Raw genomic sequence first — 67,228 nt, forward strand, 5'->3', positions numbered from 1 at the left:
CAATAAGAAGAAGCATAACAAGTGGTATTGTTGCTTGGACTTAGGCTGCTACTTTTTTATGCTCTTTGCGTAGTTTTAGCAACTAAATGGTTTGGGCGATAAATAATGTCCGTTTGTACTTTTAAACGACTTCCTTTCATTTGTTTTGCCAACGTTTCTCCGACGCGTCGATGTTGGCGGCTGCAAACGATGGTTGTTCAAATTGTTTCAACGCCAATACATAATGGTTGTTGCCCCGCCTCCAAATGGGCGAAGGGCAGGAAAACAAGCCGTCAAAGATAGCAATCTTCGATTTTACTTTTGTATTTTTTGCTTTGCGTTTTTTCCTGGGGTTTCATTTACTTCATGTTGCTGTTGCTGTTGTTGTGGCTGTTCAATTGATGTGTCCTGGGATAAGGCAAAAACCGAAAACGAAATGCGCTGAAATGTCCTCTAGCTGTTGTTGTTGCTGCTGCTGTTGCGTGGCATTGCGGCATATAAATCGTTTTATTTTGTGAACGGCATTATTGGCGTCTGCCTGGATTGGATGACGCGTGTAGGAAGTGCTGCTGTTGTTGTGACGCGCTTGAGGTTCCTGCGAAGATAAATGGCTCACTTAGCAAGCAGTGCCGAGCACGCCGCGTGCCGCGCTGTATCTGAATCTGCTGCTGGTGCGGGGTGTAGAGGCCAAAACAGCAACAAACAATGACAACAACAGCAACATCAACACGATAGGTGTGTGCGGTTTAACGCTTTGGGTTTAAGTTGGACATTGGTACGTGCCTTCGCCTCCTGGTACGTTGCTAAACTGACAGCCAGTTGGGCTAAGACTGACAAATAAAGGTGACTTTATCATCAGCAACAACAACTGATGGCTGAGCTTAGCTCAAAAATAAAGTGTGGTGTGGGTATAAAAACAGAGAAGTGGAGTAACTAAAAGTAAAAGTACAGTAAGTAGTAGAAAAGTTGTTCAGATAGTTATGATTTTTAAGCTAATATTTAAGTAATAATGTCTGGTGTACGAACTGTAGTTGATATTATGAAGTTTCAAAGTTTATTCAACAAACTTGAAAAGTAATTCAAATTATATTCTTATAATAAATATTTATAACTTGAAAACTCTTATGGCAACGTTGAAAGCTTGTATACAATAATAACAACAAAATAATTATATTGCTATGATATGAGGCTGAAAGCGATCGCAAAATCTTGATAATATATATAGTAATATAAAGCATACGCACATATTAAACATGCGCACATATTACACATACGCACATCTTAACAATTGCTGTGATCTATTTGTTGCTCTATATATTTAAGTTCGGATTTGTACAAATTTTACTGCTATTATCTATTAGCAAATTTCTTAACACGTTCTTTAACTTTTGTAGTTGCTATAAGTTGTTTAATGCTCTAGCAGAAGATCATTCAAATCTTTGGCTCAACCTGTTGAGCAGGTTAAAGTTTTATTTTTAGCTCACAGCTTATACCTCCCAACTTATAGTTCACATCTTATATAGCTGAGTTAATTAAAAATATATATACTTTTGTTAAATGCACAGTTAACTCAATTATAACATTTGCTAAGCTCTTTGCTCGGCTGTCCGCTTGGACCAGCATAGATAAAGTAAAGACTATGTGCTCCCAGCTCCAAAGAGATTTGCTCATCCTTCGCTCTTATATTGTGCACACACAGACACATAAATCAAACAATAAGTACTCTTTATTATTATTATTTGCACTTTTTGCATACGTAGAAGGCACACGGTATTTACTTAAGCAGCAACAACAGCTACCAACAGCTACACCAGCCATGGGGCATACTTCAACTTGGCTTATTGAATAAGTCAGCAGCGAGCAGCAGCGAGCAGAAGCGAGACGCACGAAAACTTCAATAACAACATACCAGACTCACTTCAGCAACAAAGTTTAGAGCGACGCCCCGTCGCTTTTTGGTGCCTGCCACGCCCACACCCACTGACTCCTGAGTGCTGCTCTGGCCACAAATCTACATCAGCCGCAGCAGAAATAACATAATTTGCATAAAATTGACGTTAAAGGTTACCGCCAACATTATGAAATGCCAAACATTTACTTAGGCGAGCGCCAGCCAAAAAATCTACCAAGTGCTCGCATTAATAACCTTAAATCAATTTCATTATAAAGCAACATGAAAAACATGCGTTAAAATTAATTTTTTATTTGCAAAGGGACGTACGCATAAAAAAAGGGCTGCCCCAACAAATTACATGCATGTAAAAAAGTTCGCGTACTTTATGTTGTGGGTGGCGCGCCACATAATAATGGCAGCTTTCATTTTGGGTGCAGGCGTTACTTAAAGACTGATTAGCTAACTTTAGCAAGCAACTACTTTGCCCCTTTGGGACTCGCATGCGTTTAAACTAATTAATTAGCAAATTTGCAGGCGTTGAAAAGGAAGCAGACATAAATCTTGTCGCACAACAGGCGGCCTATGGGGCGTATGTGTTACTTATGAATATGCATTGCCAGAAGGGAGCACAGATTGCGCATACGCCAAGTGGGCGTAGCTATATTTCCGGGCTGCAGACATGTCTAGCTAATAATAAAAAATATGAAGCTTGTTAAAGTTAGACAAGCATTGAAATTACATTTAACTATTATTCAATTAAGTTACAAATTTAAGAACTTTAACGCAGCCACAATAAACAATAGCAACTGAAACAAATCTCCCGCAGCTAATTTGAGTGTAAGTCAAGCGTATAAAGCCGATTAGATGCACAGCTTGGCCGTAACAGCTTTTAGCAACAAAAATAACATAAAATAAACAGATAAGCGAGCATGAAATAAAATAAAATGCCAAATAATAAACTCGCTGACCGCAAGCCGAGTTGCCCAGTTAAACAGACGCACTCAAGAGTAAAAGGAATGCGATGATAACGCGCTGATAATGTGAAAGGGATTCCCATAAACAGCCGCTTGCTACTGCCTGGTCAGCATTGAAAGCCAAGTTGACTCCCTCGGGTGCCGTTGCAGCCAATTAGGAGCTGCTGCTGTTTGGCCATGCAAATGTTTTTGGGCTAACCCTTGTGCGTGTGCAGATTATCAAATTAGCGTAAATGTTATTGGCCCTGTGGCGTTGCTATGAGCTGAATTGCTGACATGCCACACATGCCACATGCCCCCAACCGTCACTTGCTGTATAAATTCAATTTCCTGTCGCCAAAAAGGTGCAATGCGCAAATGTTGGGCGACTTGTGATAAACGCAAATCCTTAAATGATTTAGTCGACTGCCACTGAACCTTGCTAGTTGCCAGCCATAAAAATGAAAAGGCTAAAAAAGAATTGTCTTCATTTGTGTATAGAAAAATACATTTATATAAAATTCATATGTGGCTATCAACTGCCGCCCAAAGCGGCTTAAGTTTTAGAGTTACGCTCGGACTTTTGACTGTGACAAAGGTGCTTGGACTGCTGCTGCTGCTCGGTGCCTTAAGCTGCTCAGCGTGTGCTGCTGTTGATAGCAAATATTATTTAAATATGCAAGTTTACTTTTATTGTTTGAGCAGCAGCAGCGCAATTTAATAATTCAGTTTGCTTAGCTTGCCAATCAATCAAAGTTTTTAAATCCCTGCTTTAATTTTCTAACAACAATTTGCGTAAACTTGTATTGCTGCCAGCAATTAGCAAACCACAACTGAAGTCATTAAAAGCGCCAAACTTTAAGCGTTTTGGCTACCCTCAAGTTGAAGGCGCCGCAAAACAAAAACCATTAAAACAATTTAATCGCACTCCAAAAGTAGCGTGAAAGAAATCTACACAAATATCAAAAGGCGAAATGAAATGCAAAAGTTTTTATTTTGACGCGGGCGGCGCTTTGCTTGATTGTAAATCGTTAGCTGAGTCCCTGGAGACGGGCGCGAGCTCTGCTCAGCTCAGCTCTGCTCTAGTCATGGTAGGCGTTGGTGTCGGTGGCGCCTTCCCACTGTGAGTTGAGCGCTGTAAGCGTTTACAAGTTAATTTTCACATTGGGACATGAACTGACACTCCTCCCACGAGTGGCTTTAGCCGAGGCAATTTTCCTTGCCACTTTTGTTTAGTTTTTGATTTGACTTTTACTTTTTTTTTTTGCTGCTTGCTTGCTGACTGGCGGTTTTTCGGCTAATTATCATCATTTTTGCAAAATGCCTAAAGCGATTTTAGCCAAGTTTTTCTGCTGTTTAGACGCTAAAGTTTCAATGGGGGGCGCACACTGTGGGTTGAGGGCATGGCTCTGGCTATTATGTGGCCATCAACATAATTTGTTATGCGTCCTTGTTGTTGTTGTTGTTGTTTGCTTATCGTTGTTTTAGTTGTGACTGTGTTCAAAACTTTTGCTGTGATTTTTATGAGGCAGCAATCAAAATTTAATGTGCGGCGCCCGTTTTGCACTTATTCTTGTTTTATTCGCATTGCTGCGTGTTTATTGAAAAATAAAATACTTGGCATAATCAAATAAATGCGCAGCAAAAGCAACAAAAAAAAAAAGAATAAACTGCCAACCCCAATGCCACCCGCATTTGCACGATTCGTTAAACAAAGCACACGTTAACAGGCGCAGAGCTCGAATAAAAGGACAGACAATAGCAAGCGGTCAGTTGCAGCCCAAGCCGAAGCCCGTGGGCGTAGGTAACACACAGTGCGTATGTGTGATGCGCTTTAAAAACTCAGCACAACTCAAAACAATGTTGAGTCTTCAGTTACTTTGCTGCATGCAAATGCTTTTAACATTTATTTGCTTTGTTTGCCTTGTTTGCTTGTCGTCACAATCGAAAAAAAAGGCAGCCAGGCAACATATGCGGCTAAACAAGCCCGAAAAAAACAAGCAACATTGCAAAATTGTTTGGCAAATATTGAATTTGCAACATATTCGACGCTCATATGTCACAACGCGAGCCAGCGGTCTGACAATGGATCTGGCCAACTGAAAGGTTCTGTGTTTACTTGTGGACTGGGAGTTGAAAGTTGCCAAATTGGTTGAACACCTTTTTATGTGAAATGTTTTGCAGCTGTTGAGCAAATAGTATGCCATTAATTTTAAGTGTTGCCGTTTAGCAACAGCAAAATATATTAAATATTGTAGTCTGGGTTGTTGTAATTATGCCAAGGGACGCATAAACTTGTCTCTTAATTAAAGTTAAGCCGCAGACTCAAGTCAAAAGTGGCCGCAACAAAATTAACAATTATGAATTTAACAAGAAATTACAAGTGCCCAAGACACGACGACACTCAAATTAGATTTTTATTGTTGCAAAAGAAAATTATGCAAATTATGTTTTGGGGACACACACACACACACACAAAGGCAATTAACATTAGCAGCATTGTCTTTATAAAGCTAACAGACTTAGCAGCTAAATAATTAATGCTCGCCGCCAACCGTGCGTATGAGTAATCTACACTTAAAAGCTTCACAATCATTATTAGAGCTAGCACAAATGAAATCTGTGCAGCAGCATCTTCAACTTGTGGCTTGCGGTTTGTCTCAACCTTTAGCCAGCTGGTCAAAGTTTTTGCACGCAGTCGCTCTCTAAATTATTCATAACGGCAAAAGCAGCAGCCAGCAGCCAGGGCAGGCGTTGCGGGCTGGACGACATCCTGGCAGCCTGGCACGCCTCGAGCGTGTAGCAAACTAATTACCCCAACTCAAGCCAACACACACACATGTTTGTTTGCTTTGCTGCTTGTTGTTGTTGTAAGGGACATGTGGTTGGTTGTTGTCTGCGCCTTTTAATAGTTGCCATAAGCTTCACTTAAGATTCGCTGACACATGTTCCAGGGGCAGTCAAGTGGCTGTGGCCCAGCAGCCATTTGCATTGACATAAATTGATATCACGGCGTTTATGTCTTCATTGAGATAAGAAACTCATACTGGCTGCTATTAATTGACATATTTATGAGGGTAAGCTAACAGCCCATTGGCTGTACTGATTTGATTAAGCAATTTAGTGTGTGTGGCTGTCTAGCATAATAAATTACTAAATTATTTAGTTTAGTCTTTAAAGTTCAAAGGCCTGCGTCACTTTAAGACACAAGCAAAGCTTAGCGCACTTTTGTTTACTTTCAGACTTTGCCAGCCGCGTTCATAACAGATGACCTCATATTTATGCGAGGCTGGAGTCGCGTTTGACTTAAACAACTTTGATTTCTATAACTTGTATGCTATTTTTTGTGCAAAGCCATAAGGCAAACACACTCGAGTCATAAAAAGATGCCTGCAGACAAACAGAACGACACAGTCAACATGCGATTGTAGTAGTCAGGGCCAACATAAAGATCAAATGTCAATAGGGCGTGCTGTGGCTTTGTGGGGGCTGCGCTCTAAATGTGGCCAAAACCAAAGACAAACAGCGACAACAATATATACAGACAAAATTCTAAACGTTGTCATAAAAATGAAATGAAAACAAGCGAAAGGCGAGCGCACAAGTAAAAAACTTAAGACATTCAATAAGTTTACTTACGACTTACCCCTGTAAGCGACCAGCAGCAACTGCTGCTGACCTTTTTATCGCTCTAAATATGTTTATGGAACGCTCTGCCCCACGCTCTCTTATTCGCTTGTAAATCTGCTCAATTCTATGCTATGTGTTGCTTTTTAACGACAATGTGTGTGTGCCTTCATATAAATTATTAGTTTAATAAAAGCAGTAGCCTCTAACAAATTACAGCCAATGCAATTTGTTATTAAACTTACTACAATAGCTTAAAATTCAGCTTGAAATTTGCCTTAAGCAAATGTGCAGGCAGCTAATTCATTTTTCAATTAATATGAAATCATGCATTAAAATTGAATTAGCAACCGAAACTAAAAACAAATCAAGCTGCCTGCCTGGCTGGTGAGAAAACTTGGCAGTAACTTTGGCCAATTAGAAAATTACGTTGCGAACAATGGCAATAGCAACAGCAATGGCAGCGACAATATGTTGCCCATTTGGTTGGAGCAAGAGCGTCTTGAGTATTCCAAAGTCTTGGCAAATATTGTTTAGTAATTTCGCTACGCTAATTTTGTATGTTAGCCGGCGGCCAGACCTGGCAAAAGTTCAACTAACAAACAAAAGTGATAATTACAAGACTACAGGCGAAGCCAGAGCCAGGAGTACGTCAGGATACAACAACAAGGAGGAGTAGGTAGCAAGCGAACTTTGTTTGTCAGCTTTCGTGTACGAATGCAAATAATTTTACAAAAATTAAAAGCAGTGCTCAAGAGCTGGCAAAACTTTTGCGTAAATTCAACATTTTTGAAATCTATTCCAACATGCTGGGATGTCAAAAGCGAAAGGGTTTCCCACTGCTGCTGTTGTTGTTGTAGTTTATGTGGCTGTCTAACGGCATTTAACCTACGCCACTATAATTCACGCCATTCTCGCTTGGCATTTAAATGCAGCGCGCGCGCTTTCGCATCCTGGTGCGCCGCGTCTCGTCCTGGGCTAACGATAAGCCAAACATGATTTTACGACAATGTTATTACCAGCAACAAAAGGAGGTGAAACAGTTTGTGAGTGAAGCCGGCTGCATGGGAACCCTTGTATTGTGTGCTGTGTTTGTTGAAACGTAAACGGCAACGGGTGGGTGGGAGGAACTCTGGGATTGCCCCTGGGGTTATATGGCATAACGCTGACGTCGCTGTGATTGTTTAAAGTTATGAATAATTAAATATTTGAGCGGGCGGCATAGCCATTGGATTGAGTATATATCATTACGTTGCTGTCTAAACTTATTTTACAGGGAGCTGCTTAAATTCTGCAACTGAAACTTTGATATTTATAACTAATATATTTTTATAATATATTTATATAAACAAAAGTTGAATGTCAAAGTTTCTTAACTTAAATTTCTGCATAGAGCAACCCTCACTAATATTCTTTCATTCACTTAGCGTAGCCCCAAACAATCTTTTGTCTCGGTAAGCCACAAAACGCTAATGCAAATAATTGCCGTCCATTTCAAGTGCATTAAACTGGAAATTATGTGCACAGCAGCAGTTAATTACACAGAAAAAAAAGAAAGGAAAATAATTAAAAGCACAAAAAGATAAACACCTTTGGAGATGCGGGGCATCGATCCCCGTACCTCTCACATGCTAAGCGAGCGCTCTACCATCTGAGCTACATCCCCGTTGAAAAACGGCAGAAAAAATAGATACATTTAAAAGAAACCAACTACCATGCACTGATTTAAGCATTTTATTCGTGTTTTGGGTAAATGACCTTGTATTTCAACTATATGTCTTGCATAATTTAAACCCAAAAACTGGTTGACTGCATAATGTATTCAAATATGCGCTTGTAGCTATTTATAAATTTAGGTTAGCCATTCACTTTAGTTCACTACTTGGCGATCATGCATTCAAGCGGCTCAATGGTCTAGGGGTATGATTCTCGCTTTGGGTGCGAGAGGTCCCGGGTTCAAATCCCGGTTGAGCCCGGCATTACAATTTTTTACTATTTTACTAATAGCATCAATGCTTTTTCGAACTTTTTCTTATCAATTTGTCATCTGACATGAGTGCCAAGACTTTGTTGTCTTGTTTACAACAAAAGTAAAATACTATGTATAAACTAGTTTCTAGCTGCTACAAAACTGAATCAAAAAACCGAATCAAAATCACCTTTCACTTTAGATAGGTGACCAATTGGTGTCTCTTTTGTTCACTAAATTACCAATTCAATCAACGGTGTATGGGTAATTGACCAAGGTTATGCTTTGACAATTTGAAAGTGGTCAAGTTATTTTTAGTCCAACTTGGCTGCATTTTTTTCTGATATTGACCACCTAATTATATTCCGTCATCAAGGGGATGTAGCTCAGATGGTAGAGCGCTCGCTTAGCATTGTGAGAGGTACGGGGATCGATGCCCCGCATCTCCAAAGGATAATTCAATTTTTTGCACTTTGAAATAAAAATTAAATTTTGTTAGAGAAAAGCTAAAACAGTTTTATAGTATAGCAAGTTTTACCTGACATACAACCAAGCAAATACTAAGTTTTTTAATAAGCAATATATGTTATAATTGCATGCATGCAGTTGCATTAGTTGATAACAATTCATTGAAATGCATTTGTTTGTCTGTTGCAAAAAAATCAAACCTGGAGATGCGGGGCATCGATCCCCGTACCTCTCACATGCTAAGCGAGCGCTCTACCATCTGAGCTACATCCCCGGATGATCACATCGCGACTAAAATGGCGTGACATTCCTACACTATATATTTAGCAAATATAGTATTATCTATATTTGTTTATATTGTTAAACTATCTTTGTTTTACACTCAAATAGATTAGAATATCTGATTCTTTCTGCCTTGAGTTCTTTTAGCCACCAACAAGTCAGGGAAGTAGTTTGCATACTAAAAAATTTGCTGAAATAAAAAATAACCACAAAATCGACCCAGCAGCACCCAAACAAACAAAAGAAATTAATTTACGCATTTCGTTTTCATTCAGTTGCTTCTTTTGCTTTATTATTTATTCGCTTTGGAAAAAAAACTGTCAATATTTATACTTTTGCACAGGTTTAGTCTGGCATAAAAATTACAAAAATACACACTCACTCAAATTTCTTCTTGGCATTGTTTTCTTTGCCTTATTGGTCTGAGATTTTATTGTGCGCAGCGTCTTCAGCTCCAGCTCCAGCTTCTCAACTCCAGCCACCTGCCAGCTGATGCATATAATTATGGAAATTTCCAAATGCGTCGCCAACAACAAATGCTGCGCAAATGAAAAATCAGCAGCCGTTACGATTTTATGCAGTGCAAATAAAAGTGCGACAAAACAAAACAGTAAAATGAAAATGTGTAGCAAAAACCAAAGTTAGCAGACAGCATTTGCATAAGATTCAAAATCATGACACAATGCTGATTGCACATAGTACGAAATTCAAATTTTATGATTTACGCGCTCATTTAACACGCTAGGTGGCAGCACTGTTGCATAAGCAACTCTGCGCTCAGCTGTGTCGCTTTTTACGCTCGCGACGAAACAAAAGCAAAAGTGCGTGTATTTTTATAATTCTCTTATTTTGTACAAACAAAACAAATGTAAATTAGTGTATCATAAATAAACAAAGTAGCATTTAAGGCCTGTGATGCAGCCAGCAGTTAACAAACATATAAAGTGCAAATTATGAATAAACAAGTAGTTTAAGAAAACAATGGGCTATTGCCTATTTCATGTTACCTATGTATAAACATAAGTGAGCATTGTAAATAAATATAGTGTTTAATATTGTTAAGTTTTACGATGAAAGAACGGTTGCCAAAACCAGCAGCTGGTAATAACAATGAAACTGCAACAACTACAACTGCAAGTGCCGGCGCTGACGCCGACGCAGGAGCAGCAGCAGGTGCGCCGGCAACAACAAATACGTCTGCAAAGAGTGCCTTATTATCGCCGCACTCTCATACAGGTGGTCAAAAGCAACAACAACAACACAGCCAGCGTATTGGAAATGAAACAAGAAATGATAGAAGCAGGTATGTTATTGATTAACTAATATAATAAAAGAAACCATGCAGTCAGTTGCACTTAACAATTGTTTATATGCATATATTTCATTATAGGCATGCATGTATAACGTCAAATTGCCAACGTTCGCACAAAATCTTATATGATAATGACCTTAGCTATCAAGCACAGCAGCAGCTCTCACGTGCCTGCTAATTTTATGGGCTATCTTTATCATCATCATCCCCCAGCTAGCCTCAAACAAATTCCTAGCCTCGCATCTCATCATGTCGCATAAGCATAATGTGTTGTATATGCTATTTTTAACGCGTCCTGCGAAAATAGCTTACCTAAACGTATTTTTTTCCTTTTTATGCTGCTCTGTTTTGCATATAAAAGTGGCTTGTGGTCCTTTGGCAGGAGTATGCCGCTCTTAAGTTATGTGTTGTTTGTTTCTTGTATCAAGCACATAAAATTTGCTTTAATTTTTAGTAATCATGCTAAATGCTTTAATATTTTATTATATTATTATAGTCACTACTCTGTTAATCTTAAGTTAGAATTCTCATATTATTAGCTTTGTTTTCTCACTCTCTACGCTTTAGTCTCTGCCACAGTTGCAACAGCTGCTGTCAGCTGCACAACAAAAGTATCATAATAAATATAAAATGGCAAAAACGTGTCGATTTCGCATAACAACTTGAAAATGATTTGTTTCACAGTCTGCAGCGCATATTAACTTCGATTTTCAATTCACAGCAGTCGCCACACATGAGGCAATGTTAAGGACCTGCCACCCACTTCTAACAGCTTGAGCAATTTTTTGCCAGTTAGGCAGCAGCAAATTCCATTAGGCCGCAAATGTTGTTTGAAAAAAAAAAACACAAAAATAACAAAAGCCGCCGCTTTATAGACAACTTTCATTGTTGTTGTTGACTTTTTGTGCGTAGCGTCGTTAGTCTCAATAACGTTGTCCTTAGCCATAGCCTGCAGCTTTGCATACTGCTCATCTTGTTAAGCAAACAAACTGCAGACACTGGCGCCAAGACAAAGCCACAAAGAGTGGCTCAAAAAGTAGCAAAAAGAGTTACTAATTGATAGCCTAACCGTAGCTGCTTTTGACCATCTTGACCATATACAACGGCAGCGCCTGTCTATTCAATTTTCCAGCAAATGATTCTTAGTCTTACTCAGTCCGCTCTACAAGCTGCTGAAATTGATTGGAATTTTGCAACATGTAGCTCTCTATGCTTTTCATTTTTTCCATTATCCAAAACTCGCTAAACGTCAACACTTCAGCATTGAGCTTGCTTGTGGTTTGTTCTTGCCACATTTGCCTTTTGGCCTTCAACCCACCATTTTTTGTACCTTAACAAATATTTTCAATGGCTAGCGCAAAAAAATTGTAAAGTATTGTAAGCCCTGGCGAAATAATTTGTTATTGTTGCCGCTTGGCTAACAAATTCCTGCGCTAGAGTAAGAAATTTTTTATGCTGACCATAGGTATTAACGTAATTAATTTGGTGCCGCGTCACATGTTTTGGACCGGTAAAGAAAAAAAAACAAAGTGCAGAAATTAATTATAAACAAATCTTTTCATGTCAGCAACGGAATTTTCGACACTTTTGCGCATTTTTCAGTTGGCGCGAGCTTAAACTTTTTTTTAACTCAATTTCACAGCAATTTCTACAGCGGCTGCCCACATCCTACTTGGCCCCCAGCCGGCCAGCATTGTTTAGGGTCACTCAAAAGCACATTTCGCTTATTATTAGCCCATTTATTACCACCAAACGCTGACCCTGGCAGCACCTGGATCGCATCCCTCAACGCAGTCCACACCCCACACTCAAAAAGAAACTTTTTGAAAAATGCTGGCCGCCGCCCCAAACGGATGCAATAAAAAAAACTAAGAAAAAAATGCTGTCGGTCGCGCGCGTCTTGAAATTAACACATAAATTTCAAGTGGGTGGCATTGTGTGTGCCTGCGGCTATTCGTGGGATACTTTTGCCTTACGCTTGGTTGGCGACCCCACCGGCTAGGGTTTGGGCCATGCGCTGGCCATTGTCATTGAAATTTCCGTTCGAGTGCGTTCGCTCCTGGGCACCTGGGCAATAACTTTTTGGCCAATTGACGTTGAAGCTACGTGACATGCCGAGCAGAGTATCTGCAAGATTGCTATTGACAGCACTGAGAGCAGCCATCTGACTTTTTTATTGTGTGCAAATTAGCTCAACAGTCCATAGCAAAATTTTGTAATTATGCGCAACCAAAATAAAGAATGAAGTCCATGCAAAATTGTCTTTCTTCATTATCAAGCGCTTGCAGGCCTAAGCAGCAAAATCAACTTGCCCTCGCTCCACTGCTGCAATTGAACAATGGCAAATCTTAAAGGAAGCTGAAGCTAAGACTGAAAATAAATAAGGCGCTAAAGGCCGCTGCAATGCTGAAATAAATAAACGTCGCGGCAGCTGAGACAACATTTTGAATAACAAAATTAACAGCAGCTCATCCCACGCAAACTCAAACTCCCATTGCTGTTTAGTTATGCATTTTGACTGCCCCTTGCTTATTTCAGTTATTTATTTTTGTTTTTTTCTTGCAGGCGCCAAAACTGCCCGCCAACATATAACTCTAGAGCTTGGCAAAACGGACAGAGGTAAGTTCCTTTATAAGTATTATCTTAGTAGCGCCCCTTTCAAAAGTTCTAGTGTCAGTCGTTGCCATTTGTTTGTCTTCCGCTCTTCGTTTTGTTTGTTTGTTTTGCGTTTGGGTGTCTATTTGTTTTTTTTTTTTTATTGTGCGTTCTTTTGCTTTAACGCACGCTTGCACCTTGAGCAAATCTTGAAAGTGGGTAAAATGGGTGGCAAGAAAGGCAGCCACATTATTAACACTTGACTTAATATGCAGCAAAAAGCGTTAACAAGGCTTACTATATGGATAGAATATAGTACGGCACACCAATATAAGTTAATATAATAATATAGCTAATAAAAATTGAACTATATATAAGAAAATTTGTAAAATGATGTATAAAAAATATGAAAAAATTATTCTTAAATACAATAGAACAAACAAAAGTCAGTAAAAAAAGAAAATAATTGATCAAAGTAGTGCAATAAGCTTACGTTGCGTATACGTAATAAAACAGTATGAATTATTACGCATACGCAAAGCATGAACTAAACAGCGTAGAATACATGTTTAGAAAAATAAATTAAACAGTGCTGCTGTTAAAAACTAAGTACAAATAATTAACAATTAAAATAAATAGGAAAAATTATAACATTTAAGCAAACTTATGCAATATAATTATCATCTTATGCATAATTGCCGTTTAGCTTTACAAACATGCAACATGCAACAAATATATATATGCAACTCTTCTAAGTAACTATTGCTGTTGATTAAAACAAATGTATTTTTTTTGCGAACGCAATCCCAACGTGTAACTTCAATTGTTACCCACCACCCGCCCAACCGGCGCGAGGGGCGACTGCCGCATTACGCGCGGCACAAAGATCGCGTTACAGCAAGGGTCCCGACCCTGGCCCCCAATATTTTGATTTATTTTGAATTACGCGCACGCGTTCAACTTCAGACTCCCTTTTCATATGCACCGCGGATAATTTTGTTAGCTGGTTTTGTTTATAAAATACGGAGCACGCACCTCGGATCATGCAGACTTTGCCAATGTTTAGCTCTCGCTGGGTTTTTGGTTTTGTTAAAAAGTTAAGTTCGCTACGATTTTGGATTATTGTCGTGAGTTTTTTGGATTCGATACTGTGTACAATATTTCTTGCTTACATCTAATATTATTAGTCGCCCTGCCTATGCATTGCAGTATTTATGATTTCTTAAGCAGAAATTGATTAGAATTGCATATAATTGGCTACATATTGGCCCTACATATTGCTACGTCTAAGTTTGTGGTTACATTTATCATTTATCTCATTTTGTTTGTTTAACTACAATTAACCCTTTACTCAACGCCCTAAAGCGTTTCAAGTGCAGCTTCCTGTGTTGGCTTGATTGGCAATTCCTCCACTCCATTGTCATCTGCATGGAGTGCTACTTACAGTAGGTTCGATATACACGAACTGTCGTCTGGAGCGTTGAAAATTTGAGTATTGCGGTCTTCAACCGAGATTTGCTTTTAGCAGCTATCGCTTAAAAGTGTGGATCGATCTGAAAAGCATGAGAGAAAATATACGTTAGTTAAATTTACTATGATCTAGTGTACAGTAGTCTGATATTAATTGAATTAAAAACAGAATTCAGTTAAGTTCATGGCTATAATTTCAACTACTTAATGCTTTAGTTATTACAATTCATGCTAAGTTGTTTATATGTAAAGCTATCTCATATGCAAAAGACATATTTTAAATAGAAAGATTGCTTTTAAAACAGTCTTAATAATATAAGCACAAATATAATGATGATCATATCATTTCCGCCATAACATTTGGGTTCTAAGGTGGCAACAGAATGCAGAAAGTATTAATTATATCACTTGCATTTTGTCACTTAAATAATTTTATCACATATTATTATATTAAAATAGTTATAAGTCAAAGCAACAACTTGTTGTAACTAGTCTAAAAGGATGCAGCGTATATTAAGATCGCTATAGTTCATGCAAGATTGTTAATGTAGTTATCTCATTATTTAGTTATATTTTAAATCACAAATATATTGATGATCATATCAAATCAGACTTAATATTTGGGTTGTCTAAGGTCAATCAAATTTGAAACAATTTACAAAGATAATTTGAAGAATATCGCAGCAGATGCATTATGTTTAAGTTAACAGCTGTCAAAAAGAATTCACCGTATATAGGTTGAACACAAATAGAGTGATTGTTCACATAAATATAAATTAAGTTTGTTATGTTAAGCGCATTGTTGTTATTATTTGAATATTGGCATACTAGCAAGCACTTATTTTAACACACAACGACACTATCACTTTCTATATACTACACACCTGGATAAGCCAGTGGCTTGAGCAGAAATCCAAGTGGTTTTGCCGACTTAGGGGCCTTAAACGCACGACTTGTTTTTGCTTTTGTTTACGTGTTTGTTGTTGTTTATTTATTTGCTTATTGTTTGCTGTTGTCGAAACACGAAGTCCAAACGCTGGTAGTTGAAATTCAACTGAGCTCCGGCATATAGCCTAGCTGACTTTTATAGGCAGTAGTAGCAAATGGCATGCGCCAACCAAAAATTTGCAGCAGCAGCATATACAACAAGCTTGGTATGTACAATGGATTGGAGTGTGGCATGTGGAGTGGTAAGTTGCAAGTAAACGGTAGTTCCAGTTCCATAGATTGCATGTGTCTTGCTTATTGTATTGTTGTATATGTAGTTTACAAACAAAAATGCCAACACACACTCACACCAATACCAATACAACTAAGAAGCATGCAACAGCCAACCAGGCAGCACTTGCAACGGCTCCTAGCTCGCTCTCTATCACACAAGCAAGTGCGCTCTCTCTCACTCTCTCAGTCGCTCTCTCTGCTCACTCTACTGTTGCTGCTGCTGCCATTAATTGCACATTGCAGCAGCAGCAATATTATTGTTGTTGCTGCTGTTGCTATTGCTGTTCGTGTTGTTGATTTGCTTGTATTTTATTTTATTTCCCAATGCACTTTTTCCTTTTGCTCAATTTCTCATGCGCACTCGCTCGCTCGCTTGCTCGCTTGGCGCGCTCGGCAGCTTCGGCAATTGCCGAATATTTCGTGGCCAGACGATGGGCTCACACTGACAGGCGCTGCTCCTTGTGGCCTGTGTCCCGTTAGTCTCGCTCGGTCCTTACAGCTCGCAGCTCGTTCGTCGTGCGCTGCCGGCAACGGGCGGCGTGGGCGGCCAACCCGCCACCCCCGCTCAGCCCAGTCCAGCCCGGTTGCATCTTATTTAGTTACATTCTGCAGTTGCTGCTGCTCCTGCTACTGCTGCTGCTGCTGTTGTTGTTGTTGTATTTTGCATTGTTTTGTGCTGTGTTTTGTTTTGCTGCTTGCAGCAGCAGGCGGGCCGCCGCCTCTCGGGCCGGGTCCGGGCCGTGACTTCGTGTTATATACAAGTCGTTATGATTCTCGGCTCGTCGCTCGTTCGTTGTATATGAATTGGTTGTGTGTACGCCCGTGTTGCTGTTGTTGTTATTGTTGTGTTGTGTGTTATTGCAATTGTTGTTGTGCCTTTCCCATAGAGCATATCCTTGTTGCTATTGCTGTTTTGCTCTCTAAACTACTCCCAACCAACTCATGCTGCACATTCCCGTCGGTTAACGGCATTTGGCAACACGACAGCGCTGCAGAAAGTTCTCGTGGCCCAGCCTCTTGTTTAGTGTTGTGTATCACTCGTCAATAAAGGCTAAGCCGCTTCAAAACTATTCAAAAAATAATTGAAAACATCAACAATTTATAAAAGCGACAAGACATCAAATTAGTTAGTGCAGCAAATTAAGCAATTGTGCAAATTTAAATTAGCAATTAATAAAATATTTTGTGTATTCCAAAACTCAACAAACAAGTGTTAAATGCAACATTTTTAAAGTCACTTCCGTTTCCGCTAAGTGAACCGCATAACTGGCAATAAATTTCATAGCCTATCACACAGGCTGATTTATATTTATTTCACGCACACACTGACACCCCACACAACAAGCAATTCATAAACAATTAAGTGCCACTTGAACTTCTGTGTGTGTGTGTGTTTGGTATGTGAACGTGGACAAGGACTAACTAAATTATTGTGATTAAGTTAACTAATTGGACTTGAGTGTTTGTTGTCAACTTTTTGGCAAACGAATTGTTTTAGTAATGAACAGACTGAGTTTTGATATTTTTGTTAACTGAGACTGGTTTAGTGTTTAGTAGAGCGCAACTAAGTTGCTTATTTAGAACGCTGTGATTAATTTTTCTGATTGCATTTGATTTTGAATGCCTATATGTCCGTAAAAGAAACGAAGATACAGCTCAAGTGTTTGACTTTTAAACAAGAATCAAGGTGAGCAAGAATTTTATGCATAAATTGTATTTTAATTAGCTTTTATGCAAAAGCAATAAATTTAACTTATTTTAAAATTATTATATATTTTTAATATACAAATTATTACATTTATTTTATGTTTAAAGTTTCAATGACCTGTGCAAATTCCATTCTAATTAATCTAAATTAAATCACAATTATTATTAATTCACGTTTTGCTTAAAGATTTGCCACGTCTTGATTACCAACAATTTAAATCTACACTTTAAAAACATTGAAATTAATAAGTAAAATGTTATAAGCCGCTGGAAAATTTAGTAAGCTTAAGACTTATTGATAAAGTGTGCTTAACTTTTTTAAAATAAAAATATTATTAGTAAGTTGGCAAACATTTGTCTTAAGTAAACGGCAGTCAATGCTCGACGCTCAGCTAAATTCTCCCCATCAATTTAATACACTTCAGTTGAGCAGGCGCAGCCATCAATGTGGCATTCCTTGATGCTGCTGTCACTTGGCACAGCTTGGCTCTAATTAACGTAAACAAATTTGAAGTAGAAATAACAATAAAATGTCTCCAAGGCAAATCCGCTTATGCGAGACGCGAGCGAGCGCATCTGGCAATTGGAAACTTTGGCATTTTCATTTTTCTTATTCTTAATTAAATCCAAAACACTTGCATAAACTTTTATTATGGGCCAGCATCCACCTCTGCAATCTTCGCTGCGCATCTGTCAATGTGGCAAAAGTGAAAAATTTTCATTTTTCATTATCGAGCATTATGAAAGCTTAGCACGCAAATAAATGACAGCCAGCCCAAGTGTCAGAGTCTCCGTGTGTCTCTCTCCAATGGCAAGTTGAAGTGCTAAATCATAAATATGCATCTAACGTTTATCTAACGTCTTTATAGCGCGGCCTGCGTTATCCTGCTTATCCCCAAACGTTGCTTGACATTGCTTAAGAGTCTCTGGCGTGCGCTGCTTTGGCCAAAGTAGACTTAAAAGTAATTTTACGTCTGACTAAACATTAATGTGCTCAATATTTTATTGTTTTGTTTGTTTGTTGTTTCATGGCAAAAAGCAAAACAAATGGCAACAAAACGGGCAAACAGCGTAGCAAATTGTGCTGAGCAACAAACGAACAGCAAAAATTCAGCATAAGCAATGCGGGTGGCTTTGAGTTTTCAAATTGATACAGGACTATTAAAAAGTAAACACTAGGCAGTTGAACTGTTTCCATTTTGGACAGTTTTACAGTCTTTACTGCAGTTGATAGATAAGCAGACTTTGAATAAGAATTAGAATCGTTTTGAGCAAAGCAACAAATTTAATTTGTTAAGTACCAAACGTTATTTTATTTATTTTTGAATTAATCAGGGGTAGCTTTTCAAAGCCACAAGTTCGTTTTTACAATAACTATACTAGTTTATATAGAATACAATTAAAAGACATGAGAATTTATGTTAGATATGCCCCAAATAAACTCAGTTCAATTCAAGTTAGGAAACGTTTATTGAAATAATGGAAGAATTAAACATATGTTCATTGAAATTAAAGCGACTTTATAAAAAGTAAAGATTATATATTTTAAAATAATACAAGTTTATATTAAAGCCACTTAAATTACACGACAACATGCTTACAAGGGAGTGTGAAATTATTTATTGAAATGAAAGCAGTCAAAATATTTGATTGTTGAAATTTTAATGAGCTTTCTATCAAGTAACTTTTTTTATTTTGATGCCCGCATATTATTTTAGTTCACATTACCCATCTACTAATTATTATTGATAATGTTTGTTAGCTTTCACTTGTGTTTAGTCAATTCGAAGTTACATATAAGTTCAGCTTAGGTAAACACTGCCAAACTGAAAGCCAAGTCTTGCTGCTTGTTTTAAGCGCTGCCCTTGCACTTTCTTGCCTGTTAGGCCAATTGTATGTAGGCTTAGCTAGCGAACAAGAGGAGGATCAATAATCTCGCACCAAATGCAAAAAACGAAACTTTAGCGGAAGAAATACGCAGACGTCTGCACATTCTCTGATATGTAAGAAGTCGGCGGCACTAATGAATATTCAAAGGCCGCTTTGTAACTGCCAAAGGACTCAGCCATTATACATATTACATACGGCTTCGACTTTGGCACCCCCATGTCGACAATCAAGTCGCGTAATTTGATTTGATGCCCATTCCGAGTTGCATGGCGCTGAGTTCAGCACACGGAGTGGAGCACACATTGTCGCACATAAATCAGCACAATATGCCAATGTTTGTTTACTCGCCTGCAACTTTGCCAGCAATTAAACAGGCAGGCGAATCCCAGGACGATCAGAACTGAGACTGAGGCTGAGTTGAGCCGCAGGCAGTGCACACAGACAGCAGCTCAGCAGTTGCTGCTGCTGTTTGTAGAGTCTGAGGCTTGTAAATGATACATGATGTGCTATTTATGAAAAAGCCTTTGTTTTAATTTTTACCACCGCACAGGACAAAGTTTTACGCCCTAAGCTAGTTAAGCTGCTAGCCCGTTGTCAATGGCAAGCAACCAAAATTTATGTGTTTTGCTATTTTTTAATTGTTTTAAGTGTTTTGTTGTGTTGTAAATAAACACAAAAAAAAACTGCTGGCAAAACAGTTAGTTTTATCCTTTGGAGATGCGGGGCATCGATCCCCGTACCTCTCACATGCTAAGCGAGCGCTCTACCATCTGAGCTACATCCCCAGTTGGAATGTATGCACAAATAACGGTATCATAGCATATCAAAAAGTGTGTGCTTGCTAACTTGGCTTTAACAGCACAAGCCAATTACCCATTCATGTACACACAGGTTTCAATTGAAATGCATGTCTTGAAAGCTTTGGAACTGAACTGGTTTGCAGCTTAGAGCTTGACAACGTAATGAACTTTTGGGTGTGGCTCGAATTTAAATTGCTGACCATGGCAAAGAGTTGCCAACAAGCCACAGCTTATTGTTGACTTTAATTAAAATAATTATAGCAGATAAGATATGTTAGCTACTTGAAAGAGTGAAAATATATTTGTAGCCTTACTTCTTTTTAATATATGATTTTTAGACTCATGCGCTTAAACAAGCTATATAGTATATTGTATTTATGTATTTAAATGTATGTATATATATATAGTTTTAAAAATAGCCTCAGTTCGTCAGTAAAAGTTTTATATATATGTATATGCAAGATTTTTTAGCTTACGACTTAAGCAATTCAAATTATATATTGTCTGTCTCTCTCGCTGTACCTCTCTATTAATTTCAATTATAGATTAACAACAATAAAGACAATGAAATTGGCTTCAAATTAATTAAAATAATAAACAAGATATAAGCATTTTTAATCTATACTTATTTCTTTTAAGACTTTTATGCAAAATTTTTAACTTAAGAGCTCATAAATGTATTTCAAATTATATTGCCATTTCTTATGCCATATCCAAACCACACTTAAACACTTCTCTACAACAAATGAAAAAATGCTGCAACTTACTTTGAGCTATCCAAGTGCTGTGTGTTTTTGGCTTTAATTAAAACCAAACAAAACAACAAAATGCCTGTCAACGAGTCGAGAGCTCGAGTTGAAAATTACCTCAAGCTGTTGCACATCAAGGCGCAGGACTCCAACCCACACTAATTGATGCCTGCCTGTTTGTATTATTGTTGCTGTTGTTTATCTGGGAAACATTGTGAAAACATGTGGGGAAATTTGTGTCTCCAGCTACGCTTAAAAACCCATTACAAGCACACAGAGCGCGTAAGCAGCAACAATTAGTTTGTCTAATATAAAATGAGGGTTGGGTTGGGGGTGCGCTGGTTGGCAAGAGTTAAACGTTTTCATATTTATGAGCATCGTAAAACTCAATGATATACAAAATTAATGACAAAGACACACCGACTGACACTTTTGGCAGTAACTTTTTGCTTACTTTGCTGCTGGCACCCAAGCGAATCGTAAAAGAAATGTTACCTCAAAACTTTTTGTCAGCTTCCAGCTCCTGTGTGTGTTCACCTCTATGCGCAATGCAGTCAAGCGTCTTGTAATTTTAATTTCCAAGACAGTCTGCGACTTTTTAGTTGCTGCTGACTCACTCTTCCCCACATTGTAGCCTTACGCACTCTTTTTGGCTGTCTAACTTGACTGTCACGTACTTTTTGCTGTTTTGACTTTTTTTTAATTGACTTGCCTGCGCAAGCTTCATTAGTTTGAGGATTTAAGCAATAGCTCTGAAGCATTGCTCCTGCTCATTAGAGCACTTGTCACATACGCCCTGCGACATTTGACTTTGCAGGCTGAGCTCAGCTCGCTGCCGTTTCCGTTTCCGTGCCCTCGCACGTTCATTTCTTTTGCTTCTTTATTTTGCTAGCACTTGGGCAAGTGACATCCTTTTTCACTCATCACTGCATAAATTTACCTAAGACTTTTTTTTTCTCTGCTTGCCGCTATGTGTTATGCATATTAATTTTTGGGTTTTGGACCCAAGACTTTTGAAATAGGCTCTGATTTTTTAGCAGCTTTACTTGTGTCATAGTTTTTTATAAAATGTTGCTTTAATACAAAGCTGCATTCAGTTTCTTCACTAAGCACAAACTCTCATGCTCAAGTGCTATATTTTAAATTGTTAATTAGTTTAAGTTACAAATTATATTAGCAAACGGCATTGTGGTCGTATATTTTAGCATTTCTTAACGAGATTTGCGTACCCCAAAGCGTAAAGCGAACAGAAAAAAAGTAAAACAAAACCAAAGGAATTTGCACCTTTGCATACGTAAATAGGGGAAAGATTTGTTTGGGGCAGATTTTTTGGTTATAAATTTTAAATCTGTTAAATTAATGCCGTTACGGTTTCTCATGCTTACGTGTCTCAAAGTTGGAGGCAAAACTTGCAAACACGTTGGCTGATTACATTAATTATTCCTTTATTGTTTGTGCCGACTTAGCTTTATATTTAGCTGCTTTTGTTGTTCAAAACGTGTCTAAGACTTCTTATTAATTACGAACTTTTCTTTTTTTTACAGAAATAGTTTTTATAATAATGTAAGTATTACGTTAAATGTTTAAATGCCAAGCCTATTAAGCTTTTTCTACAGCGCAACTATAGAGACTCTGAAACAAGAGACAGATACAGGGAGCATCACAGCTCAAGGCAATATCGTGACAGAAGAAACGTTTGCTATAATCAAGATAGACATTACTCGCGAGAGGATTATCGCCAATGGGAGCGTCCAAGATCAGATTGGCATAGATCGGAAGACAGACATAGAGCAAATACAGAGCATAGAACACGTAGCGCGAGAAAAGAAAATGAACAAACTGAAAAGCCCAAAGAGCCAAGAGCTCATTGTTCAAATGCAAAACTTGAAGAAAATATTAAGCCATTAAAACAAGTGGAAAGCACAGCAGAAATTGAAAAGACGCTAATTTCCAAAGTTGATGAAAAGCAAGTAGAAGCCACTAGAGAAAACGAGTTGCAAACTCAAGCTGCAAATACAGAAATTGATGATAAAGAAGAAGCATTAAAGCAAGTTGAAGCCACAACAGAACAAGTAGATGAATCCTATTCCCATATATGCAAAACACCAGAGGCACTAGAAGAAAAGGAAGAAACTGCAGCTAAACCTGCACCCAAGATACAAGTACGTCCATTGACTGAATTGCTAAGGCAAGAGATACTCGCAGTTACACAAGGAAAACTGCTAGACGAATCCGATTCGGAAACAGATAAAACACCCAAGAAAATAATAAAGCCAGCCATACAGCTACGTCGAAGAACCACAAGTATTGCTCAGTTGAATTACAATGGCAGCAGAGAATTTAATATTAATGCAAGTCTGGCGACTATGGACAAAGAGAGTCTAAAATATATAATCAACAATAGTGATACCATATACAACGATCATTTAAAGTTACGCGCACGTCGACGATTACGTGTTGAAATACGACGTCAGCTTAAGGAGCTGCAGTCAGAGCAACCAAAGGATAAACCAGCAACGGAACTAATAGAGGACGAAATTGCAGATGCAATAAAGTTGCCAGAGATACTGCTGCAAGAGATTGAAAAGTGCTTTGGCATAGACATATCAAAGGAGCAGAACGAAGCGTGTGAAGAGTCTGTGAAGAGTTTAGAGGAAGCTGCAGTGCATGAGGAATGCTTAGAGACTGAAACAATGGCGGGCAAAAGAACCAATGCACATTTAAATGCTGCTGCAGCACCAAAAAGTCCGCAAAGTAAATGCACAAAGCAAAAACAACAAATGAAAAAAGTTAATACACAACAGCAACTAAAAGTTGAATTGGATACAACAAATGCTGCAGCCAAATCGCTGAAGTCAGCAATCAAAGCTGAGCTAGCTGTTAGCGATGAGGTTATAGTGCTCAGCTCCTCCGAGGATGAGCTTGAGGATGAGCCACAGCCAGCTGTATGCGAAGATGATGTTGCCAGCAATCACTCGGCCAGCTCGAGCAACAGCAACAACTCGCAGCAGCGACGTTATCAGCTGAAGCTGCAAAGCGATGCCGACAATGTGGTCAACAGCTTTGAAACGCTTATACTGCCGCATCTGAAGCAATCGCTGGTCGAGCGCTATCGCAGCTTTCACAGCATCAATATGCAAAGTCGTTTGCATTTCATCAGCTGCGTTGTTACCAACAGCGAATACACTACGCAAACCTTTAGCAAAATACAAGTGGCCAAAATGCAGCAAAATCTCAAAGCAGCCGACAATCGCTTAGGCATTGAGTTTCTGCTGCGCGAAATTGTCAATGTGGTTAATGTGCAAAAGCAAGCGGCAGCAGCCAGACGCAAACAGGAGTTGCAGCAACAGCAGCAGCAGCAACAAGCCGCTAATGAGCTTAGCTTAAAAAGCGCTGAGCTGGCGTCTGAGGCACTTCAAAGAAGCCTCAGCGACGAGGAGGCGGCGGCTGCACACGTTGCCATGCCCACACCACCGCACAGCGATGCGCTTATATCGCTGCGGCCCATGCAAGTTTTACCCTTAAGTGTGCCATATCTAAGTCTGGATACGGCGCTAACGCCTGGCAGCAGCTATAGCCTGGACAGCTGCTCCAATGCCATGCTGCTGGGTGATTCTGTCTCCGTTAGACTAATGGAAATGGATCGACGTCTGCTGGATAATCACAATCGTCGCGGCTTTCTCGAAAGCATGATTATGAAATATCAAAAAGAAAAGTCAGATTTGGAAATGCAATATCTGGAGCTGCAAAGTCACAAGTTTATGCTGCTGAATACGCTGATTTCTAGAAATCAGGCTACAACCGTAACGCCACCGCCTACAAACACGCCCACTAACTCACCGCCGCCGCCGCCGCCGCCAGCTGCTGAAAGCGTCAGCAGCTCACCCAAGCCCAAGCCAAGACGCCATCGACGCACTGTGCTAGTGAAGCGTCTGAAAGTCGTAGCCAAGCGCAAGCTGCCAGTGCTGAAAGTTCAATCGCCAAGCGTCGTCCCAGCAATGAGCACTGAAGCAAGCGATGACGCAAATATAGAAATGCCGCTGCCCTTGCCAGCAAAAGTGCAGATCAAACTGGAGACTGTAGAGCAAACGACAAGCACCAAGCGCTCGCGCTGGAGTCAAGAAGACACAACAGCAGCTGAGAAGGTAGCACCGCTGCTACCGCCACCACCACCGCCAGAGTCCATTGCCAACATGCCGTACGAGCTGCCGCCGTACATTAAGCAGCTGCAGCCACCGCCGCCACCACCAACGCCACAAGCTATTGATACAGCCAAGTATGACTGCATAGCCACTGGTCACTTGCGTGGCATCAACAGTCCAATTACCCAAATACGCGTGCACCAGCTGCTGATCATTGCTGCATCCGAAGGCGGCGATATCTACATGTTCAACATGCTCAGTCACAAGCTGCAGCGTCAGATCACCAAGCACAGCGATGCCATCACTCAGATGTTTCTATGCGAAAGCGAATCCTTTTTATATACCATATCGCTTGATGGCTTTCTCAAGAAGTCCTCGCTGGAGGTGTGTACAGTTTCTAAATTTGTATTTAGCATAATATTAAATCTTCTTTTTTTGTAGAATCTTGAGCGTGTTGCTCAGACTGTTTACTTAAAGGAGCCGTTGCAATCAATTGATGTTGCTTGGGGCACCGCCTATGTTGGCAGCCGTTGGGGCAATATTTTTACATATGACATTGCGGTAAGCTCAATTGTTTGACTGAGTTTTTCTTAAAAGAGCGAGATGTTATTAAAATCAATTAACTTATAAAGAGTTAGGCAATTATACCATAAATTTAACTTTGCGCAAAGCCTAACGTAGCTTAAAGTACTAGACTTAAAACTTACTATACATTTATTATTTATTATGGGCATTTTATTAAATTTGATTAGTGCTGGGCTCATTAAAAATTTATCCATCAAATCAGTACAACAAGATTTTCAATTAAAAAGTGAACCACTCAAGCGTGTGCCTCACACTTTTTTCCACACCTGTACCCCAAACCTTTTGACCCGCATCAAGGGAGCAGCAATGAAAACAACGAATTGGCATTAAGCAGCCATCGACTGAACCCAGCGTCTAGACAATGCGAATCAAATCGAATTTTATTTTATTTTTTTGCTGTTTCTTTTGCAATTCGCTGGTGCGAGTAAAAAAATTGGATAGAGCACTTGTTACTACTAGCTGGAGTAGAAGTAAAGAAGTGGTGCCTGAGCTCTCTGGCACTTCATTATAATATTGCGTAAAGTACGGAGGGCTATAAGTCTTAATTTTTTGGCAGTACTCGATGCGATTTATGGCTGCGACGTGCGGATAATTCACGATGCTTGCTGCCTCAAATTATGCTACGAAAAATGTAACGCAACTGTACTTGCAACTGCTGCAAGTTTGCTATTTATTTAAATACATGAAAACATAGACATGCATACTATATATATATATAAATTGCTATAGGTATAGCAGGCGGGCACGCCCCGAAATTGCATTAGACACATAGTGGAAGGCGTTGCTTGTTGCAGTTTGCTTTGCTGCTATTGCTTGATATTTTGCTTAGCTCTTGTTTTGTCTTTTATTTTTTTGTGTGTATGTGTGTGTGTTAGCCATTGCTGCACGTTGTTTGGCCGAAAAAACTCGAATACATAAAAGCTTATATAGACAGTGTTGGGGGTTAGTTGCTTGCAACAAACAACAGCAAACTGAATTGCAGCACATGCAACCAGCCAGCCCAACGAATAACCAAAATAAGTAACTAAGTTTGCTATGCACTCGCTCTCTCACTCACTCTCTATCTCGCTCTCTCTCACTGCGCTATTGTTGTTTATTTAAGTTTTTATGTGTTCATGTTTAGTTAACTGTATATTTTGCCGACTCACACTCTCTCTCTCTTTAGTTCGCTGCATCAGCGTTCATTGCCCGCAAAGTTCGGCTCAGGCCAACAGTCGTTAACTTCACGCTCTCTCTTTCTATCTCTCTCTCGTCCGCACCCACACTCTAGCGCTCTCTCACACCCAAAATGCGCATGTCTCTCAGCGCTGCAGTTTCTTGTTGTTGCTGCACTGTCTCGTTCGTAATTTTCGACGATGTCTCGTTCTCGGTCTCGGCAATTTGGCAGCAGCAAATAAAATGTTTATATGCTATTTACCCAAAACAATTTTAAATAAAATACAAGCTATATAGCTTTAACCCACTCTCACGCAAGCTTACGCGCTCTCACTCACTCTCTCTGTCTCGCTCTCTTGATTGCAGGCTGCCTTCCAAGGTGCTGCAGTTGGAATTTCTTCGTGCCTGTTGCTGTTGTTGCTTTTGTTTTTGTTGTTGTGGGTGGCTGGTTGGCTTCTGTTTTGTTGTGTTGTGTCTCTGGAAAATGACGCAGCCTGTATGTATGTGTGTGTGTGTGGCGCTTTCTCATTGGCTGAGCCTGTCGAATCGGGTTGGTTATTTGGCCAAGCACCGTTAGCTGTATATACGTAAGCAACTGTAACTCTTTTGTGTTGTTGCTGTTGTTGTTGTTGCTGTTATTTTGTAGCAGCAGCAACAGCAAATTGCATACGAAAATGGGCGTTATCCTTGTGGGTGTTGCAGCCGCATTTGCAACCACTAAATAAACAAAGCAACTACAAACTCTCTAGCCATATTACCATATTTATTTGTTTTCCTTTTTCTGCCCCCATTTTATGCTGCAGTTGTTGTTGCCAAGTAGGCGACGCCATCTTGCGATTGCTTAAGCCATAACTATGCATGTACTATAGTTAGTATATAAATTGCAGTGCCCCTACTTTTTGCTATCTCGCTCTATTCTCATCTTGTTTATTTTCATTGCTATATATTGCAGTATGTATGTTTGATTGGAGCAAGTTGTAGGAAATGTCGTGGGGGCTGAACGCAATCTATTGTTGGTTTTTACTATAATGCACTCAATTATTTGTATGGCATGAGAACTTAATTTCTTTTTAAAATAGTTTTAAATTGGTTATGGTTTCAAATATTTATCTTTCAAAGATAAGCAAATGAGTAAACATTTCACATAACTTATACAAAATGAAATCATTTTTAAACAGCGTTTGTTGGTTTTTATAGCATTAAGCAAATATTGTTAAAATGAAATTATATGTAGCATTATTTTGTTAACGCTAAAAACAAACGCTACCAACAGGTTTGTTTATCTTCACGCCTTAAGATTTCAAACAATTATTATAAACCTGTTTATTGGCGTCATAGCAAAATAAACAAATGCAGAAATAATTGTCAACAATGTTTGTCTAATCAACAAAAGTGTTATTGATAAAAGCAGCACTGCAAACGAATTTGTATTTCATATATACATCCAATATATATCAACAAATACATATACATAATGTATGTATTTTTAATCTATTTATAATGGCCTTTAAAGCTCTTTGTTATTTTTATCTCTTATGTTTTAAGTATGCGTCGCCAGACATAGCGTTATATTACTTTTTTATATGACAATGCACATTGAAAATGCCAATGAAGCAACAACAAATAAATTATAAATGCCGATCACGCAACGAATTGTTTGTTTAAATAAATAGTGCAAGCAAAGCACTACCAAAAACTCTTTAAGGGCCAATAAATGTTGACCAAATATAACGGGGATGTAGCTCAGATGGTAGAGCGCTCGCTTAGCATGTGAGAGGTACGGGGATCGATGCCCCGCATCTCCAAGGATAATTCATTTTTTTAGCAAATATTTTGACGCCTTTTAAATAAAATACGTTACTTATTATACTTTTAGGCCAACAAAGTAGGCAGTGTGCCGTTAATATTTACTGCACAGTCCGTCATAGCGCTAAAAGCGACAGAGGATAGCGGACACAGGATCATAGTCCTGGGCTGCAAGGGTAACATAGTTACTCTCTACGATGCAAGCGACGGAATGATGCTGCGTCGCTTGAGCGTGCCGGAGGGTCTGAATATTTACAGTCTGCAGATAGCTGATGGATATATCTATTGCGGCTCTCAGAAGAACGAAGTGCTTAAGTTTGAACTTGCAGTAAGTTGCACTTAAATCAACTACTTATAACTATTGCTTTAATTATTTAAAATCTCTACAGAGGAGCACTCTGGCTACCACAATGGCGTGTGGCAATGGCGCCGTTGCTATGGCCATATATGAAGGCAGATACTTGTTTGTTGGCTGCTATGATAGCTTTATCTATGTGCTGGACATGCATAGTGGTCAGCAAGTAAGTCGTATAAACGGTCCCGGACGCTTGGTGCTTGCGCTTGCCATAGCCGGCAATAAGGTAAATGATTTATTAACGATTTGTTACTATTATTAACGCATGTCTTTTCTTGCGCAGATAATTGCTTCGTCAAAGGATAATTCGCTAGCAATAATGGAAATACCAACAGAGCTGTTGACTGCAAGCCATTCAACTTAATATAAGTGCATATATAATTTTTAAAAGACATTGTTTATTTGCATACACTCATTTTATAAGTTTACTTGATATTTATTGTTTAATTATTTATATATAAAGGCACTAGGGACAGTGCTATTTGTTTTGTATTTACAGTTAGTTTTGTTCAAAAAGTATAATTGAAGAATATTTCTTCGTTGAGAACAATAAAAACAAACAGAAATGAAATTATAAATAATAATTTTAATGCTGTCCATGCAAGTCATGTAGACGCCATCACTAAGGAATACGTATTGCTTCTTTGAGTCTATTGTTGCTGCTACTCCTGCTGCTTAAGGTATTTGCGGCACTCTTACTGGACGCACACTCGTCTGCATTTGGTGCAGCTTCTGGTTGAGCATGTGCGTGTGGTCACGCAGATAGGCAATAAGATCGGCCTGTTTCTCTAGCAGCTCAGCTGTGTCGCCGCCAGGTTGCATTAGACCTAGAGAGCCGCCTGCACGATCCGCGCCACGCAGCACATCAGGTGCCGGCTGAGCTTTGTTGAATTTACGCACTTTATCTGCAAAAATTACAATGTAAAGTGCATTAGCTAAGGTTCACATTTAAGGCTTAATGTAGCTCACTTATATAGCAGCCATGTGTAGCTGCTAGCACAACGTTTTCGGCAACATTAAACATTGTAACATAGGTAATGGGGGATAGCCAGCCTGCGGCGCAGTGCATCCAGAATTCATCCTTGTAGTAGTGATGTATAAGCGCCTGTACTGCCAGCAGCATTGAGTTCCACATGGACACTATCTGCAGCGGTACGCCTTTTTGCATATTCGTATCGCGGTGAAAGTCGTGGTAGCCATTCATTCGCAAATTGTCGTGTTGCCTCTTGATAAAGTGATCGAAGAGCTGCAAAATATTGGGATAGGTTCAATACTGTTAAATGAATGAAATGCAAATGCAGCACTTTGATACTTACAAATGTGATACCCCAAAAGGTGGCACGCAAGTATAGCATTATAAAGTACGCCTCGCAGCGGCGCTCCTCTGGCCATTGAGCCGCCAGAGCAATACCCACAATTGAAATAACCGTAGAGATAAGCAAGTGTATGCTGGAAAATGCAATGTCAAATATATTGTAAGTGTATGGTAATTGAATTGTTGTGCTGCTATCAGCAAAAAGCATCACCCTTTCATGGCATGATTCATCGTCTACCGGCAATATACATAGATGAGTGCATACATACCTAAATGCAGGCACAGTTTTCAGCTTGAATGCACCATTATCGTTGGAGAATAGCACTGGATCGAGTAGCTCATCCGTATCCTGGCTAGGGCCTGGCGGTCCACCCGTTTGTATAGCTGCACCTGTTGCTGTATTCTCCATTATTTACTGTCGGCTGGCGATTATGTGTACTAAATGCGCAGCGTCTATAAAAAACTGGGTTTGTTTTGTATTTTGCTTGCGCTTGTCACTCGCTGGCGTTGCCAGATCGTGTTTCGATTATTACCATTCGATAGCTGTCGCTTTGATTAACAATTGCTACTTTCGATTTGTCGCCGATAAATTGCTACTAATACAGTGTTTGAATTGTTTATAAATAAAATAATATTTTGAGAAAATAAATTTTCAACTAACAAATGAGTACACCAGCGCCGCGACATGTTAGCGACCTGTGGGGCTTTGGTACAGACTCAGAAGAAGATGATTTTAATACGCCGCGACCACAAAAAAAGAAAATACCAGGAAAGTCATTGGAAGCCATGTAAGATTGTTTAAAATGCTTTGCATATTTGTAAACAGCTACTGTTTGCTTGCAGAGACAACGCCAATAAGGAAAATGAGCACCTACAATCAAAGACAGCACACGGCACAAGCCAATTGGCAAATGCAAGCGTACAAGCAGCGCCCAGCAATGGCTTTGGAATGTGAGTAAATTGTTTGGCTTTATTATGCTGCTAAATGTACAACGCATATTGCTTATAGGCCCAGGCGGCGTTCGCAGATGACTCTAATAGACTCGGATAGCGAGGAAGAGGATGCTAGAAGCAGTCACAATTTGAACTGTGCCATTCTTAACGATTCTTTCGTGCTAAGTCCTATGCACGACATTACGGGCAGCACCACCAACAGTTTGCCTGCAGCATCACTTAAGCCGAGCGAGTCCAATTTGTCGCTACTGAGTCGCTTTGGCAAAATGGGCATCGATTGCAGCAGCAACAGCACAGCCGTATCCACTAACATATCGCCACCAAAGCAAACAAATCAAAAGCCAGCAACTACCAATAAACAAGCTCCAGCAAGCTTGCATGCCTTGGCTAAGAAACGCGAATCGCTTGACAGCGAAACGCCGCTGAGACCAGCTAAAGTGGCAGCTTTCAAGTCCCAAGCCAAGCCCGAAATAGATTTCATTACGCCACAAGTGCAGAGTCTACGAACCGACGGAGGCACCAACAAGCTGCGCAATGACCCAGCAAATGAGTTTCGTTCACAGAAGGTGCTTTTCCAGACCCCAATGACGGTGAGTCGCGGCGCGCCGTTTAACAGCGATAGCATATCGTTTTCGCTTTGTGACACCATCAACGAAAGTCCCGATACACCAGCTCAGCCGACGCCAAAGCCAGCGCTGCCGAGCGGCAAGACAAAAAAGTCCCTAGAAGGTGCTTTTCAGCAGGTGCTTGAAGTGGACAAACCCGCAGCAGTTGCAGCGCCTGCAGCACCGATGGCTGTGGTGGCAGCTATGCCAGCTCCTGCAGCAGTACCAGGGTCCAAAGGCAACTCCAATGTGCTGCAGATAAAAAATCAAGAATATCTTATTCTAAAGAAGCTTGGTTGCGGTGGCTCCAGCTCTGTATATTTGGCAAAACGCAGAGATACGGGCAAAGAATTTGCTCTCAAAGTTGTTGATCTGCAAGCTGATCCACTTGTTGTCGAAGGCTATTTGAATGAAACCAAACTGCTGGAGAAACTGCAAGGCAACGAATGTGTTGTATCGTTATACGATTAGTAAGTATTTTGAAGCCCAGATTATTTCCTTAAAAGCTATAGTATGTCCTTAACTATTTAACGCTGCAGAGGTTACGCTGTATGTACATTTTGTATTTTCTATATTTCGAATACAATAACTAAGCTTTAATTTTTGTTTAACAGTCAACTATTGCGGCAGGAATCCAAGCTGTATATGGTAATGGAGAAAGGCGATTGTGATTTGAACAAAATCTTGCAGGGCTTTACCACTAACCTGCCACTTTATAATCTGATGAACATACTCTATCAAATGCTGCAAGCTGTCAACTATATACATCAGCATGGCGTTATACACTCGGATCTAAAGCCAGCCAACTTTCTAATGATCAACGGTCGCCTGAAGCTAATTGATTTTGGCATAGCCAGCAACATTGCTGTGGACTCGACAAGTATTATAAAATTCTCACAGGCGGGCACTTTCAATTACATTAGCCCCGAGGCGTTGACCGACATTTCGACGGGCACAAGTCCCATGCGTGGCGGTAATCAGCCAAAAATCAAGATTTCTACCAAGTCTGATGTCTGGTCGCTTGGCTGCATATTGTATTTGCTAATGTATCAGAAGACGCCATTTGGGCACATACGGAATATAAATGCCAAAATGAATGCGATTGCCAATCCGAGCAGCAGCATTGAGTATCCAGCTTTGCCCATTTACTATCCGCCCATGTTGATTCACGTGAGTGCCAATGCCTAAGCTCTTAGCGCATTAACTAATTATAAATCATTACAGATGGTTAAGAATTGTCTGCAGCTGAATCAAAAGAAGCGTCCTTCCTGTGAGGAGCTCTTGCAGTATCCTTTTCACATGATCATACCGCTAAAGAATCTGCAGCTGGCACCCAAAAGCGCTAGAGCGCATTAATTGCTAAACACAATTTGTAAGAAAGAACACAAATATATTGTATTGTATTTTTATATAATCTTGTGTGTGTGTATTTAATTCTCATTTAGCATAAATTATACATCATTACATAATCGGCATATTGCAGCAGATAACTGCATTTAGTATATTCTTTATTTTCTTATTATATATGTGTATATATATATATACGTTTGTTTTAATGTTAACAACGCTGTCTTTGCGACTGTTCAATTTGTGTGTTTGCCTAATTTCAATTTGCTTACGGCTTGCAACAATTAAGTATTTGAATTAATTGCTAATTAAACGCTTTATGCAACTACTCACGCTGCTTCTGTGTATGTGTTTCCGTTTAGAGTTTACTTAATGTTTAAATTCATGTGTTTTTTTTTTGCGTTTTTCATTCTGTTATCATTATTTTTTTCTTGTATATAAAAATAGTCATTTGTATATCATATGCTTAATTAAATGTTGCTGTTGCAGGCTAACCATTTGCTTTACTAACATACATTCATACATGCAGACAGACAGACGGTCGACAGACATACCTAGATGTGTATGTAATGCTTGCGGCTACATTAAATACTTTGCGCTGTTTACAAACTCAAACAATTCGAACACAATGATTGCACACATACAAAACATTTCTCAAACTAAACACATTTGTTATGCACATGCTTTTAATTAAATAGTTTGCTAAATTCAATTGTTTAAACACATTGTAGATAAGTTGAATTTCAGTTTAAATGCAGCTAAGACACAAAAATAATATAGTTGATACAATATAATATATATAAAATGTATATAAATAATTATAAACAATGCAAACATGCCTATTTATTCATTCATTGTGTATACGCCACAGCAGCAATGCGTTCAATGTTTGTGTGTTGCTGTTGTTGTTGTTGCAATTTGCGCTTGCCTTATCAGCAAGTCCTGGCGCCGCTTGCGCTTTATATTTATAAACTCTCATCAACATTGCACAAGTTTGTTTGTTTGTTTGTTTGTTTCTTATCTTTTTGTAGTTATGTATATTATTCTTTTAAATTACATTATATTCTTTTTGCTACTTCAAAATGTTAAATTGTTGTTGCTGTTGTTGGGCTTTTGTTTTTTATATATAGTTCATTTCGGTTTTGCTTTTTAATATATTTCTATATACTTTTTATAGTATTAAACTTTAAACTTAATAGATTGTTAGAATTGTTACTGTGGAAGTTTGACAAACGCTGTGATTGTTGTCACTAATCGTTGTGGTTCTTTTGTCTAATAAGAAGGGCAATCGACCAGGGTGACATTAAATGTCCTGTAATGCAAATAAAACAAAGTTTTAAGCATAAATTAATATATAAAGCCAAGAGAAACGCTTACCTGTTCACCGTTTGAGGCATGCTGTTGCAGCTTGCTAATGAGCTGCTCCTTTTGGCTCACAATGCCGCGCCAGTGTTCGTCCTGCTCGCGCGCTCGCTGCTCCAAATCCACAAGCGTGTTGCTCTAAAGAAAACAAATTAAAGTGCTAACTCTTCAGAGAGATCTAACGTCGTGTTCTTACCGTCTTTGTGACCAGCTGTGTGAGCTCATCGTTGCGTTTACGCAGCTTCAGATTCTGTGTATGCAGCTCTTCTTGCTCGGCGGAGGAGGATTTGCTATTCGAATTGCTATTATTGCTACTAATATTGTTGTGGGTGTTGTTGTGATCGCTGCTACTGCTGCTGCTGCTGTTTGCTGTTTCGCTGGATTGCGTGGACTTATGACTACCCCTCGGTATCACTGGCATCTGTTGCTTGACGTAAGTGGCAAGCACCTGCTCCAGCCACTCATCAAACGAAGCATTCAGCGCCGTGGCCGCATGCACCTTGACTGCCTGCGGATATAAGCGCTGATAGAGCTCTCGAATGCGCTGCTGTTCAGCCTTGGCCGAGGAGCTGGTGGCAATAGCAACTGCCTCGCCGCCATTGGCAGCTGCAGCCTTTTGCTGTTGCAACTGTTTCTGCTGTTGCTGCAAATAACAAATACAATATATACAAAAGAGTTACAAACATATAATATAAACAAATTTTTTTTATTAGTTTAAACAAATCAAAAGCTACAGGTTGTGGGTGGTGGTGGTGCATGCACTTACGCCTAAGCTTTGCGTTGTATTTGTTTTCGTTTTTGCTGTGGTGGTTGTTGTTGCTGTTGTTGTTCTTGCCTCAGCATTTTGCAACGCTTCAATCAACTTCCAATTTTTCATACGCACATCCTGACGAAACACAAATACAAACGGTGAAAAATTAATAAACGAACACAGGTGCAACCAGCTACATTTACAAACGGACAAACACACACAGAAATTATAATAAACTTAACTTAAACAAGAATTAACTCAATATCAAAATAATTCATCTGAGCGTCATTCAAATTAAACATCTCTAAACTCGAGATGAATTAAATTAAAATATCTTTGCTGCTTAATGTCGTTTAAAAGACAATAAATTGCAAATCTAAACAAAATGAGCTAAGCGCAACTTAAGATACAAAGCAAAGCAATTTTTTTTATACATTATTTCTAACAAAAGCAGCTTTAAATTAAACATTTTATTTGCTAGCTACACATAAATAAAAGCAACTAGCGCTTACTAAAAAAGAATCTCAACATCTACTACACTAAACTCTTCATACACCGCTCGGATAGCTCAAGACTTACATTATTCTTCTCGCGCTGCTCTTGCAGCTCGAGCTGCAGCTGCTGCTCCTTCTCCTGCAGCTGGCTGGCGCGCTTTTGCGCCTCCTCGAGCTGCGACTGGAGCGCTGTGGTCTGTTGCTGCTGCTTGGACTGGGCATCGTTCAAGGAGCGCACCTCGCTTTGCAGCGCTTGCATGGCCTCCGATTGGGCCTGAGCCTGCTCGGACTGTTGGGCCGACTGCTGCACCACCTGGCTGTTGGCCTGGCTGAGCTGCTGATTCAGCGAGACATGGCTGGCCTCCAGCAACGCCTTTTGCTGGCGCAGATCTTGCAGCTCCGTGCTGCAGATGCGTTTGAGTTCGACTTGCGATTGCGACAATTCAGTTTTGGACGATTCGAGTGCATTGTGAAGATTACGCAGCTCCACTTTGAGCTCGGAGTTTTCAGTTTCCAACTCCTTGCGCTGCTCCAGCTCGAAAATTGTGCTGTTGAGACGTGTTTCGAGCTCTTCGCGCTGCTGCAGCAGCTCGTTCTTTTGCTGCGCCTCGGCTTGGACGAAGCTGCTCATGTCCGCAATGACCTTCTCCTTGTGCGCCAAATCCTGCTGCAGACGCTGCAGCTGTGGCAACAAATCCTGTGAGCTGGCCTGCTTCTCGCGCACCAGCTTGGCCTGGAACTGTTGGCGCTCCAAGGCAAACTTCTCATTGACGCTGGCCAGCTCCTGGTTGAGCGCCGCCAGCTCTTGCTCCTTGGCAAGCAGCTGCTCATTGTAGGCCTGACTGCGGCTCTGCAGCTGGGCGCGCTCCTGGTTGATCTCATGGCGCAGTTCACGCAGCTTGGCTTGAATGCCAATGGAGGCTTCCTGCTCTTCGCTCAACAGTTTCTCTTTCTCCTCCAGCTGACGCTTGAGCTTCTGGCAAATGTCATCCGACCAGTCGCCATGGCTGGCAGGCATATCCTGCTGCTTGTTCAACAAATAATCAATGAGTATTTGTATCTCGGAGCGATTGAGCTCAGCGCGTGAGAAGACGTTCATTAATGCGGAGACGCCAACTGTCTGATGCTCTGCGAGCTTGTCCAGCGCCTGCACCAGATCCTTGCCACTCAATGCTGTATCCTTTTGCTTCTTGCCTGTCTGTTGCTGCTTGTTCTGCTTGTTGCTCTGTTGCAATTTGGGTGAACCGCTTGGCTGCTGCTTGAGCACCTGTTGTTGTTGTTTGGGCACATGCGGCACTTCGACCAGCTGCTCCAGCGCGGCATTGAGCAAAGCTGGCGCTGCATTGGGCTTATCCTTTTTGGCTGCAGCAGCATTTTTCTTTTGCAGCTGCTGCTTGGTATCCTCCTTACGCTGTTCCTTCTGTTCTTGCTTCTTAAGCTCAACCACATCCTTGGGTGGACGCACATCAAAATTGTTAAGCACTGGCACCTCCTCCAGTGGCGCTACAGCTTTAACTGCCACTGGCTCGTTCTTGTTCACCAAAATGCCCGCAGCCGGCTTTGAAGCTGCTCCATTGCGTTTATCCTTTTTCGATTTCTTCGCATTGTTGTTGTGGTTGTTGTTGTTATTATTGTTGCTGGGCTGATTCTCCTTTTGCTGTTCATTCAAGATCTCTGGATCTGGATCGAATTCGACATGCTGCTTGGACAAACCCACAGGCTCATCGTCTTGACCAACAGAGCCCTGCTCTTCCGACTGATTATCAGAGTAGTCCTCCTGATCTTCTTGGTCCTTTTGCTGCTCACGCTGACGCTGCTTCTTCTCACGCTTTAGATCCTTCTTTTTGGGCTTGCGCTGCGCCGCCGCATTGCTGCCACTCTTGTTCTGGTTATACAGATTAGCGCTCAGTGCTCGCTTCTCGGCCACCACCTCCTCGAAAGTCTTGCGCCTAAAGATCTTGTTGATGAACAGAAACGAGAGCAGCGACGCGCTGAACACACATCCAATGACAATCAGTATGTGAAAATCCATATTTGCATTCGTGTCGTGTTGTTGTTCCCACTCTTATGCGAGAGTAACTGCAATATATGAATTAAATAATTAATTAATTTATTACCACACATACACAAGCTTAAATAAGACTGCATGCTAACAATTAAATTGTATAATCGCTGTTTAGTTAGTCTCTGTTTCTTCACTTTTATTCTTTTTGCTGATGACGTGGAACTTTTCAATTAGCGCGAGCACAGCGCAGTTGCTGGCACTGTTCACATTAATATATGAAACAAGATCAGCGACATTACAATCAAAAGCAATTATAATTGTCATACGCTCAAATTTTGTTTAAATGTATGTGTGCGTGTGTGTGTGTGTATATACATGCTTATCAGTTTGCCGGCCGGTGAATGGTACTAAAATATACAACGGTTATCGTTATTGTTGTTTGATGTGTTGTAAATATAAATAAAATTTTTGATAGCCCCCCCATTGTTGCTTTGTTGCTGCTTTCACAATTTCAGTTGCAGATTGAAGCTGCAGTCTTTTGGAATATTCCAGGCATTTAATGCTCCCACTCAGCGCAAACTTGAGCAGCGATAAAAAAAAAGCAGAAAATAGCAATAACTTGTTTTTAGGCATAAAGCAAAGAAAGCTTTGCACACACACACACACTTAGAATTTAGCAAAACTCTAAGCAACCAAATAAAGACTTGCAAATGTAACAGGAAATTCTTAAGCTCACACACACACACAGACAGAAAGTTTGCTGACGCACACGTATGCAAATTGCGTGAAACACTCACTTAAACAGAAATTTAGAATCTTTGGTGCTTCTTTTTTTTTTTTCTTTTAAACACCGCTCGCAACGTCTTCTTGTGCTGAGCTCTAACTGGACACAACGAGAATGATACCAGTTGCTCAAAATCAACGGCGAACGCCTCCGCTGCCGCTGCAGCGACGTCGCTGAAGCTCAGCTTGTCGCTCTCCATCGTTGCTAACTTCAGACTCTCTTCTGGCTGGCTGCTCGCTCTGTCTTGACAACCACACTCTCTCTCTCTCTCTCTCTCTCTCTCTCTGTTTCTCTCTCCCGCTCGCTTACAGTTAGAACTTGAAATTTCAAGTGGAAGTCAAGAAGCAAGCTCTGTGCTCACTTCTGTTGCTGCGCTGCTGCTGTCCGTGGAAGAATTCACAAATTGGAAATTCAATTCAAGGTTGTTGCTCTCAGCGCTAGCAACGTTAATACATTTTTTGTTTGCTAGCTAGCCAGCTAGCTGACTCAGGGGATTTTTTATCGCTGTTTCAGTTAAATAATTCGCAAGCACATTGGCAAAAGAGCCGCAACAAATACCTTTTAATATGCATAGCCGTAATGAGCTCATCGCATAAAATATTTGTATATTCTGTTGTTGTGCTTATGAATATTGCAAAATCAATTCGATTTCATTTTATTGACTGCTGCAAGCTGATAACGATTCGTAAAAATGCAAACACACATGCATAAGCAGCAAAAGCCAAAGAGAGCGGAGCGAGGGTTTGCCCGACAAGAGCAACTTCGTCTTAATGACAGTTTCGGGCGTAAACATTTAACGGCTGGCTGTGCTAAATAAAGCTTGTCAGTCAAGTCAACATACACACACACACACACACACACACACATCAATGTGCTGCAGAGCGGCATCTCTTGGAGCGTCCAGCAGCAGCAGCTCAAAGAAAACTACAATAAAAGCCGGTAAAGGTCATCAACCGGAAGAGCGCCGCTGCGGAATGTGCTCAAATATAACTGTGTGTGTGTGCGTGTGTATGTGTGTGAAGAGCTTGCTTTGCCGCTGCTAGCACAATTATTATCATTACACACATACATATATATTATATACATCTATTGATACATGTGTTTGTAAGTATGTATGCCCATATATTTAAAACTGCAATTCATGTGCTTATATGTAAGTAAGAATGTATTGTAGGCATGTAATAAATTATGTTTATGGTTGAGTCGTTAGCTAAATTTACTGCCGCCCTAGTTTGCGGCAAAGCCAACTGCAAATTCGGCCTAATTATATATGTTTGTATGTTGTTGTTGCTGTTGCTGCTGCTAGTCTGCCAGTAATTTCAATGCTCAATTAGTTGGAAAAGTTGCCACTACGGCTGCTGCCCGTATGAAATCTCTCACTCACTCACACTCACTGACTAATGATTCCCTCGTAATGCTTTAACCGGTGCAAGTGCTCACCACTTTCTCGCTCTCCCACTCGCAGGCACATTCATTCAATTTTTTCAGCTTGCTTTTTTTGTTTTTTTGTATTTTCTTTGTCTTTATGCTATTCATAAATGCATTTTTGCTTTTGCTATTTTAGATAGACCCTGCAACGGGCAAGTGTTAATTTTAGAAAGTTCTCTGCATTATTTATTTATGTTTATGCAACATGCTATGTTTTTAGCTCGCATACGCTTAAAGAGAGCGTGCGATTCGTTAAACTATTTCGCTTTGCGTGGGAGCGTCAAGTTCGCCGTTTCTGTGCGCCTAACAACTGGTTTAAGCAACATTTGTTCTTAATATGAGTCACTTTAAACTTAATTCTAAAAATATCACACACACACATGCATACTAGTACAGTACATTGTTGAAGTCACAGACAATGTTTGGTGTCAATTAACGATTATTGATTGACGTGCATGAGCCCCGTCGTATTATTGTTATTATCAATAATATTTCCAAGAAATGAATGAAAAATATATTTATATTTATATATGTACGTACTGATACTGATTGTCAATTGTGTTTTTCTTATTGCCTTCAACTTTTATTATAAGCACGCAAAGTGCATCATTGTGTACTCGAATTAGCTGATAAGCGAGGTTAGTGATAGAGTGAGCGTCAGCGCAGGAGTGGGTAGGCGGGTGGGAAAGAGAAGAGCGTGTGTCTGCTCGGCTGCTGACAATGTGTAAATGTCAAAAGAAATTCCCGACACAGACATACGCTCACACACACACACACACACACACACACACACTTGCAGGCAAATGTCAGAGAAACAAATACAGGCCAACACATCAATTATGTTTATTTCTTGTTTGATAAAATCGCAACAAAGGCAAGCCACACACTCACAAAAACTCACACAAGCGCGCTAATCGCATAAACTATGCACTTGGCAGGGTGGGAGTAGAGGAAATTGCCAGACAACAAACAGCAGCGCACAAGTTCTTGGCAGATCAAAAATATAGCTAGTTCTCTTTATTATTATTTTGCAGTTTTTATGGCATTTTAATTAATTGGCACTGAGTGAAAGTGTACCAAAAATATACATATACGTGGCTTATTAAGCGTCTAATTGGCGAGACATTAACAAAACGTAACCTCTGTATGTATGTATTTACATCTTTCGAATTGCATGTGCGTGTGTGTGAGTATGCATGCAAATGCATATGTATGTGTGCGTAATGAATTTATGTGTGTGGCCCAGTCAAGTGACCTAAACCCGATTTTCTGATTGAACGGCTGTTTCTCTTCGACTCTGCTCTTATGAATATGGAGCACACTGAACATACATATTTATGTACACTCTCATATCACATGTACATATATATGTACATATTTATGTATGTATGTATATGAGGCTGGTAGCGGGGGTGGCTGACGACAAAGATCCATGCTAAAGGGCGTTCACAGAGCTGAAGACAATAGGGCGTCGCAGTCGGCGTCGCCGTCTTACATTAAAAACACAAATGCATTGCACTTCACACATACACATACACACACACGCACACACAACCTCTGGAGAAAGCACATATTTTGCCTGATAATTTTTTACTTCATGCAATTACCGTTGCGTCTTTTTTCCAACTTGTAACTTTCTTGCAACGTCAACAATTTTACACCTTTTTCACATACAAATCACAGCATTTCTGCATTTAATATACAACCGAACCACTGTATATGTATGCAGTTTTTGCTGTTGGAACCCATCCGCCATTTGCAAGCTGGCGTTGTATATGCATGTATGCATGTGTGTGTGCGTGTAGCGTTGTCGCGTCGGCAATTTTTCTTTCATTTTCGGCATTCATTTTCAGTTGTAATTTCTTATGATTTTACATATTGCTACCGCTTAAAATTGAACTAAGGTCACTAGAAATCGAAACTTACACTTTTCTCAATTGGCTTTTATGTTAATAATCCACTTGTAACATTTAAATTAGAGACTTTTTTCCACTTGTCTTGTTGTTTCAAATAGCGTTGTAAACATTAAGGTTTACAACACTGAACCGTCTGGGTATAGTATATACCACAACTAACACGTATTATCCACAATATTATTGTAAGAACATTGTAACAATAAAAAAACGAAAATATACATTATTATTAATCTTAATAAAGCACATTTTCTTTTAAATTTTCCAAATTTAAGTTCACACAGAGAGTGCTTGGCAATTACATTTTATTAAATAATAAACAGTATTTTTCAAAAATTTACATTTGACACGCCGGTTTTATCGATAGACACTAAATCCTATCAGCTGTTCGACCTAAGCACAAGCATTTCTTAATTTCAAAATATCAAATTGAATAATGATTGGTAAATTGGCAAGCTGGTATCGTGAGAATGTTTCAGAATCGGCTGACTGTGTGGCGTGTCGCCTGATAAGCGGATTTGGAATGATGGGCATTGGCGGTTTTATACTCTCGCAAGCAAAGCGTCGTCGCTCACCCCTGGAGAGTATTACAATGAAAAGTATTGCAGCAGGTGTGCAAATTATGCCTTTGGGTTTAATAGTGTACAAAACTCTAAATAATAACTTTTTATTAACAGTTGCTGGTTTTCTGGGTGTGGCGCGTTTGGCAGATGCAAACTTTCTGAAAGCCAAAGCAGAGCCTGCCAAGGAGCAAATCAAACCTAAAGCGGAACATCCATTCTTTAAGCGTTGATTGCAGTTTTTAATAAGCGTAGTGTTAGTTTTATTATTTGAGCATTACAATTTATGTTTGTTCTATAAAGTTGTGACTTAGCGACCAACTTTGCCCAGCTTGGTGTCAGTCTTTGGATTCGCAGTCAGGTTTTGAACCGACACTATTGTTTCATTGATGCTTGTTTGCAACTGGCGCAGACTTTGTATTTGCAGCAGACGCAATATGCGCATAGGATAGTCCAGCGTTGGATCGTTACCAGATACAATATCGTTGCCCTTGTCGAAAGGAAAAGGTGTACCGGATATGGCTTTTCGACTTTTAACAGCAGCCGCCATTCGTTCATGCACTATGCGAGCAGCGGCCTCAAGCTGTAGCAGGTGATTGGGATGATAAGGAATATTTAGCTTTGTCGCCAGGCTGCGCACGCCAGTAATAAACTCCTTATCCTGAACTATTATTAAAGACGGATTTATTAAATAAAGCAAATAAGTGTTCTTACTGTAATTACCATTGATCATGCCATGGAGAATAGTTGGAATTTTTTGTTGTGAATTCTGCACGTTATTGCCTTTGGAAGTATTTTCCTGATGAGCATTAATCGATTCATATTGTGCAGGATCGTCAAGAAATTCCAGACGTATTGCATGCCCTAGCATCCAAGTCAATTGCTCCAGCTGGGTGCCTAACTTTGGCATATTTAGATCAATACAATATTTTTTGTATCCCTCCTCCCATATTGTTATATTATCCAAATTACGCAGACTTTCACGATCCTCAATAGTGTAGAGACGAATCTTTTGATCTTCCAGCCACAGGACGGTACTGGCGAATTCCTTGCGATCTATTTATGGATACAAAATACAGCGAGTAAAAACTATAAATTGCTAGGCGTTAGTTAAGACTCACTGCTCATGGCCACATCACTGGGTGTGGGATGTCCTAGGGCTTCTAGCTTTTTCTTTAACATTTTTTATTTAATACACAAAATTACCGGAATTAAAGTTGCAAATAAATGAAAGCAGACAGTAGATAAAAACAAAACAATTATATATTACTGGATGACAGTTCACTGCAATGCGACACATTGCTGATCGACTTGCCCCCACAACAAACTCCGCAAGTGTTATTTAAATCATCTGCAGGCCACACGTGCATTTTGTTTACAATTTTAATACAGCTATTATTTTGAACTATGGCTTTGCTCTCAGCTAAACGGGCAAAGAAGGCGCCTGCAGAGGACACTGAAAGCTCAGATGAACATCAAAGCAATGCCAGTGATACAGAAACTGCCGATGGTAATTCTGGCTGGGCAAACTCTATGTTGAAGGTGCTTAAGACCACACAAAACAGTGCAGTGCTCTCTCGTGCCAAAAAGATCGACACTAAGAAAGGCAAGAAAGGAGATGCAAAGAAAAAAGACTATGACTTTGAGATTGAGGGTGACAAAGTTAAGCAGGAGGAGAAGGATGAAGTGAAGCCAGAGGCGTCTGCGCTGGATGCACAGTTGACACGACAACAGCGCAAAAACGTACCGCTGCAGCTGCGAGTGAAACCGAGCTTCCGGGATATGGAGCGAGAGCGTAGTCTACGAAAAGTGGCTACACGTGGCGCCGTCCAGTTCTTCAATGCTGTGCGTATACAGCAAAAGGAGATCAAACAGCAATTGGCAGAAGCCGGTCCATTGGATAGTCGACAGGACGCTGTGCTTAACAATATAGACAAGCGCAAGTTCCTTGATGTGCTGATGAGTGGGAAGCGCGCTAAATCTGCAACAATTGATAACCCTGTAAAGAAAGAAGAGTCCCCGTCTGAAGGCGATTCGGATGAGCCGACAGATGACGAGGCGCCCGGCACAACGGGCAGCAAGAAGAAATCTGAATGGAATGTGCTGCGTGAGGACTTTATGACCAACAAGAAAATCAAACACTGGGACGAAGAGGACGACGAGGAAGCTGAGGAGAATAAAGATAGCAATGAAGAGTCGTCAGAGGGCGATGAAGATTAGTATTTAAGATGATTACAATTGTTAATAAATTACGTTAACATAAATTAGCTGACCATTTCTGCTGCCGAGGTCATGTATACGCCTACAATTAGTCCAAATAGGCCAATAGCGGAGCCAAAGATCTCCACAATTAGAATCTTGACAAACAGAGAAGAGTTGGCTGCATCCGATAATGCGGCGCCTGAGCCCACAATGCCCACGCAAATGCCGCAACTGAGATTAACCAATCCTACAGCCAGTCCAGCGCCAAAAGTAGCAAATCCAGCATACGTATTTTTAGTCATGTGCTCCCGGTGGTTGATCGTGTGATGCAGTTCATATGCCTTCAGATTGCCCGAGAATACAACAGCGCTAATAAGTCCATAAATGGCAACGGCTTCACAAAAGATAATTGAGATTAGATTCTTGGTTTTTATATGCGGTGTGCGCACACCGCCACCAACAATGCTTGTGCCAGTAACATAGATGCCAATGGCTGCACCGACAACAGATAGGGAAACAGCTAGGCCTACACCCAGACCACCCCACATATGTGGACTTGTTGTGCGTAATATCCAAGTTAAATCTGCACGCTCCGGATTACCGCTTATAACATGTGTCATTACAACACTGAAGATGACACAGAGCAACACCACCAAGGATACAGTTATAAACTTAATTATAAACGACATTTTTAGTTTTTTTTATTCTAATAGAAATTTCGTGTGCTAAACCTTTGACAGAGCTTGTGAGCTCTCAAATATTTTGAGGGCTGCCAACTTGTTTTGCTGTGTCAATTTGAAATATAACTGACAGCTTTAGCGATTCGATTTGGCCACGCGTTCCAATTCATCCTTCTTTTTGATAGCATAGGAATTGGACGAGCCCTTGGCTGCATTTATCATCTCATCTGCCAGACACTCGGCAATGGTTTTGATATTGCGAAAAGCGGCCTCGCGTGTGCCTGTGCAAATCAGCCAAATGGCCTACAAATACATACATATGCATGTTTTTGAAAAAAATGTTTTCAGAATAGAAAATAGTTTTAGACTCACCTGATTGACGCGACGCAGAGGCGAAACATCTACCGCCTGACGACGCACAGTACCGGCGCGTCCAATGCGAGTGGAGTCCTCACGTGGACCTGCATTAACAATGGCGTTTACCGTCACTTGCAAGGGGTTCTCCGCCGTGAGCAAGTGTATAATCTCGAATGCATGTTTAACAATGCGACAAGCCATCAACTTCTTGCCGTTACTGCGTCCCTTCATCATCAGGCCACAAGCAAGGCGCTCAACAATGGGGCATTGAGCCTTGCGAAAACGTTTGGCCGCATAACGTCCGGCCGAGTGTGGCAAATAGCGTGCGAATTTCTCCTTTACTGCAATATAGTCTTGCAGTGAAATATCACTAATGCAGATATCTTCGCAGCTCCAACGTCCAAATAGCTTAATCTCTGGCCATTCGTTGGACGGAGCTTTCTCATTAAATGTTTCCAAATTGCCTTCTTCCCAAATGTCTTCCTCGACTTGATGTTGCGACTGTTCATCAGCCGGGTCGGCATTATCAAGGACAGACTCGAAATTGGAATCTCCGCAGTCAGACATCTTGTGTAAATTATTTGACTAAATAATTCCGCAAAAACACAACCTTTACCTTTGAAAAGTCAGAAACGAAAGGAAGTATTGCATCGCGCTAGTGATATTAATTGACATCGATGTTTTTTTGGCGATATTTCACAATGTTTTGGTTGATGTCGATGTAAAATGATGCATTGATGTTATGCGGAACATCGGTTGAAATAAGCAATTTTATTCAATTCGCCAAAGTAATGTAACAGTGTGGCTATAAGCAAAGTTCCTAATTTTGGAAGCTAATCTAATAAAGCTTATAAGACAGCGAAATCCTAATGTTTTTTTTTATACTAATAAAAATATTTTCTATGATAAAATGATAAATTATGAAGGCATATTTTAATTTTGCGCGGTTTCCAAGGGCTGAAACGATTAATATTCGATGGGTAGCACTGGCGAGTAGGGTTGCAACATTACAGAATTCTAAAAGCTGTGTACCAGTGTGCTCGCATGTTAGCAGAATCTGTTTTGATTGAATTTAAATTTTCAATGTTTTTCAGAAATGCCATTATAGTAGAGATTCTACCGTAAAGGCATTTTGGAACATATGACAATGATGTGTATATTTTATTGGGCAACATTTTATAAAATTAAAAGCATATAGTGTAGATTAATTGATTTTAACTAAATATTTATAGTTATAGTTTTAAACATATATTATATATTGTCAACTTTCCCAACTGAATGGGAAAACTTATAACCATTAGGTACATTGATTAGAATGGGTTACTGTCAGGATTTATATAAGTTTTTGTCCCAAGTATATAATGCATGTAAATTTGTAAGATTTAAGAACTAAGCAATATGAGGCATTACTAATAGGTGTGCTCACCTTAATGTTTCCTTTTACTATCTATGCGCTATCTAGATTTTATAGTATAGTACTCGAAGCGCGTGCGTTTGATTAGCGCTAGGAGTTGCTTAATCATTGACAGGAATTGTTTAACAAAACACAAATATTTATTTGACTTTCATTCAGAATACTTTCTATTATAGGTAGTATGTTTGTATATGTATGTAATAATAATAATATGTAATTTTGTAGATTGTGTATTTCTCTACTACTTTTGTATTAACAGTAGAATAAAATATAGTACAGTTTAATATTTATTATTTGTAGTGGTAGTAAATATAATACATTTCGCATAAGAAATTAAAGTGCCAAAATTTAAACAAATATATCAACTACATACATATGTACTTAGCACACACACTTGTCTTTCTTACACATACAATTCAAACGCATAACTAAAATTAAAAAACATAATTCGTATAAAAATTCACTACACTACGCGCATTAAACGCACAATTCGAAAATGATGCTGAATAATTGTGGCAACGCGCGCAGCGTATAAATTTTTATGTTTAACTTTTAACTTAGTAAGTAACTAAAGTCCCGTGTAGTCGTGATTTGTAGCGGGGCTAGGCGGAGACAGTTTGCTTCGCATTGTAACTGCATATAAAACATTGTAATTTCCAAAAAAAGAGAAGCACTGTTGTTGTTGTGTCTCGGAATGACTTGATGACTGATTGTTGTTGTTATTTTGTTGTTGTTGGGGAGGCGCGTGATAAAAATGCTGCAATTAATTGGACGTTATTACACATGCGTAGTTGGGGATTTTGATAGCGAGCACTTACTTGGCGAACTGCAGCGACCATATGTTTAGTCCTTATCACCCATCTTAGACTTTGAGGTCATGTAGATGCCAACAATCAAACCGAAGAGACCAATGGCAGAGCCAAAGATTTCGACAATCAGAATTTTGACAAAAAGTGCAGCATTAGCCGCATCGGAAAGCGCTGCTCCAGAGCCCACAATGCCAACGGCAATACCACAGAACAAGTTGACCAGTCCGACGGCAAGGCCAGCACCGAATATCAAATAGCCCGAGAACCAATTGTTATTCATTACGCTCTCGCTGGCCAGGGCCGTCTCCATTTTGAATTGCTCCAGCTGACCGGATAACACAATGGCGGTGATAAGACCGTAGATAGCCACAGCCTCGCAGAAAATGACAGAAATCAAATTTTTGGTCTTAATGCGTGGCGCTTTCACGCCACCACCCACAATGCTCGTGCCTGTCGTGTGTATTCCAAGGGCAGCGCCTACGACAGACAGTGAGACGGACAGCCCAATGCCCAGACAGGCCCACATGTACGGGCTCGATGTGGTCAAGAACCAGCCAACGCTTACGCGCTCGCCCTTGCCAGTCATCACAAAGTAGAGGATGAGAATTATGGCCGAAGCGAGAAACAGCCATAGAAATGTTTGTGTTACGACTGTGCGTATTTTGGGCGCCATCTTGCACGGTTTATTGTCTGTCTATTGATGAAAGCACTGCATAAATTCACAATTTTCACAACATTTTTACTTTTACTCACCAAACTGCAGGCGTAATTCTAATTTCTTGGCGACAGGTGACTTTTCCGTGCGAAAAAAGTATCTACAATCACATGACGTGAAGCAGGGTTGCCGTAATCCACTTCATATCGATATATCGCTCAGACATGTTGCATAAGCGCTCGCACATGTTCGAGGCTGTGTTGCGACTTAGCTAGTTTGAGACTTGCCGCTAGACGGCTACAGAGGCGTGCTGTGAAGAAGCGCCGCTAGATGGCGCAAGGTTCATGGTCGTCTAACTGGCCGTTAAATAGTTTATCAAAACAACTATAAAAATCACTCGAGCAAATATAATGCTTAAAATATTATGGCTGATTGAGACTAAACTAAAAGTTTTTAAGTGGAGTGCGTGCAGTTTTTATGCTTATGTTTTGATATGCAAAATCAACAGAGTATTTTCGTAGTGCATAAAACTCGATTTGTTTTCTTATTATCTTAAGGATGCGGCTCAATGGTTTGCTTGGCGTGTGAAAATAAAACTGGCTTTTGCATTGTACACGTGGACGAATTTAAAGTACGAAGAAGAAGAAGAAACGGAGAAAGTACAAAACAGTCGGAGACATTTACAGTTCATTGAATTGGCCAAGTTGCGAGGATGAAAATGCCGTGCGAGCAGAGCACGTGACAGGAGCATAATCTAAAGTCACATCATCATTAAATATTTACACTACATTATAATTTTTGTTCTCTTTCGGGCGCGTGCCCGACGCAAACAAAAGGACAAGCGCTGCAAGACAACCACAACATTCAATTAAACGAAATGTGTTGTTTGTAGTCCCAACAAAAGCGGGCGAGCCCACAAGCATGCTGGCTGGCTGCCCTGGCCTGGCCTCCACTTATGCCACGCTAGCTGTAGCTGTGGCTGCTCCTGCACGTAAGTATATCTTGATAATGTATGTAAACTTTTTCACTTGAAAAATCCACGCACAATATAAGAAGTGAAATAAAATAGAAGTTGTCTAAGAGCCCAAGCTACATAAGCACAATATAAAATTGTGGTTGGGTCAGCTCGCCGTGTGTCGCTCGAGTCGAATATCACAAGAGAAATCCATTAACCTGTGTTTTTTCCCCTTGACTAACTTTCGTGTTGCGTTTTGTACGCTGAACACGACAGGCTCCCCCCAAGGCCGTTGCCATTTAAGAGCTGGGGGGTTGGGGTAGCTGTCTTTTATTAAAGTAAAGATAGTAGCAGCTGCTGTAAAATGTTTAATATTCAGTGTAAAGATTGCTGCCATTTTAAGTTCAGCTTTGCTTGCAGCTTGGCAACGCGCTCAATAGCCAAATGTATATTCTCAAATTCCTCTTCAACCTTAAGAGCACGCTCAGTTAATCTGCAAAGAGATCAATAAAAAGGCTGCGCATACATTAAGAGCAATTAAACATACTGCGCCATTTGCTCTCTTAAAATTATTAGTGTGTGCTCTTTTAAATTTAGAGCCCTCTGATCATCATCTGTACCAGCAGCATCTTCTGGCGGCTGTTCTATGATTTCCACCAGCAGCACGCGATCCTTTAACCATTTCTTATCGCCTTGGCGCCAAAAGCAAATGTAACGCTTAAGGCAAACCATCATCATCTTAAACACAATCGTATCCCTAACTATGGTCTTGTGCTTCACATCCGAATAGCTGGACAATAAGATGGCCACAAACAGATTCTAGCAGAATAAAATGTATAGCATAGATTTGAGCGCACGCTCTGGCTCCAACTGACACTTACCATAGATAAGCTAAAGATAATTAATATGAGAGCTATAAAGTAAATGACAGCTAGCGTCGGATGAACTGCATGCATGCTTAGATAATCCACATCCGCCATTAGTAAGCGCATAATTGTTGTCATTGTTGTAAAGTTATTATTGAAAGTCACTAGCCACTCACTGAATAAAATTGTGCCCAACTGTGCGAGCGCAAATAATGTAATCAGAAATACAAATATAAATCCAATAATGTTCAAAGCCGACTGCAGTAATCAGTGCATTGATTAGTAATTAGTAAATTTAAATGATTTACTCAGCGTATTTACCTCTTTGAGACTGTTCATAAACCATTTGAGCGTGCGATGAAATGAAAGATATACGAGCACCTTGCTCCAGGCCAGAAACGTGATAGCGGTAATGATAAGTACATAAAAATGCCAGCCATTTGTTAAACGATCCAGACAAATATAGCTATTGGGATCTTCTTTAATTTTTCGCTTAATGCGATTCACCTCAATGGGATGCCAGACATTGTAGCCCAGAGCAATATATGATACCTAAAAATAAGAATTCAGTATGAATCACAATCGGAAATGAAATGGAAATCACTCGGAATTTCAGCGGAATTATATTTCGCTAGTGCTTACAATTAGAAAAATGCTGTCTATTATGTTGCCTGGTTTCCTGAAATAACCAATAAACGTCAATTCGCGGAATTCTTGAATTTCGTTGTAGGTGAAAAACGCAATTATTATATAATATAAAATACCAAAATATAATATAGCTCGGTTTACAGGATATAGTATGCCATATTCCTGCACAGTGTTCACAATCAGCGATGGCACCACCAGACCCGATGGCAACGTTTCAAACAAAATTCTGTGTAAATGAAGGGACTAAATAAATACTAAATTAATTAGTTTGTTACTCACTTAATTATTGTATAGGTATGAGTAAAATCATTATATGTATTAATCTCAACTATAATACAGCGTGTGCCACGATCTAGCCAAGTCTCGCTTCTTAAACTATAAGCCAGTTCGAAATTCTTCGTGGGATCCATGAAAAACTCCTTAGAGAATCCACCCGCACTATAGGTAGTAACCAGTCCCATTATGCTGCTGTGCTCCGTCGTGTAATCAACGCTAAGTGTTGCACACTGTGAAAATTATTAATAAACTAACTGGCCAGAGGCAATTACCCGAAGAACGAGGTCTTCTGTTCGACCTCTGGCGTGTACGGCGGATAGCATGTGTGCCTTTGCATTCTGGAATCGAGTGGCGCGTCGAGGGTGCAGGTCTGACTATGCACGCGTATTTGCCGCATGCGTGGCAAGCCCACTATGATGTTCTCAGTCATGAAGGCCAGATGATATTTAATCTTCTCCTCACCCTCGGCCGCTTGTAGAGACATGTTCGTGAAAATCTTTGGAATAAATACAAATAATATATATTCCCAGATCTCACTGATTGTTGATATATCGTCGAATGATATATGAAACGAATGATCATATCCAATCTCCTCTTGCGGGTAATCGTACAGCAGATACTTCTCGATCTGCTGATAGTCATAGTACATATACTTGGTGCGCAGTGAATCTGCCACTGTGAGCAACAAAACAAAATGAATATTAACTAATTGACTGTTGCGCATGACTTACCAAAATATACGCAAATTAGTAACACAATAAGCAGCAGCATATCGATTAAAATCGAGCGAACTATTTCTTCGGTAATGTAGTCCTTGTGGTGGTGCTTTTTTCCTTTGCCCTTAAGGCGACGTAAAAACTTATTCATATTTAATCAAATGCTAACAATAACGTGCACAATATATTGTTTAACTAAATTGAAACTTGATTTGTACTCAACGCACACTTGATGATATTTTTGCCAAGTTTAAGGGCGTTGCATGCAACACTTTTGTTGCCGCTTGACTGCACCTGCCAGAATTATATGCAGCATATGCATAGGCGCACTCATTGTTAACTGCCCAGACAGGCACTTGAGGCTAACCAAGAGCAACAGCCAACAGCCAGCAAGCAACAACCAACAGCTAACAACAGCAGCAGCAGTAGCAGCAGCAGCAGCAGCAGCTACTTTAGTTTTCTATAGACCGGAAGTTGCCCTGGCATATAAAAGACCTTCCGCTGTTTTCCGGTGAAATGTTGCATTTGAAGTTGAGAGTCAAGTTGCCGCATACATGAACACTACGCTGCACAACAACAACAATAAAGCAGCTAAGGCAGCTACAGAATAAACTAGAAAAAGTCTCAGACATATGCGAACTGCCAATGCGCTTTAAACAATTTGCTGACATGCCATTAAATTTTTAATTTTCCATTTCTTAACAGTTAGTTGCATATAAAGTTATTCATGCTAGACAAAGCGCTTTGACAACATTTTGTAAGCTGTAATAAGCTCCACTCGGTAAGCAAACATTTTGCACAGACACTGCTGTTAAAGTTGCAATCCAGTAAATACTGTCGGAATGGGCGTGCCCATCAGATTGGGCATAAAAGGCTGTTGAGAATTTATTTCCTGTTACGTTAGATATTTAGGCCGATTTGGGCCAACAGCTGTTGTGCATCGCATCGTATCGAGAAAGGGCCAACAGATCAAACGGCCACTTGGACATCGAATCCCAGGGCTTAGCATAAAGCACCTGGCCAGCCAGTCCGGCCAATCCGGCCAGTGGGGGTTAAGTGCGTCAACAGCCCTACACAATATCTCAATATGTATGTGTGTGTATGTGTGTGAGTGTGTTTATGTCTATTGTGCATGTTGCTTTTCATTTCACGTGTCCATTGTTTGTACCCGAACTTGGGGATTTAGCTGAGCGCATGAAGAATGCTACGATTTAAATTGATTTGATTTGCGTTAAGTGGCCATCTGATAATCATTTAATGTAATGTTCATGCGCTATAAATTGGCATTTAAATAAAATTAAGTTTGCATTGATTTTAATACGCTAGCGCAAAAGGTACTACTAAATATTTAGTCTGCAACACCTTTATTTTATTCTATAGAATTTTGTTAGTTATTAGTTTTGTTCTGTTGATATTCCAAAGAATTGAGCTGAGCAATTTAGTGCGAATTAACCTATGACTGTGCTTTGTTTTTAATAACTAACATAGCTAAAGTGCTTTTGTTATCAAAATTCAAGAGAAAAGTTTTAAATTGTTTGCTTAGATTTAGTTTAAATAACTTAAGTCTGTTAGCAAGCAACTGCATTATAAATATGAATGTTTAAATGTTAGAATAAAAAATAAATTGAATATTTAATTTTAAGAGCATGCAATATTCTATAAGCTTATTTAATTATGTGTTCTGGCCTGCTTAACGGTTTTTGTTTTGTTTTTATTATTGCTGTCCGTGTTTTCACACGTGGTAAAAGCGGTAAAGTAATGAAATCCAATTTGTATATATATATGCAATATATTTAAACGTTTAAGTGGCAATAGCAACGAAAAAAAAGCTTCTTTTTTTTTAAACATGAATTGAGTGAGTTTTATTTAAAGAGTTGCAAATGAAATGCGAAATAAAATTGTGCGTATACTTAATTTTAATTCAGCTCAAAGTTTTGCTTGGCAACAAAAATTGTTGCTAAAGTTTAGAAAATGCCTAAAGACATGGCAAATACATTTAAAAGTAATTATCACATTGAGTGTTAAAGTCTGCAAATGATTTGTAATTAATTTTAATTATTCATATGCAAGGCGAGCTTGACCTCTTCCAAATATCAAGGCAGTAAAGAAAATTACTTTTATTGTAAATGTGTGTGCTCGTGCTCAGTAAATTTGTGACTGTGCCTTATATCGCTCTTCATTTGTATCATTATAAAATGGTTGACTCGCCTTTTCCCTCCACTGTACGGGTGAAAACAAAGCCTGGCGGCAACTTGGCCAAAAGTGACAAATTGTTTCAATTCAACAAAAGGCAACGGTAGGCAGGCTGAATAACAACAATTACAACAATGCAAAACGAACAATAAAAGGGTGCACACAGTTACGGCCTAGACGGGCGCAACAATACAAGTGGGTGGGGGTGGGCGTTGGGTTGGAATTAGCGGGCGTTTGTGTGTTAGAATGGAAAATGGAAAATACACTGGCCGGTTAGCTGGTTGGCTTTTTACTTTTGCTTTACTTTGGACAATTTTTTATTATGCTGCCGAGCTGCCGTTTCATTAGCCAGCGCGCCGTGTCCTTTTTATCTTTTGTACATGACATTTTGGCCTTTCTCATAAGTCCTGGGCCCACACACAAAAACACAAAAGGTAGTCAAGAATGATGACGGCAATTTGCGGCTGATCCTGACAGCAGTAGCAGCAGCAGCAGCAGCAACAACGCGTAATTATCTTAATTCCTTAGCAAACAGTCGACACATTTAACCAGGCACACTCCTTCAGGCCAAACACACAGAGCTCGGCACGAGTCGACAGCTAACGATGCCGAAATGCTCACAAAGCGCATCAACCAACAAAAAAGTATTGACAAAACTACTGACAGCTTCAGCTGCACGCGTCATTCCGCAAATAATCTTGGCCAGTTAGACGAAGCGAGCTGCAACTGCAGCTGCGACTATGTGAAAAGTCAACTGTCATGTCTGTTGCATGCAAATTTCAATTCAGCAGCGCCGCTGATAAAAATTGACTCGCCATGTTTGCTTAGTGTGTGTGTGTGTGTGTGTGTGTGTGTAGCGCAAATATTTCTCAGCTACGGCGTAAGTAAACTGCATTAGCTGCAGGGCACTTCATCAGCAACTTTCTCTCTCGTCCAAGCAAACGCTCGCTTCAGCCAAAATATGCGTCAGGTGCACGCCAGGATGCGCTTCATGCTTCCTTCATGCCATATGTACTGTATGTTATGCATTTAAGTGTCTGCATCCTTGCCTGCCTGCCATATCCTTCGTGCAGTTGACAGCTACGTTGCGCGCTTCACTTGATTTCGGGGCTAGCCCACTTACTTGCTACTGCCACTGGCCAAAAGCATGGCTAAGTTAACTGCTAAAAAACATAAATGCATAACAAGTAGCAACTGGGGAAAATGTAAAATGCAATGCGTTGAATTGCTTGTGCAGCTGGGAGATTCATTTTGGTTAGTCTACACTAAGAAATATTTAAGTTCATAATTATGATTTGAGTTTTATTTAATTAGTTATTTTTAATAACTCAAGACTAAGCCTTGCACTAGCCTACATATAACTTGTTTTTTGTATGCTAATATTTTAGAATGAATTATTATTGTTATTAAGCTTTTAAAAGATGCACAGAAATAATTTTTTTTTTGCAGAAACTGAATTAAAGTACATTGCAAACATTTTCTTGATAACTATAGCTATTATTATTATAATAATGCTACGATTTTTGATACTACACTTAAAAGACTTTAAAGAAATGTAAATTGTTTAAACTAGAAGTAATCTTTATTTAAAAATCCAATGCTTAACTAAAAGATTATAATATTTGTCTCTGCTGAGTTTTTGATTGTTTAGCTCAGAAATCTGAGCTGTTTATTTGCTTTATTAAGGTTTTAGTTTTATAAATTATGTAAATCAAGAATTGTAAATTTAAGAATTTACTTAACGTTAAGTCTTAAAGCTAAAGCAATCAAAGTGTCGTAAAGTAAAATTATTGAAATTCCGCATGCTGTTTATTGTCTTAATATATATATTTTTATATTTTTCTTATGCCTCTCTTAAAAATCTAATTATACTTGTGCAATATTTACATTTTATATATAAATTCGTTTATGCCGTTGCGTAAAAGTTGAAAGCCAGCCAGACAGACGCTTGAGTCAGACAAGACAATTAATGCGATTAACAATAAACTCGTAGGCAAAGAAAAGTTTTTGAGTTGCGCGCAGAGCGTCAAACCACAGTAGCTACAATATCACATGATACTTTTGGAATTGTTTGCTGCGAGAGGGGGGTAGAGGCAGCGAGGGTATAAGTACATACTATATGCATATATCTTTTGCAATGGCATTGTGTTAAGGTCTCTGAGCTTTTGCCAACAATTAATCGAAGTTGCTGCAGCTGAAGCGATTGAAACTTTGCATAAATCACGGCATGCGGCAAGCATGTGCAACCGCCCCGCCCCGCGCCCCCTCAGCCCTACTACATTGCTGGCAAATATGCAAAGTTATTTGCCAGTGAAGAATGCGGCATGTGCTTTAAGTTATGCAAAGTATGCTATAGAGCGTTCCACTGTGAATGCTCACGTGTGTGTATGTGTGTGTGTGCGGTTGGGTAATCAGGCAGCAAGTAGGTCAGCAGCAATCAAAGACAGTCATCGAGAGAAATGGCAGCCAAATGTATTGTGAGCTTAAGGAATACAAAATTTTGCCTTTTGAATTTTCGCTCACTGATATTTGCAATAATGGCAAAACTAAAACAGACAGCAATCCCAGTTACAAACACACACACAGACACACACATAAGCGCTGCTATTTGATTGCAACGAAATTATTCAGCACATACTAAAATTATGCTATTTAAATATATAAAGCTAAAAACAAATATGGCCCAACAACGCATCTTAATTAACTGAGCAAAAGAGTGTATAAATAAAAGTATGTTTGCTAATAGGCTTATTTTATTTGAGTTTATTTAACATGCTGTTGTTTTATACTTTAGCTTAGTTATCACTTAAATTGTTTGCAGTTATTAAAATACAACGCATTTAAGTTTGCCATGCCATACGCAAAAAAATTGCGCATAACAAAGAGCTTACGCTCTTTGAAATTGCTGCTCTTTGAGCTGCGGGCTGATCTCGTATTTAACACACACACACGCGTACACACACGCACAAAGAGCGTCACGCAGCGCAGCTTATCGCAGCTCTTAATTGCAAACAAACAAAGAGCGCGCGCATACCGCAATCAAAGCAAAGCGCTAAGCTGTTGCTTGCTCTTTTGAAAAATGTCAGCACTTAATTCTGCTGCTCGCATTGCAAAAGAGTGCATCATTTTACAATTATTTTAAATAGTTTTAAACATGACTTAAGTTCATTACTATAATGAGCATACGTATATCAAATTACTTACACATACTGCTGCTGCTGCGGCAAGAGCTAAAAGTTTTAATTGAAATTTAAGCACTTAAATTGTGCCAAAATTAGGCTAAGAGCGGCAAACCTGCTTGGCGCCTAAGTTTGCTCTTTATTGATTAGCGCTGCATGAATAAGACAGCCAACGGGTTGGGCTGGGGGGTGTTAATGTGCAGAAGAGCGAGAGAGTGCTGATGATGTCGCGTAATAATTCACATTGCTACTTTATTTATGTGCCGCAGATGTCACGTGTTCGCTTTTGTTAGGCTTGGACGCAATTTAACAGCTCGGCTGATTGTCTGTCTGTTGACGTGGGCGTGGTTGGCCTTTGAAATGTTAACCTTAAGTGAAAAATGGCGCAGGTTCATGAGTAGACATCAAAACGATGACAGCGACATGGCCACTGACAATGATGAGGACAACGTTGTCAGAACATTGTCTATCGCAATCAAGAATTTATGTTTTCAACGCGCAGTTTGTCTTTGGTTAAGCTTCGGGCATAAAGTTGCCTTAGACCTGAGCCAACAATGGACCTGCTCCTTGAGCCAGTCGCTGCTTTGCTTGGTTAAACGCAATTTAGCTGTACTGCTCAAATTTCCGGCCAGATATCGCTTTACTTGCTCCACAGCTCCACAGAGCCCAGGCACTTGAGCGCCAGCTGAATTTTGTTACGAGCCACTGTCTAATGCGCTTTTATTGGTTATGTACACCTTTGATAAACACAGCTGTGTTTGGCTTGTATTCATTTAAAAATTGAGTTCAAGTAACAACAACAAAAAAAAAAAACAGTCTTAGTTTTATATTATAATTGAAATTGTTGTCAAGAGCCAGGGCTAAATATTTAATCATATGGTATTTTGTTCTGCTCTCAAGCATAAGCTGCAGCTTGGCAAGCGACAGCTAATGTATTATGGCAAATTTTTCATTTGTTCTTAACCTTAGCGCACGTTACGTTGCGTTACGCATACGCCGCATTGCACGTGGCAAGTATTAATTTGGCAGCTGTGGCGCGAACATTTCTTATCGCTTGCTAAGCGTTTCACTTGCTTATGCGCTTTAGTTAAATGCACAGTCAAATAATCAACGTACGTTAGTTGGAATTTTAACAGTCACTTGACTTTTGACAACAAAATGTTGCTGCTTTCATTTTGTAGTCATGGCCAGCGGGCAGCTTAAGCTATTTATAGTTAAGCTTGTATAGCTTAGCTAACAAAACTGCGAGCTTAATTAAAACATAACAAAGGCTAAAACCGTCTTCAGCATAATTAAGTTCAATACTATTTTTAGTTTTTGCTACGTCACACGCTGCAGACTGTAGCGTAAACAAAAGTCGACATTGTGGATTCGCATATGTTTGTTTGTTTAAATTCTGTTGTTGCTTTGTTTTCTTGGCTTGTTGTGTTTGTATTTTGGCTAACCAAAAGAATTTGCGTTTTCTCTGCACGTTTCCATGGCATTAAAATAACAGCAGCAACAACAACAATACAACACAGACGAGCGCAAGAAGAAAAATAAAAACACACAAAGACAAACAGGCAGATGAGCAAAACCCTCAGCGAAACGCACCTGCAAATAAAACATCAATTTTTATGCGACAATTTATTGCGTTCCTTTTGGCGCTGTCGCTTTTTGAGGGGCACGTTTCTGCTTTTCTTTTCTTTTTTGTTTTTGTTGTTGCTTATTTTTTTGGGTGCTCTGCATAGCTTGGGGCGTCTGATTACATAACAGAAAATGTCAATGTTTGTCAGGCAACCATAGCAGCCGGCAGCCATTAGATTAGGCAAACGGCTGCGTCTTGGCCAGAGCTGTCAATGGAAGCAGCGCAGGCTCTCTCTCTCGTCTAGATGCTGCTGAAGATGGTGCTGGTGATGGTGTGCGAATTGTCTGCTAATCTTAACAAATTCTGTGGGTACGCATTGGTTTACGTTGTGCTTTGATTATTCCTAGAACTGACAGCAGCCCCAACAATTGTAACCTTACTCCCCGCCCAGCCACACAACAGCTAACTGAACTTGAAAATGTTGAGCACTTGATTGCAGCTCATATATCAAATTAAAAGCAGCTGGAGCGACTCACTTAATGTGTGTGTAATTTAGAGAGCGTCTCTAGTTTAATATCTCACATTAATACTGCATTTAGTAGGTGGGAATTGCTCTTCAGCAAGCGCAGTGATTGGTTTCGAATTTATTATAAACTCAAAGCAAAGTTATTTTAAAATGTTCGATTTACTTTGTTTTATTTTAAAATCTTTGCTAAAGGTATTTGAATATATTTTGTTATAATTTGTACATCATTTAAGCTTTAAAGCCTGCGGCTTATATTTGTTAATATTGTGTTACTTTTTATTGGTACGCATTTAAATATTAATTACATTAATAGCATTGTATCATTAAAATATCAATTGCATTAAATTACAACAGAGTCTCAAATATATTTTTATCTTGTTTTTAATTATAATCTATAAATAATATTTATATTTATATGCGTGCAAAACATATTTCAGACTCTGTTGTAATTTAATCTTCACATATGCATAGCCCAAAATATATTTTGCTTTGATTTCAATGCTTTTGATTTTTAAATTGAAAATTATTTTAAGCTTTTATATTTTTATACGGCGCGTAGCATAATAGAAAGCTGATTAAAGCTTTGGCTTAAATAATTTTCATATTTTGTAAAATGTGGCATGCAACCAAGCAGCGCCACCAACCCCTCTAGCAACAACAACAACAAAGCACTGCCAGCAGATTAAAGCCGATTTTCGTCTGCGCAGTCAAGTGCATCAATTCAGCAGTTGTTGCCCCAGACCAAGCAACAAGCCACAAGCTTGGCCCCTTGCCACATCGATTTGCAGCATAACAAAAGGCACAACAAATGAGCGCAGCTCTCTCTCTCTCTCTCTCTCTCTCTCGCTGGCCTGAGTATGAGCCGATTGACTTAACAGTTTTGGTTTTGCATGCAGCACATCTTAGCAGCATCATCAGATATGCAATTAGTTTAGTCATTAACACGCCAGAGAGCAGCCTAAGCTCTTGGGCCACGCATTGTTCGCAGCTAGCGACCAAATTTAATAATGACTTTAATTTGATTTCCAACATTGTGTGGTCCTTGTGTTTCCCGCAGCTTTTTCAATTCCCTTCCAAAGTGTCTGCCATGCCGGTGCCTTGGCTAACGTCAGCTGTCGAGCTGGCTTGTGTTCTCTGTGTGTGGTGTGCATGGCTGGTTAATCCTTTTGAAATATTTTCACTCATTATTTAACACACACAGAGCAAGAGAGAGAGGAGAGCGAGAGAGAGTGAGAGAGTGACAGCGACGCCGGCATCAAATTCCAGTATTGCACGCAAAGTGAAAATTCCAGCGAGTCACAAAACCTTTTTGCATTATTAATTCGCTTTGATATCAAGTTTTACGGCTATGGTGTTAAGAGGGGGGCGCAATGGGGGCGTGGCCGCCTTTAAAAGGCTTATTGCAACTTTCTGGACAGCAGTTCTCGGCAAACGTCCAAGTTTTGGGTCAATAAATTAAGCTTTATGTGCGGCTAATAGAAAATTTTTACCTGCCTTTCATATGGGGCAGCATATGCAAATTGTTGTGCCAGGACACGAAGTGCCTGCCCACGCACACACACACATAGCTAGTATGTGCTTGTATGTGTGGCTGTCATACACACACACATAAATTACACGCTTAAGCAACAACAGGCAGACGTTGAAAATAAAAAATATAAAAATATATATATATATATATACATATATATATATGCATGCATATATATAGTTAACCAACGCCAAACGATTTGCATTGTGCGGACGGTAAGTATCCATGAACCGAGTGAACGGCTACCGAGAGAGAATTTATATTGAAATAAAAATGGAGTATGGAAAATAAGCAAATGGCAGCGTTGTGCACCTTTTGCATAAACTTCAAGATTTTAGTGTCTTTCGCATGTGTGTGTGTGTATGTGGGTGCGCTGGCTGCACGACATGGCGTATGCGTAATGCAAAAGGGCTGCTGCGGATAGTTAGGGCTCGCCTGGCCCTGGCCCTGGTGCTGGTCCTGGCTTTCGCATAATGCTCATAGCCGTAAAATATGCAACGATTTCCTTCTTTGTCATGCAGATGCGCTGACAGTTATGAAAAATATAAGAATATATACCATATGTGCTCTCCAGCATGCAGTTAGCCTTTAATTGTCCATAAATGCAACTTACAATGTGCATACGCTTTAAGCCATTAAATTTTATCATATTAAGCACATTAGTGGCAGCTAACTAATTTGGCTTAAATTTTAAGCACGCCCAACTAAACTGTCAAAGTGTTTGCCATGCATGCGCACTTAAACTATTTAGCATTGCCATGGATGCGATTAACTTTAATAAATTGCTCAATAGCTTGGAATTTCACATATTTCTCTGTAATTGTTCAAATTCTAAATGACACTTGAGTGTGTGTGCGTGGGCCTTAAGCTTAGCTCAGTTTATTTTTTGTGCAATTTGTCTTTGAGTGTATTTATATTTTAGGTCTTTTTCTTTTGGCGCACACGTGTATGTGTGTGTGTGTGTGTGTGCTGACAATTTTAATCCAATTGCATTAAATTACAGCCCAAGAGTTATTCAAAGGTGTTTGAAAGTGTCATTCAGCTACAAGTACTTATGTAAATATGTCTGCTGACTCGTTCTTAATGCCTTTGTCACTTCAAATTTATATGCAAAGTATTGTTTAGGCAAATGTAAATGTTCATGGGGCTGCTGTTCAAAAGAAGAAGTGTGCAATTTATTTATTTATGAAAGCTGGCAGCACCAACGATATGCATATGCTTATCGAAACTTAATGATCGATAACACTGCATGCATTTGATGCTCTTAGCTGAACTTAATATATAAATAAATGCTTGTGATGCTCTTAAATTATGTCTTAGCTGTACTGAAGTAAATATACTAAATATTTTGGTCTGCACGCTGTTAAAATGCATCAAGGCTTTGGTTGGCTGGCTTCACTTTTGCTGTCAGCTTCTAGTAGCGGTTATATCAATCAAATGAACGGCCTGGCACAAGTGCATTGGATAGACTGCCTGCAGCTAAAGCAGCAGCAGACGATGTTAGGTCCTGATGCTGCTGCTGCTGTTGGCGCCTTGGGGTCATTGTTAGCGACGGCGACGGCTGATGAATTTTTGCGCAAACTCAATTAATTTTAAGCGCCTGGCAGCAGCATAATCATAGACATGATGAGATAGCAGCTTTTTTCAATTGGCATGCCATAAATTGCATGGGATGCACACACACACACACGCTCTCTTCTCTCTCTTCCTTTTGATTTATAGACGGCTGCCATGTGCAGGAGAAGTTCGCTCACAGCTCTAATTTGGCACTTAAATGCAGCGACGTGCGTGGGACACGCTGCTGACTTATAGACTAACCAAAGGCACGCTGTGTCTGTGCTGCTGATGGAGCGGGGGTGTAGCTATAAGTATATGAATAGGCATATGCACACGTTTCACTATACAGCTGAAAATGCTATAGATTCCCATCACGCACCACAAAATGGCGTTACGTGTTTGCCGCCTATGCTGACGATGATGCCAAAGGTGTCTCCCAGTTGGCGTGCCAGTGGATTATGTGTGGTTGACTGGCTCTGGCTATGTGTTGCCAGTGCAACTGTGTGGTTACCTCTTGGTCCATTCATAACATTACTGCTCCGCAATAATTGACAACATGTCCATCATCAATTCTTTTCCGTTGCCAAACAGAGTTAAGTTATTTTTTTTTTGTATAGTTCTGCACTATTGAAATTCCTATAGCTTAGCTTTATAAATTTGTTATAATTATATTTATTATGCTTCAATTTATGCTACTATTTCGAAAAATACAAATTCGTACATTTATTATCCAAAGTGTTTTTATCAAACCGCAGTTGTGCACTGCCTGTTGTTCATTATTTTATTCGTGAAACAATTTGAAATTGAATTTTAGGCGCGTTAGCCACAAAATCGTGCACATAACATTATTTGGCTTTTAAACATAAATCAACGGATCGTCCCTCGTAACAACTGTCAAGTGGTTTGCAGATTTCAAATTCAAAAAGGCAAAAGTGTGAACGCTTAAATTAATTATACATTTTTGTTTAAGCAGCACACTTGCTATTAATTATATGTTTTTTAAGCTGACGTTTAGCGCTTTGTTTTTTTAAGCATAAACATAACTTTTATTAACTTTACTTCTTTGTAATTTATGCAATGTCTAAATTTTCTTTTTACTGCGCTTCTTTTGCTTTGGTTTTTGGCATTGCTTGCACTTGCGTTGACTCAACTAAAACCGCAAATTGCTCGCTGCTCTGTCAGTTCTCTTCAATTGCTTCCAACTGCGTGCAGTTTCTATTTCATGTTATTTTCTTCCGCCTCCGCCGCTTTTTCTTCTACGTTTTGCTCTAATTGAAACGTTCGCCGGCGCAGCTTAATTTTTGCGCAGCGGCGCAGTTTTCGTTATCAGTTTTGTTCGTAGCGCAGCAGCAGCATCTAAGCAAAACCAAAACAAAGTACAAAAAGTTAAAGTGTAGCAACGGCGACTGCGACGCCGGCAGCGGCAGCAACTGCTGCGACCAATGTTGTGAACCGGTCCGCACATTGGTATATAGCGACTTGCAAGGTCGTCAGTAGGAGCGCCGGGAGGTGGGCAATGGAAGAAGGGCAGGGCAACAAGTGTTGTGGCTGCTGGGCAAATAAAAAGGAGAAACTGGCAAAGCAACAGCTGCCCTAAAAGAATCAGATGAAAGCGTCAGACAAATAGTAGCAGCAGCAGCAAAGGCACACTGTGCAGTGACGTAGTAAAGGGTGCTAAACAGCTTGATAAGCAATTAATAAATGTTTATAAATATTATAATTATAATAAACTTTGGCAATAAGACACACAAACATCAAATGCTTGCTTACAACCGCTGAAAAATAAAACACTAAGCGCATATTTAAGCGCTTTGATCACACTGTGCGAACGTTTTTTCAACTGGCGTAAAGGGGAACTGAAAAACGAAGAATCGGCCAGCACAGTCGCAATGTGAAAGAAAACCAACAAAACAATAAGCACAGCAAAGACGGAGGCAGGGCCACAAGCTAATTGAAAAGATCGAACCCCAATGTTCGTTATTGCTCGCCGGATAAATCAGTTGAAATCGAAACGTCGTCGCCAACGGAGTCGTCGCGCGTGCGTTGCGTGGATGTCAACACACAGTACAGAAATAACCAAATGCAGCAAAACTAGCGACATTGACATTCAACTGAGCAATTTATAGCGCGACGCTAATTGTGCAGCCCCCATATATAGAGTACGTAAATAAATTTGATAAAAAAAAGGCCAGCTGGGTCAAGTGTTCTCAATTGAAAGAGAGTGCAAAGAGAGTGTGTGCCTAAGCATGTGGCGCTGGCTGCTTTGGCCAATTTTGCTCTGGCCAGCTGTTTTGCTGCGTGCGCAAAACATTTGCGGCTCCATGGAGCTGAGAACTGTGGCAGACTTTCGACAAATACGCAATTGCAGTTTGATTGTGGGGCATGTGCATATTGCGCAACTGCAGCTGGACGGCAATGTGAGTCTCAGTGAGCTGCAGAGCGAGGCTACCGAAATAACGGACTATCTGATGATTTATCGCAGCCTGGGGCTGCTCACACTCGAGAGCATCTTCCCCAAGCTGCAACTAATACGCGGACAGCAGCTGCTGTTCAATCAATACGCCTTGGTTGTCTACGAGAATCTGCATCTGCGTGAGCTGGGACTAATCTCGCTGCTGCGCGTGCAAAACGGGGACATACGCATCAATAGCAATCCCATGCTGTGCTTTGTGCACAGCATTGATTGGATGTATCTGCTGGCCAATACAACGCAGCAGCGGCTTTCATTCAAGGTAACAACGAATCTTGCTCATAGCATAGCGTACTAAACTTTTGTTTTAGTTGAACAAATCGGTGAATCATTGTCCTGTCTGCGATGGCCTTGCCGCTGGCCTTTCGCGCAATGAGAAGCGCAGAAAGTACTGCTGGAACATGCAGTCACATCAGCTGCGTCCAACTGCACCACGCACCAAGGAGTGTCCGGCGGCGTGTGGACGCGACGGCTGCGATGCTGCGGGCAACTGCTGCCAGCGCAGCTGCCTGACGGGCTGCTCAGCTCATAATTGCACGCTTTGTGCTACTTTTGAGCGCAATGGCAACTGCGTGGATCAGTGCATTGCCAGCTATCAGCTTAACAAGCGGCAGTGCATCTCGTACAAAGAATGTCGACAGCGCGGGCTTATTCCGCTAACCAGCGGCTATCGCTGCGTCGATCGTCAGCATTGTCCAGCCAATCATCAAGCGGTGGAGGAGCAGCCAGGCCTGCTGAGCTGCCAACTCAACTGCCAGGGTGTATTTCATATGAAGCGCATGGCAGATCTTGAGCAGCTGCAGGATTGCACCATTATCAATGGCTCGCTTATACTGGAGCTGGTCAACATTAAGGGTAACATAAGTGCTATAGCAGCTTTAACTTTAATTTAACACTCGTTCCATTGCAGAAAAAATTGTTTCAACTTTGGAGCAAGTGCTGGGCAGCATTAAAGAAATTACCGGTTACCTAAAGGTTTTCAACTCTGCTCATCTCATGTCGTTAACTTTCTTTAAAAACCTGGACACTATTCGTGGCGAGCAGCTCATTGAGAATAAGCAAGTCTTAAATATTTATAACTATACATATCTTTAATTTATCTGATCTTTCAGATACTCTTTGTTTGTTGTCAACAATCATAATTTGGAACACATTTGGGCGCCCAATCGTCAGGTGGCCATACAGCGTGGCACTGTGTTCTTTCATCTGAATCCACGTCTGTGCTATGAGAAAATTACTAAGCTGCAATCCTCGCTTAAGTCGGTGTCTAAGATTTCCGTAGCGGATGTTTCGCGCAATTCGAATGGCGAGCGTGTTATTTGCAACAGCTCGCTGCGCAGCTTGCAATCCAAGATTGCGGATCTGAATTCGACGGCAGTGCTTATTGTCTTGGACTATATAAAGTCGGAGGATATGGAAACGCTCATAGGCTACTCCTTTCATTATATGGAAGCGCCGCAGCGCAATGTTACCATGTACGATGGACGTCATGGCTGTGGACACGATGAGTATGTGATGCATGCAATCTGCACCCAATGCTTAACTTATGTTTTCCAGCTGGTTAATGGATGTGTCGCCTAGTCAAAGTCGACGCCATATCATTTACAATCTCAAGCCTTATACACAGTATGCGTATTTTGTTAAGACGCTAACACGCACGGACTATCACATGAGAATTGATGCCTACTCGGAGATTTCCTATTTTCGCACGCTGCCCAGCAAGCCGAGTCCAGTGAGCCGCATCTACGGCAGCTCAGAGCACAGCACGGAAATTGTAAGTAAATTGCCAGCAGCTGTAACTTATTCAACTCTTGTTGCTTGACAGACTGTGCACTGGTGGCCACCGCGACGTCCAAATGGTGTTATTGCTAGCTATATTATTAACTATGAAGCGGATAAAACAATTAAGGAGACGCCTAGCTTGAAGACCTATTTCACTTTTAAGGCAACAATGCATGATGTCGACTGTGTGTGCAATGATCTGGAGCCATATAATTCAGGACCGCTGCCGGAGGATGAGAAATTCTATAACAAAGAGCAACTTACCTACGAAGATTCGCTGCCTAATCTTATATACGTTTCGTAAATATTTTCATTCTAACTATATGCAGCTGCTTTAATTTAATTTCATTGCAGACGCAAGCAAAAGA

General features: G+C 40.0%; 12 protein-coding genes and 5 non-coding genes across 24 annotated transcripts in view; 7 read left to right on the plus strand and 10 right to left on the minus strand.

The window, feature by feature from the left end:
* Positions 1-8,046: 8,046 nt before the first annotated feature.
* Trnaa-agc lies at positions 8,047-8,119 on the minus strand. The gene has a single exon. It is a non-coding gene; the product is annotated as a tRNA-Ala (tRNA).
* A 237-nt stretch (positions 8,120-8,356) lies between these two features.
* On the plus strand, positions 8,357-8,428 carry Trnap-ugg. Its single transcript has one exon. It is a non-coding gene; the product is annotated as a tRNA-Pro (tRNA).
* A 663-nt stretch (positions 8,429-9,091) lies between these two features.
* Trnaa-agc lies at positions 9,092-9,164 on the minus strand. The gene has a single exon. It is a non-coding gene; the product is annotated as a tRNA-Ala (tRNA).
* Positions 9,165-17,194: 8,030 nt separating this feature from the next.
* On the plus strand, positions 17,195-29,360 carry LOC108604280. The gene is made up of 7 exons (XM_017993684.2): positions 17,195-17,457; positions 22,461-22,479; positions 22,533-25,442; positions 25,500-25,619; positions 28,675-28,932; positions 28,994-29,185; positions 29,243-29,360. Exons 1-7 carry the CDS (start codon positions 17,399-17,401, stop codon positions 29,321-29,323), a joined length of 3,639 nt encoding a protein of 1,212 aa, XP_017849173.1. The 5' UTR covers positions 17,195-17,398; the 3' UTR covers positions 29,324-29,360.
* Positions 20,080-20,152, minus strand: Trnaa-agc. The gene has a single exon. It is a non-coding gene; the product is annotated as a tRNA-Ala (tRNA).
* Positions 28,531-28,603, plus strand: Trnaa-agc. Its single transcript has one exon. It is a non-coding gene; the product is annotated as a tRNA-Ala (tRNA).
* Positions 29,361-29,426: 66 nt separating the features above from the next.
* On the minus strand, positions 29,427-30,782 carry LOC108604282 (transmembrane protein 192). The gene is made up of 4 exons (XM_017993685.2): positions 30,544-30,782; positions 30,276-30,408; positions 29,929-30,205; positions 29,427-29,864 (listed from the first exon to the last, which is right to left on the minus strand). Exons 1-4 carry the CDS (start codon positions 30,681-30,683, stop codon positions 29,635-29,637), a joined length of 780 nt encoding a protein of 259 aa, XP_017849174.1. The 5' UTR covers positions 30,684-30,782; the 3' UTR covers positions 29,427-29,634.
* A 60-nt stretch (positions 30,783-30,842) lies between these two features.
* Positions 30,843-33,214, plus strand: LOC108603734 (dual specificity protein kinase TTK). 2 transcript variants are annotated; one of them, XM_017992783.1, is made up of 5 exons: positions 30,843-31,062; positions 31,118-31,225; positions 31,284-32,303; positions 32,448-33,003; positions 33,058-33,214. In XM_017992783.1, exons 1-5 carry the CDS (start codon positions 30,938-30,940, stop codon positions 33,187-33,189), a joined length of 1,941 nt encoding a protein of 646 aa, XP_017848272.1. In that variant the 5' UTR covers positions 30,843-30,937; the 3' UTR covers positions 33,190-33,214. The 2 variants fall into 2 exon arrangements, with proteins under 2 accessions (XP_017848272.1, XP_017848273.1); XM_017992784.1 differs by lacking the exon at positions 33,058-33,214 and adding an exon at positions 32,373-32,382 and having other exon boundaries at positions 32,448-32,523.
* A 1,111-nt stretch (positions 33,215-34,325) lies between these two features.
* On the minus strand, positions 34,326-42,011 carry LOC108603736 (putative uncharacterized protein DDB_G0271606). Of its 6 annotated transcripts, none has more exons than XM_017992787.2 (6): positions 41,931-42,011; positions 35,873-37,866; positions 35,309-35,428; positions 34,739-35,185; positions 34,558-34,680; positions 34,326-34,492 (listed from the first exon to the last, which is right to left on the minus strand). In XM_017992787.2, exons 2-6 carry the CDS (start codon positions 37,817-37,819, stop codon positions 34,484-34,486), a joined length of 2,646 nt encoding a protein of 881 aa, XP_017848276.1. In that variant the 5' UTR covers positions 37,820-37,866; positions 41,931-42,011; the 3' UTR covers positions 34,326-34,483. The 6 variants fall into 6 exon arrangements, with proteins under 6 accessions (XP_017848276.1, XP_017848275.1, XP_017848274.1 ...); XM_017992786.2 differs by lacking the exon at positions 41,931-42,011 and adding an exon at positions 41,612-41,737; XM_017992785.2 differs by lacking the exon at positions 41,931-42,011 and adding an exon at positions 38,590-38,686.
* Positions 42,012-42,256: 245 nt separating this feature from the next.
* LOC108602265 lies at positions 42,257-42,799 on the plus strand. The gene is made up of 2 exons (XM_017990320.1): positions 42,257-42,528; positions 42,595-42,799. Exons 1-2 carry the CDS (start codon positions 42,354-42,356, stop codon positions 42,708-42,710), a joined length of 291 nt encoding a protein of 96 aa, XP_017845809.1. The 5' UTR covers positions 42,257-42,353; the 3' UTR covers positions 42,711-42,799.
* Positions 42,765-43,711, minus strand: LOC108602264 (RNA transcription, translation and transport factor protein). The gene is made up of 3 exons (XM_017990318.2): positions 43,599-43,711; positions 43,201-43,533; positions 42,765-43,143 (listed from the first exon to the last, which is right to left on the minus strand). Exons 1-3 carry the CDS (start codon positions 43,657-43,659, stop codon positions 42,788-42,790), a joined length of 750 nt encoding a protein of 249 aa, XP_017845807.1. The 5' UTR covers positions 43,660-43,711; the 3' UTR covers positions 42,765-42,787.
* Positions 43,712-43,836: 125 nt separating this feature from the next.
* On the plus strand, positions 43,837-44,710 carry LOC108604639 (RRP15-like protein). Its single transcript, XM_017994189.1, has one exon. The coding sequence runs from the start codon at positions 43,885-43,887 to the stop codon at positions 44,695-44,697; it is 813 nt and encodes a 270-aa protein (XP_017849678.1). The 5' UTR covers positions 43,837-43,884; the 3' UTR covers positions 44,698-44,710.
* LOC108604641 (V-type proton ATPase 21 kDa proteolipid subunit-like) lies at positions 44,677-45,394 on the minus strand. The gene has a single exon (XM_033294098.1). It carries the CDS (start codon positions 45,366-45,368, stop codon positions 44,742-44,744), a length of 627 nt encoding a protein of 208 aa, XP_033149989.1. The 5' UTR covers positions 45,369-45,394; the 3' UTR covers positions 44,677-44,741.
* A 75-nt stretch (positions 45,395-45,469) lies between these two features.
* LOC108604640 (40S ribosomal protein S5) lies at positions 45,470-46,363 on the minus strand. The gene is made up of 2 exons (XM_017994190.2): positions 45,732-46,363; positions 45,470-45,662 (listed from the first exon to the last, which is right to left on the minus strand). Exons 1-2 carry the CDS (start codon positions 46,281-46,283, stop codon positions 45,495-45,497), a joined length of 720 nt encoding a protein of 239 aa, XP_017849679.1. The 5' UTR covers positions 46,284-46,363; the 3' UTR covers positions 45,470-45,494.
* A 1,494-nt stretch (positions 46,364-47,857) lies between these two features.
* On the minus strand, positions 47,858-48,780 carry LOC108602057 (V-type proton ATPase 21 kDa proteolipid subunit). Of its 2 annotated transcripts, none has more exons than XM_017990071.1 (3): positions 48,693-48,780; positions 47,949-48,633; positions 47,858-47,887 (listed from the first exon to the last, which is right to left on the minus strand). In XM_017990071.1, the coding sequence occupies exon 2, from the start codon at positions 48,610-48,612 to the stop codon at positions 47,974-47,976; it is 639 nt and encodes a 212-aa protein (XP_017845560.1). In that variant the 5' UTR covers positions 48,613-48,633; positions 48,693-48,780; the 3' UTR covers positions 47,858-47,887; positions 47,949-47,973. The 2 variants fall into 2 exon arrangements, with proteins under 2 accessions (XP_017845560.1, XP_017845561.1); XM_017990072.1 differs by having other exon boundaries at positions 47,949-48,629; positions 48,693-48,713.
* A 1,091-nt stretch (positions 48,781-49,871) lies between these two features.
* On the minus strand, positions 49,872-52,231 carry LOC108602424 (polycystic kidney disease 2-like 1 protein). The gene is made up of 8 exons (XM_017990539.1): positions 52,071-52,231; positions 51,612-52,014; positions 51,343-51,555; positions 51,058-51,289; positions 50,737-50,967; positions 50,431-50,673; positions 50,097-50,368; positions 49,872-50,042 (listed from the first exon to the last, which is right to left on the minus strand). The coding sequence occupies exons 1-8, from the start codon at positions 52,204-52,206 to the stop codon at positions 49,925-49,927; spliced, it is 1,848 nt and encodes a 615-aa protein (XP_017846028.1). The 5' UTR covers positions 52,207-52,231; the 3' UTR covers positions 49,872-49,924.
* A 12,396-nt stretch (positions 52,232-64,627) lies between these two features.
* The window catches only part of LOC108601734 (insulin-like peptide receptor), a 3,210-nt gene continuing 609 nt past the window's right edge, over positions 64,628-67,228 (plus strand). Inside the window, exons 1-7 of the mRNA XM_017989655.1 lie at positions 64,628-65,340; positions 65,390-65,933; positions 65,989-66,136; positions 66,191-66,586; positions 66,636-66,852; positions 66,904-67,160; positions 67,215-67,228. The exon at positions 67,215-67,228 is cut by the window's right edge and continues 609 nt beyond it. Of these exons, the coding sequence (XP_017845144.1) occupies positions 64,855-65,340; positions 65,390-65,933; positions 65,989-66,136; positions 66,191-66,586; positions 66,636-66,852; positions 66,904-67,160; positions 67,215-67,228 (2,062 nt within the window). The 5' untranslated portion in view covers positions 64,628-64,854. The remainder of the gene's footprint in view (positions 65,341-65,389; positions 65,934-65,988; positions 66,137-66,190; positions 66,587-66,635; positions 66,853-66,903; positions 67,161-67,214) is intronic.

The sequence above is a fragment of the Drosophila busckii genome, chromosome 3R (genome assembly GCF_011750605.1).
Source record: "Drosophila busckii strain San Diego stock center, stock number 13000-0081.31 chromosome 3R, ASM1175060v1, whole genome shotgun sequence".
Lineage (NCBI taxonomy): Eukaryota > Metazoa > Arthropoda > Insecta > Diptera > Drosophilidae > Drosophila > Drosophila busckii.

Bases quoted from the DNA above. Each gene is read 5' to 3' on its own strand.
- LOC108604280 (XM_017993684.2), top strand. From the start codon at position 17,399: ATGTCCGTAAAAGAAACGAAGATACAGCTCAAGTGTTTGACTTTTAAA. The intron at 28,933-28,993 runs GTAAGTTGCACT...AAATCTCTACAG, and splicing joins TGCTTAAGTTTGAACTTGCA to AGGAGCACTCTGGCTACCAC. The intron at 29,186-29,242 runs GTAAATGATTTA...TTTCTTGCGCAG, and splicing joins TTGCCATAGCCGGCAATAAG to ATAATTGCTTCGTCAAAGGA.
- LOC108604282 (XM_017993685.2), bottom strand. From the start codon at position 30,683: ATGGAGAATACAGCAACAGGTGCAGCTATACAAACGGGTGGACCGCCA. The intron at 30,409-30,543 runs GTATGTATGCAC...TGCATTTTCCAG, and splicing joins AAAACTGTGCCTGCATTTAG to CATACACTTGCTTATCTCTA. The intron at 30,206-30,275 runs GTAAGTATCAAA...AATATTTTGCAG, and splicing joins CCTTTTGGGGTATCACATTT to CTCTTCGATCACTTTATCAA.
- LOC108603734 (XM_017992783.1), top strand. From the start codon at position 30,938: ATGAGTACACCAGCGCCGCGACATGTTAGCGACCTGTGGGGCTTTGGT. The intron at 32,304-32,447 runs GTAAGTATTTTG...TTTGTTTAACAG, and splicing joins GTTGTATCGTTATACGATTA to TCAACTATTGCGGCAGGAAT. The intron at 33,004-33,057 runs GTGAGTGCCAAT...AAATCATTACAG, and splicing joins ATCCGCCCATGTTGATTCAC to ATGGTTAAGAATTGTCTGCA.
- LOC108603736 (XM_017992787.2), bottom strand. From the start codon at position 37,819: ATGGATTTTCACATACTGATTGTCATTGGATGTGTGTTCAGCGCGTCG. The intron at 35,429-35,872 runs GTAAGTCTTGAG...GTGTTTCGTCAG, and splicing joins AGCAGCGCGAGAAGAATAAT to GATGTGCGTATGAAAAATTG. The intron at 35,186-35,308 runs GTAAGTGCATGC...TGTTATTTGCAG, and splicing joins ATACAACGCAAAGCTTAGGC to CAACAGCAGAAACAGTTGCA.
- LOC108602265 (XM_017990320.1), top strand. From the start codon at position 42,354: ATGATTGGTAAATTGGCAAGCTGGTATCGTGAGAATGTTTCAGAATCG. The intron at 42,529-42,594 runs GTGTGCAAATTA...TTTTATTAACAG, and splicing joins AATGAAAAGTATTGCAGCAG to TTGCTGGTTTTCTGGGTGTG.
- LOC108602264 (XM_017990318.2), bottom strand. From the start codon at position 43,659: ATGTTAAAGAAAAAGCTAGAAGCCCTAGGACATCCCACACCCAGTGAT. The intron at 43,534-43,598 runs GTGAGTCTTAAC...ATCCATAAATAG, and splicing joins CAGTGATGTGGCCATGAGCA to ATCGCAAGGAATTCGCCAGT. The intron at 43,144-43,200 runs GTAATTACAGTA...CTTTAATAATAG, and splicing joins TCTCCATGGCATGATCAATG to TTCAGGATAAGGAGTTTATT.
- LOC108604639 (XM_017994189.1), top strand. From the start codon at position 43,885: ATGGCTTTGCTCTCAGCTAAACGGGCAAAGAAGGCGCCTGCAGAGGAC.
- LOC108604641 (XM_033294098.1), bottom strand. From the start codon at position 45,368: ATGTCGTTTATAATTAAGTTTATAACTGTATCCTTGGTGGTGTTGCTC.
- LOC108604640 (XM_017994190.2), bottom strand. From the start codon at position 46,283: ATGTCTGACTGCGGAGATTCCAATTTCGAGTCTGTCCTTGATAATGCC. The intron at 45,663-45,731 runs GTGAGTCTAAAA...ATGTATTTGTAG, and splicing joins CTCTGCGTCGCGTCAATCAG to GCCATTTGGCTGATTTGCAC.
- LOC108602057 (XM_017990071.1), bottom strand. From the start codon at position 48,612: ATGGCGCCCAAAATACGCACAGTCGTAACACAAACATTTCTATGGCTG.
- LOC108602424 (XM_017990539.1), bottom strand. From the start codon at position 52,206: ATGAATAAGTTTTTACGTCGCCTTAAGGGCAAAGGAAAAAAGCACCAC. The intron at 52,015-52,070 runs GTAAGTCATGCG...TGTTGCTCACAG, and splicing joins ACTAATTTGCGTATATTTTG to TGGCAGATTCACTGCGCACC. The intron at 50,968-51,057 runs GTAAGCACTAGC...TCTTATTTTTAG, and splicing joins TAGACAGCATTTTTCTAATT to GTATCATATATTGCTCTGGG.